At 32.6% G+C, this 71,927-nt stretch overlaps 7 protein-coding genes and 2 non-coding genes across 9 annotated transcripts in view; 6 read left to right on the forward strand and 3 right to left on the reverse strand.

Moving 5' to 3' along the window:
* Positions 1-15,972: 15,972 nt before the first annotated feature.
* LOC133677985 (U-box domain-containing protein 44-like) lies at positions 15,973-21,359 on the forward strand. Its single transcript, XM_062100126.1, has 5 exons — positions 15,973-16,101; positions 17,189-18,573; positions 18,906-19,209; positions 19,537-20,027; positions 20,268-21,359. The coding sequence occupies exons 2-5, from the start codon at positions 17,341-17,343 to the stop codon at positions 21,252-21,254; spliced, it is 3,015 nt and encodes a 1,004-aa protein (XP_061956110.1). The 5' UTR covers positions 15,973-16,101; positions 17,189-17,340; the 3' UTR covers positions 21,255-21,359.
* Positions 21,360-23,866: 2,507 nt separating this feature from the next.
* On the reverse strand, positions 23,867-27,047 carry LOC133678847 (oligopeptide transporter 9-like). The gene is made up of 6 exons (XM_062101360.1): positions 26,267-27,047; positions 26,028-26,125; positions 25,359-25,928; positions 25,010-25,268; positions 24,730-24,912; positions 23,867-24,653 (listed from the first exon to the last, which is right to left on the reverse strand). The coding sequence occupies exons 1-6, from the start codon at positions 26,738-26,740 to the stop codon at positions 24,042-24,044; spliced, it is 2,196 nt and encodes a 731-aa protein (XP_061957344.1). The 5' UTR covers positions 26,741-27,047; the 3' UTR covers positions 23,867-24,041.
* Positions 27,048-31,618: 4,571 nt separating this feature from the next.
* On the forward strand, positions 31,619-32,245 carry LOC133678808 (transcription factor MYB20-like). The gene has a single exon (XM_062101315.1). The coding sequence runs from the start codon at positions 31,619-31,621 to the stop codon at positions 32,243-32,245; it is 627 nt and encodes a 208-aa protein (XP_061957299.1).
* Positions 32,246-38,682: 6,437 nt separating this feature from the next.
* Positions 38,683-38,757, forward strand: LOC133679025 (small nucleolar RNA snoR64a). The gene has a single exon (XR_009836088.1). It is a non-coding gene; the product is annotated as a small nucleolar RNA snoR64a (small nucleolar RNA).
* Positions 38,758-38,827: 70 nt separating this feature from the next.
* LOC133679026 (small nucleolar RNA snoR20a) lies at positions 38,828-38,917 on the forward strand. The gene has a single exon (XR_009836089.1). It is a non-coding gene; the product is annotated as a small nucleolar RNA snoR20a (small nucleolar RNA).
* Positions 38,918-39,823: 906 nt separating this feature from the next.
* On the forward strand, positions 39,824-40,889 carry LOC133678098 (uncharacterized). The gene is made up of 2 exons (XM_062100296.1): positions 39,824-40,144; positions 40,249-40,889. Exons 1-2 carry the CDS (start codon positions 39,824-39,826, stop codon positions 40,885-40,887), a joined length of 960 nt encoding a protein of 319 aa, XP_061956280.1. The 3' UTR covers positions 40,888-40,889.
* A 1,900-nt stretch (positions 40,890-42,789) lies between these two features.
* LOC133678809 (protein ALP1-like) lies at positions 42,790-44,410 on the forward strand. The gene is made up of 4 exons (XM_062101316.1): positions 42,790-43,097; positions 43,212-43,518; positions 43,634-43,865; positions 43,959-44,410. Exons 1-4 carry the CDS (start codon positions 42,790-42,792, stop codon positions 44,408-44,410), a joined length of 1,299 nt encoding a protein of 432 aa, XP_061957300.1.
* A 1,700-nt stretch (positions 44,411-46,110) lies between these two features.
* On the reverse strand, positions 46,111-49,169 carry LOC133677904 (oligopeptide transporter 9-like). The gene is made up of 6 exons (XM_062100040.1): positions 48,693-49,169; positions 48,242-48,339; positions 47,571-48,140; positions 47,225-47,483; positions 46,958-47,140; positions 46,111-46,882 (listed from the first exon to the last, which is right to left on the reverse strand). Exons 1-6 carry the CDS (start codon positions 49,167-49,169, stop codon positions 46,271-46,273), a joined length of 2,199 nt encoding a protein of 732 aa, XP_061956024.1. The 3' UTR covers positions 46,111-46,270.
* Positions 49,170-69,872: 20,703 nt separating this feature from the next.
* Positions 69,873-71,927, reverse strand: part of LOC133678150 (RNA-binding protein 1-like) — a 6,710-nt gene continuing 4,655 nt past the window's right edge. Inside the window, exon 6 of the mRNA XM_062100367.1 lies at positions 69,873-70,194. Coding sequence (XP_061956351.1) covers positions 70,136-70,194 — 59 coding nt within the window. The 3' untranslated portion in view covers positions 69,873-70,135. The remainder of the gene's footprint in view (positions 70,195-71,927) is intronic.

Consider the following 71,927-nt stretch of genomic DNA (forward strand, 5'->3'; position numbering starts at 1 on the left):
TTTTATTTTGAAAATCTTTGATGTTTTGACGAAAACCGGGTATTTTAAAATCGAATTTGTATTTCTATAACATAAAAAATACAAACCAAAATTGATCAAAGTACAATAATAAAATTACAGAAAAAAACACATATTTTCTGAAATAATTTTTGAAGAATTTTGGTAAATTTTTTTTATATATATTTATATATAAATAATCTAAAACAAAAGAATATATAATATATAATATTAAATGGGCTGGGCTGGTCCGGCCCAACCAACTGGGTTGGGCCGGACTCAGCCTTAAAATGGATTGGGCCGATTTCGGCCCAAAATGGATTGGGCCGATCTCGGCCCGAACAATTATCCTCTTCTGGGCCAGGACCGGCCCAGAAGAGATGGCTGGGCCAGGATCCGCCTGGCCCAGCAGCCTAAACCGGGCGGGGGGGGAATTAATTTCCCCCCACCCCTGCATGCAGAACGCTATTCGTTCTGCATGCAGAGAAGGAAAAAAAAAATGCTATAGATATAGGGAAAGAAAGGTTACCTGGCGGGGCTGTGGCGGAGCGTTGCTGGTCTGTCGGCTTCGCTGGCGGTGCTGCGGCGGCTCCAGGCGGCGCTGCAGCTGTTCCTAACGTCCGGCGGTGCTACTGTTCCTCTTCCAGCCTTCTACCCGTTTCCAGCTTTTCCCCTCCCTTTTCCTATGGTTCGGTCTTCTTCTTTTTTTTTCTTTTCTTCCCTTCCCTTTCTTCTCTCGGTCTGTCTTTTTTTCTCTGTTTTTTTTTTTTATGTTTTTCTCTCCTCTCGGTTTCTCTCTTCTTTCGGTTCTTCCTCCCTTTCTCTCCTCTGTTTTTTTTCGTTTTCTCCTCTCCCTCGTTGCCTCTCCTTTTTTCTTCTTTCGGGTCTCTTCCCTCTCCGTCCTCCCCCAGTTGCAGCTGTGTTGGTGTTATTTATAGAGCCAAGTGAGTGGCTCTTTTTTCGGCTCTCATGGGTAACAGCCGGCCGGTCGGCCATTGGGCGCGGCTGCCGAGGTTCGGCGAGTGGTGCGCGGTGGGTGGTCGGCCATTGTGCCCGGTCGGTGGGCTCCAAGCGAGAGAGTGGCCGGCAAAATTCAAAAAAAAAGCATCATTTTCCTTCTTCCCCGCTGTCTGTTTCGGGGGGAAGAAGAAAGATGAACAGTGTCGTTCAAAACGACACCGTTCTGCCCTCTTCCTTTTTTTTTTTTTTTTTTTTTTGAATGGATGAAACGGCGTCGTTTTGGAGAAAACGCGCCGTTTCATTTAAATGTGGCGCCAGAACGCGCCAAAGTCCAAATCAGCCCTCAATCATCTTTTTTCCCTTCAATTGCATCCCTGCCGAATTCGAACCCTGTCCCTATATTTGGCCGCGTTTTTCACTTTAGTCCTTGGCCTCGGATTTATGCAATTGAGCCCTTAATTGATCAATAAACTTCCAATTTCTTCAATTAGACCCCTGAATCAATTAATTCCAACCCCCCTACTTGCGCGCCTTCTCCAATTTGATCCCTGGTTTCGGATTTCTTCAATTAAGTCCCTAATTGGCCCTTAAACTTCAATATTTATGCAATTAAGCCCCTGATTTGACTTAATAAATTCCTAAAAAATATATTTTGGCCCCAGAACTTAAATTTCTTCCAATTAAAGCCCAAATTGACTTAAAAATCAATTTTTCTTGCAATCAAATCCCCTATAAAATCATTTAAAAATCCAATTAAATCCAAAAACATCCAAATTTGGGCTTTTCTCCTCCAATTCAAATTTTCCTTCTCAACAGGGCTCTCATCCTTCAAGAATATACTGTCAAAAATCCAATCTTTGTATTTTTAACCTCCTTGACTGATTTTTCTGACCATTTGCTGAGCGCTTCTGCCTCCTGTTATTTTTCTAACCTCCTTTGGCTATTTATTTTATTTCATTTATTTGGGGACCCAAAAATGGGTTACAACAATAGTAAAACCTTAAAAAATTATACTTTTTAGATAATAATATAAATTATATCCTGAAACCTCACCTAACAGTTTAAGTTTTTGGGTTGAAATGATTTTTTGACATAATATCAGAGCCTTAATAACCAAGCGGTCACGAGTTTAAATCTCACCATCCTCATTTATTTGATAAAAATTAAGCACGAGGTAAAATGAACCTGCGCAAGTTTCAAGCTCAAAGGGCTTTCACTTGAGGGGACGTGTTAGAGAATAATATAAATCATATCCTGAAACCTCACCTAACAGCTTAAGCTTTTGGGTTGAGATGGTTCCTTGACATAGTATCAGAGCCTTGATGACCAAGCGGTCACGAGTTCGAATATCACCATCCCTATTTATTTGATAAAAATTAAGCACTAATATGAGTCTGTGTGAGTTTCAAGCTCAAAGGGCTTTCACTTGATGGGGTGTGTTAGAGAATAATATAAATCATATCCTGAAACCTCACCTAACAGCTTAAATTTTTAGGTTAAGATGGTTTTTTAACATATTTTACATACCAGATCAATGCCAGCTTCAAATCATGATAAAAAAAACTAAAATTTCCATGAAACCCTGATGAAATATCATTTTATGTTCTCATCTTCTCTCTTTTTTATTCTAACTCCTTTTCTTTTCTTTTTATGGATCGATTTGGTAGAGAAGAAATCAACCACAAATCGATCAAATCTGACTTGCCTAGACAAGAAACACATCTTGTCGACTCGATTTTTTGTTAAAATATTCTCTTTTGGTGGTAACGTGTTGCCATGTATGATGAAACCCTAATTGACTTGCTCATTATAACTCTGGTTCTATGTTGTTTTTCGTGGAAAAAAGAGAGGACAGAGCAAGTGGTTTGTGGCTATGGTTTCGGGAACACTTGGACGATGGGTTACGGTGGTTATTGGCGGCATTTGTTGGGGCTATTGGTTAGGGTTGTAAGGAAGTAAGGTGGCTGGTTTCTAGCAAGGGAGATAAAGGATGCTGGTTTGGGTGGTTTAGTGTGGTGCACAGGTCAGATCTGGTGACTAATGGTTCAATTAGAGTTGGTGGATGCTGGGTTGTGGTGGCCACTCATAGTGAAGGGCACTAGGCTGGCGTGTGATGCTAGCTAGTTTGTGTGGTGGGGGTGTGGAGGTGTTAGGTTCGCTGGAGTGGTGGAAGAGAGAAGAGGGTTGTTGGGCTGGTGTAGTACTGGAGAAGGTTGTTATACCATGGGCTATGCTGGGTGGTGGTTGATAAAGGGAAGAGGAGGTTGAAAGCGGTGGGGCGGTTGGCAGCAAGACTGCTCAGGGATGTGTGAGTAGAATGTGGTTTCTGAGATTAGGGTTAGTTCAAGTGGGTTTGGTCCACGATGGTGAGAAGATAGAGTAACATGAGTTTGTTTTCGTGTTTTAAAAATATTTTAAATTTTTTTATTTGTTTTATTTTAAATTAATATTTTTTTAATATATTTAAATTATTTTGATATGTTGATATTAAAAATAATTTTTAAAAAATAAAATAATATTTTTTTAAATAAAAAATATTTTAAAAAATAATTATAATTAATTTTCAAATAAGCTTTAAATAACAGGCTAGTAGTTGTGATGGGTAGCGTGGCTAGTCGAAGAGAGAATAAGATTAATGTTTTTATATTTTTAGCAGCATTTTTAAGAATATTTTGATTGAGTTTAAAGTGTTACCAAGCTTAAACTTTTTATAGTTATTTTTCTTTTTTTCATGATTTTGTTAGAAAATAATATAAATTATATCTTGAGACCTCACCTAACAACTTAAGCTATTGGGTTGAGATGGTTCTTTGATATGGTATCAGAGCCTTGATGACCAAGCGGTCACGAGTTCGAATCTCACCATCTCCATTTATTTAATAAAAATTAAGCACAAGGTAAAGTGAACCTGTGCAAGTTTCAAGCTCAAAGGGCTTTCACTTGAGGGGGTGTGTTAGAGAATAATATAAATCATATCCTGGAACCTCACCTAATAACTTAAGCTATTGGATTGAGTTGGTTCTTTGACAGATTTGACTCTAATAAAATAAAAATCAAACCTATCATAAAGTCATTCGTGCCATTTATTTAATCTAATTTCAAATACCAACAACAGAATTAGCAAACAAAGGGATATATATACTCGTAGCTAAAATCATTAATTAATATTTTGCTAATTGGTTCGGCATTGCTATCTAAATAAGATTGGTTAAAATTTGAAAATATTTAAAAAAATTAATTTTTTTTATGTTTTTGAATTGTTTTAATGTACTGTTATCAAAAATATTTTTTTAAAAATTTAAAAAATATATTATTTTAATATATTTCTAAATAAAAAACATTTTAAAAAATAATCGTACCACACTACCGAATACCCCTTTCTACATTAGGCCTCGTTTATTTGGCTAAAAATGGTTTCTTGTATTTGTTTGCCATTAGAAAAATTGGTTAACGAAAAACACTTTCCAGTCAAAGGAAAATATGAGTTAGTTTCTAAGAAAGTGTTTTCCTTTTATTTTGGATGGAAAACACTTTCCAGAAGTTGCGAAAAATTTAAAAATATCATATTATTTACTGATTATAACAAATTTAGTATTCAAACTTTTAATTGCTATATATTTTGTTTTGAATCTTTTTTTTTTCAATTTCACCCCTTAGAATTTGATTTTTATATTAATTTTGGTCTTCTTTTTTATTATTGTTATTTGTTTTTCTCTTATTATTTTTTTAATTGAATTTTTTTATCTATCAAATTTGGTCCTTATTTTTTTTATTGTTACTTATTTTATTTGAAATAATTTACAAAATTATAATTATAATTATTTTAATTTCATCATCTTTCAATTTTTTTTATCTGTTAGATTTGATTTATATTATTTTGATTGTTATCTATTTTATTTGAGATAATTTATGAAATTAGATTTTTTTTTATTTCATTCTCATTCAACTTTTTAATTTGTAAGATTTGTTCCTCATTATTTTAATAAACTTGAAAAAAAATATTAATAAGTTATTTTCCAACTCATTTTTCATAACATAACTAAATACTGAAAAATATTTTCTAACTTATTTTTTGTAATACTATTAAACATTAAAAAATTATTCATGATAAAATTATTTTAAAAAAATATATTATTTTCTAGTAAACAAATGAGTATTTATTGACATTTTCTAGGCAGTTAGCAGCCACACATTATAATAGTCTTTGATTGTAGATGATTTTTCAAGGATCTGCCTCTCGTACATGCAATGCCAAGATTTTCAAAGTCTGGACTCCTGAAAAGTTACATCATTTCCAGAAAAAACAAGCCAATGGTTTATCTTGGTCAAGCATCTCATGAATTATGGAGAGGGGTGGGTTAAAAGTCTTGGTGTCTGCGGCCTGAAATCCATTTGAAAAGGACAAGATATCTTGGTCGTGGCAGGAATCTCTCCTCTTCTGAAATTGGGATTAAATTCCACCATTGACGACAAATCAAGCTAAGCAATCACCCTTTAATTTATTTTCTCCAATTTTCAAATATTATAGCAAAAGGTAACATCCGGCTGCTAGCTCAACTTTTGTTAGTTTTATCTCTTATATTTAATACTATGTTTCGTTTTCCAAGTGTAAGCGTGATTTGTGATCTGCACACAGATGTATATATTGAGTAAGTTTTTGTTTTTTTAAAAATATTTTTTTGATAATTTTGGTGTATTAATATTAAAATAAAAATATATATTAAATTTTTTTATGGGTATAGGCTAACTGGCATGCATTAAATATGCTGTACCAATTGAATTAGATTCTGATCTGTCTTGGTGTGCTAAATATGTCGTTCTATCCAGCAAATATTCTATATTAATCATAAAAAGTACTGTTGTAAGATAGAAGTATATATATTATTTGATAAAAAAAGAGTACTATGTAATCAACAACACAGACCAAGATTATACAAATGACAGAGCTAAACGTGATTGAAATGGCTACTAGGGATTTGTTTACTGGTTTTAGGGTTCGGTATGATGGTCCAATGAGAGATCCTCCAATTTTTCAACTTGAGAAGAGATTTTATATTATTTTTTCTAAAATAGAACAATCATATTTTTCTTATTGAATCCTAAAATTAAAGGGTGGGAAAAGCAAAATAAGAAGAAAGCTACATGAATGCTTTGACTATGAACCTCCCATGATTTATTTTCATTCTTAAATTTGGTCAATTGAGTAATTAAAATCCTGTTTGTTTTTGCGTTTTAAAAATACTTTTGAAAAAATTATTTTTTTATTTTTTATTTTAAATTAATATTTTTATATTTTCAGATCATTTTTATATGCTGATGTTAAAAATAATTTTAAAAAAATAAAAAAAATATTATTTTAATATATTTCAAAGAAAAAAATACTTTAAAAAACAACTATTATTATACTCTCAGCTACCCTTTAAAAGCTGAAAATTCTATGATATTTTTAGATTTGGTGGCTTAGATTCTCCCTACATTTTCAAATTAGTGAGGGCTATAGAATATAGAATGCAAATTGCAAAGTACGAGGCGTGCTATTAAATTTTTTCCGAAAAAATATTATGCTTCGACTAATATATGAAGTGACTGAAGATGCGGTGATAGAGCTTTATAGGATATAAAATCTTGAAGGGGTGGAATTAAGTTATTGATAGATATTAATAATATACATGTCTATTGCGTACGTATACTAATCAATAACTTTGAAATAAGAAAACTATGTAAACAAAATATTGATACAATTAATGTTACTAAAATTATAGTTTTCTAATGACTAATAAAAATCTTATTTGACCATGAAGTGGAGGAGTATGGTTTTATTTCCTTAACTATTTATTAAAAACTTATGTTTTCTAATTTGACAGACATTATTGTTTATATATATATAAAACATAGGAGTTTACATAGTACAAGGATTGTTATGATAACCTTTAAATTTATAATGAGAGTTATAAGATCAAGATAATCTCATAAAAAAAATAAAAAAATGATCTAATTTACTTCGGATTAACCTGTCAAATTAATCTGTGACTCTGATCATGAAACTGAGATAACTCCATAGAGAGTGAATAAAAACAAATTATAAATCTTAACTCTTAATTGACCTTGCGGATTCAATGTTGAACAATGAAATTTATAAAAAATTTAATTAAAAAAAATATAAAAAATAAGTCCAATCAATCTAGGTTAACTTGTTAAACACTATACCTGGATCACGATATCGAGATAACCTAATAAAACGTGAACTGAAATAAATTATAAAGTTCAATTTTCATTGAAACACAATATTAAATAGTGAAATTAAGAAAAAAAATTAAAAAAAATTAAGTCAATTAGATTAATTCACTAAACTTATGACCTGAGTCATGAAACGAGAACAATCCAATAAGTCATGAGACTGAAATAACCTATTAGGAAAAAAAACAACTCGATTTAACCGGGGTTAAAATACCAAAACCTGTAACCCTAATTATGAGATCAAGATATCCATATAAAAAAAAATCAAAACAGATTATGAAACTCAATTTCCAACCAATCCAATATTAAATGATAAAATTAAAAAGAAATTAAATTAAACAATCCAAGTCAATTTAGATTAACTCATTAAATATTATTCACGAGGCCAGAATAATATTATATATTATCTCGTTGTTATAAGAATATATTATAAAAACTAATATTAAATTAAAAAAAGACAGAAGCCATCTTAGTCGCAAACACATTCGAACATGTATATGTGTTACAGGTGACTTTGGAGCTAGCTAGCTGGCCTGGAATTATTATAGGTTTGATTCAACAATAAATTAACCATGACATGTGCATATTTACGACACAAAGGCGACATGGCTCGCTCTTCGTTCTTGTTCACATGCCAAGATTAAAAGAAATCATCCATTATGGAAGTCCTTTTCCTAAACAACATGAGAGAGAGAGAGGTTGAAAGTGGGATTCCCAAATCTTGATCTTGATACCATCGTTCCAATATGCTTATAGTAAATTATATATATAGTCCTAATTAATTAATTTACCTTATCCCTTAAATCTATGAATCTCAGGGCCGGGTCATCCACAATATGGAGACCGAAAAACCCTTAAATATTGTAGCGCTCCTAGCTAGCTCCTCCTCCTCTTCTATTTATATGGAGGTTCCACCTCCACTATCTAAGCATTGAGGTGAAGTAGTGTCCATGGAAGAGAGATCAAGAAATGGGCATGTTTTTGGAGAAGCAGACACGGCGTGGTATTGATCCGGCTCGTCTTCTGTATTTGCATCAGAAGTTCTTCGCTGAGGACGAGCCGAATCAATATCACTCCTGTATGCTTCATTCTCTCATCTTTTATTTGTTTCAAGAGTAGAAGAAACACACTTTTAGCTACTATTTATGATGTCTGATGGTGTTAATTGATGGAGTTGCTTTCTTGAATATTTTCCCTACTCTCTTCTTTTTCTTCTCTACTTTTTATATTAAGATTTCTTCTCTTCATTTTCTTCGGAATGGATTTGGTTAATGTTTTGAGATTGAAAAATTGAATATAATGAAAATGTATTCCCTTGTCTTTATTATTTGGGAATGATATATATTTATTTCAAAATTCTTTTAAATTGGGATGCAGTTTTTGGCTTGATTAATTTCTCACCGTTTATCTTGTTGAATAAAGGTTAGTGAGTTTAACTTTTTGTATATAGAAACTGACCTTATTTGCAGTGTTAAAGACATTCATCTCTAGACAAATATAAGTAGAAAACGCGCAAGGATTAAAGTTTAGATTATGATATTATTGATATACTATAATTGGATTTGTTTCCAATCTTTTTTTTTTTAGTTTTCTTTAAATTCATTGTATTTCTTATAACCATTATCTAAATGGTTGTTTCATTAATAAATAAATCAATTATTATAAAAAAAAATTCAAAACTATTTTAGAAATATATTTATTTTGTATGTTGTTTCTTTTCCTCAACTAAATATATTTCTATATTATTTATGTATATATATATATATATATATATATTTTTTCCTGAAAACACTGATCAAACACAATATTAAAGCTCATGAGAAGTGTTTTTGTGGATCTACTAGTTCTCCTTCCTATCATTGTTCAAAACATTTGTTAATGGATTAAGTTTAATTTCTGATGGTGTCTGAGGTCTTTTCTTCTTCCCATTTAATTTGATGGATGCATCATGCATCATTGAGAAACACATTGGCTATAATTACTACGATGTGCATCCCAAAAATCTCCTCTGCGAAATTTGGTCTTAAAATCAAGTTCTGAGTTAGTGTATGCTGCCAAAGAAATTAAGTGGTAATTAATGCCACAGAGTATGTCAACAGCAGGATAATAACCATTCTTATATATCGTGATAGCTAGACTAGTGATAATTAAGCAGTACTGCTCTTTCATGCCTGATATTTTCATGTTTCTGCCTAGGTTTTCATCATATTGTCATTTTGCGTAAAAGTTATACCGTCTTCATCAAATTTAAGATACGTGAAATATTACATATATATTTTCTAACAATGTATAGTCATTCGCTAATATCAGTTGAGCTACAATTAGTGCTACAATTAGTTTATTATTTTGTAAAATGACCTTAATTAACATACCTAACTAGCTAGATATATACTTTGCCGTCCAAGCTATAGACTAATAGACATTTAACCCATCTCCATTACTGATACGTAACCTCGTTAGATTATTGTTTGAATAAAAGTATAAAAAATTAAACTTCTTATCAAGATTGTGATTAGTTAGAGTCTAACGATAGAAATAAATGATAGATATAAAAAAAGACATGAACTTGCTTCATTGAAAAAATAGAGATGAAAATATTAAAATAAATATGTTTTTCTAGACACGTAATTAACTAGTACTGTCCCAACTATGTTTCTTTGTTAGAGAATAATATAAATCATATCTTAGAATTTTACCTAACAGCTTAAGTTATTGGGTGAGATAATTATTTGACATGGTATCAGAGCTTTGATGACCAAGCGGTCACGAGTTCGAATCTCACAATCCCTATTTATTTGATAAAAAATTAAGCACAAGATAATATGGGTCTGTGCAAGTTTCAAGCCCAAAGGGTTTTCACTTGAGGGGGTGTGTTAGAGAATAATATAAATCATATCCTAGAATCTTACCTAACAGCTTAAGTTATTGGGTTGAGATGGTTCTTTGACATATTTTTTCAGTTTTTTGATCATTTTCTTTGAATAATGGAAACATCAACAGATAGATTTGACAATTTATATATGGCAAACATTATGGTATAAATTCTGTTTGTTTTTATGATTGAAAAGTATTTTAAAAAAATTAGAATGTTTTTCTTTAAATTAATATTTTTAAATCGTTTTAATTTACTGATATTAAAAATAAATTTTAAAAACTAAAAATAAATTATTTTAATATATTTCCAAATAAAAACATATTTTAATAACCGATCACTATAGCAAACTCACAGTAGGAGAAGATAAGATTCTTAATTGATAGGTTAATGGGGTTTTATTGTGACCAATAAAGAACATCTTAGCTATGGCTGCTTTCGCAACGATAGCAACCAATGTCCATACCTGCAGATAATTTCTTTTTTACCTGTAAAAGGATAATATTGTTTAGTACTCGGTCAAATCTACTAACAATAACTGAGTACGCAATACATTTGAGGTGTTATAAATTTATTCATGGCAGCACAGCCTTACAAATTCCTCTTGAATACACTTAGGAAGCTAGGAGGGACTTGGAGTCTTGTTAATTAATTAGCACAATTGCATGCCCAAAGATTAGGGGGGAGAAAAAGCATTTGTCACTTCTTTTTTATTTTAAGTCAATTCTCTGTTTGTCTCGGGCAGCCAGCCTCCCTAGCCATGTACATCAATTTGATTTCATTGTAAAAAAAAAAAACATGGAATCTAATTTCTTTCACAATCGAAATGGATTAAAAATAAAAAATACATGTGAATCTCCTCCTAAATAACCAAGAATATCCATTATTGTATTTCTATGAACAGGGTTATTATTATCTACAACTTTATATATATATATTGTTAGAACTTAGAACTAGATGTTCAACCAACAATCTTTTCTAATATAATTTTATGAAAAATACAAGGTTGTGTGTGTACAAATTAACACAAGTATGCATCATCATAACATCTGAATGGTAAAAAATTTTATTTTTTTCTTTCACACATGGATATCTAATTCATCCTCTACAGATATTCTTTGGATTTGAAAGAGAAAAATTAATAAAACTCTCAATTTCTTTAAAATAATCTTCTATATACAACCCTATAAGATAAATCTTGATACATCCAAGAATAATCATTTATTATTTATGAAACTTATTTAGAATATTGATAACAATATTTATTAATAATGTAACCATCAATTTAAAATTCAATTTTGATAATTAAAAATAAATTCACAATTTAATAACCACTTATCATTTGTACAAAAAATTACTATTGCATCAAAATCTAATAACCAACTTAACAATAAGTAATTGATACCCAACGAATTTATCTACGTTTTGTTTAATTCAAACTTATTCAATCTAAATATTTAACACCATTTAATTGCTATTAATTCCATAAAAAATTATTTTTTCTAAAATCTTCAACTTAACAATAAAATATGATTTATACTCATTAAATAACTCATCAAGTTATTTTCTGCTATAACACTTTTAAATTTACTAATGAAATGTTTTTTATAGAAATTAGTGATAAATATTTATCTCGGTAAGTTTATTAGCAAATTATAACATGTCATGTTACTGATGAAATTACTGACAAAATATTTTTTTTATTTCTTAATTATTTTTATTTTATTGTCAATTTCATTAGTAATTAGCGAGGTAAAATATTCCATCACCAATGATGTTGGTAACTTTCACTAAATATTTTTCATCGCTAATATAATTAGACATAATTGATAGAATACTTTCTATCTATAATGATATTACTATTTGACAATTTTTTATTAGTGTTGCAAGATAAATGGGCTTGTTTTTATTTTAAAACAGTAAAAATCCAATCTAAAATTATCCCAAACATATATTTATTTTTATATTTAAATTGCCATCACTCTAATCAAATCGAACTAAAACCAACTAAATGTAATCTTATTGTCAAATATCTTTATGGCTCTGGTGCCAAAATAACATATTTTCTCTCCTATCTCTCCTTTTCAAATTTGTCTTTATAATTCTTAGGACACCATTTCTACTCCCGACCCTGCCAAATACTTGCACAGAAATTGCATGCCATTACCTGCTTGTTGTCATCATACGTATTGCAGCGTTTTCATGTATATGTTACTGGATTTATAGGTGACTGTGGAGTTTATAGGTGACTGTGGAGCTAGCTGGCTGGCTGTCATGGAATTATTAAAGTTTTGGTTCAACAGCAAATTAACCAGGGGTGTTAAAAAAAAAAAAACAATAATTGGTAATATCTATATTATTTTATCAGATCCAACCTGTTGATGTTGGTTAATGTGAATATTAGTATATTACAAATAATAATGAGTAAAAAAACAAATAAATGAATATTAATTATGAGTTAAATATGGGTTGTGATTTGAAAAAATCATCTATCTTGCATAACTCATATTCAGTATAAATATTTTTTTGTCCTCCTCGCTCTTCATTTTATATATACTATAAAGTATATTGCAACAAACAATTATATGTCTTTGAAAGTATTTTTTTAAAAAAGCAATCAATGAATAAATAAGCAAATTTATATACTTAACCTACATATATTTGTAATATTCATAAAAAATTCAACTCAACCCTATATATATCTAACTTGTTGGGGTCCAAAATGGGTCAAGTATAGGTACCAAATATAAGATGGATACAATTATAGATAACAACCCGACCCACCCATGAACAACCCTAAAATTAACCATCACATGTGCACATTTACAACACAAATGTAAGATGACTCGCTCGTCCTTCTTGTTCACATGCCAAGATAAAAAGAAATCCTCCATTATCAGGTCCTTTTCCTAAACAAAATGAGGAGGATTGATAGTGGGATTCCCAAATCTTGATCATGATAACATTGTTCCAATTAATATGCTTATATAGTCCTTTACCTTATCCCTTAAATCTTTAAATCTAGGGACCGGACCATCCACAATATGGAGACCGAAAAACCCTAAATATTGTAGCTCCTAGCTCCTCCTCCTCTTCTTCTATATATATGGAGGTTCCAGCTCCTCTATCTAAGCATTGAGGTGAAGTAGTGTGTACATGGAAGAGAGATCAAGAAATGGGCATGTTTTTGGAGAAGCAGACATGGCGTGGTATTGATCCGGCTCATCTTCTGTATTTGCATCAGAAGTTCTTCGCTGAAGACGAGCCGAATCAATATCACTCTTGTACGCTTCATTCTCTCATCTTTTATTTGTTTCAAGAGTAGAAGAAACACACTTTTAGCTACTATTTATGATGCCTGATGGTGTTAATTGATGAAGTTGCTTTCTTGAACATTTTCCCTACTCTTTTCTTTTTCTTCTCTACTTTTTATTAAGATTTCTTCTCTTCATTTTCTTTTGAATGAATTTGGTTAACGTTTTGAGATGGAAAAATAAATATATGAAAATGTATTCCCTTGTCTTTATTATTTTGGAATGATAGAGATTTATTTCAAAATTCATTCAAATTGAGATGCAATTTTTTTCTTGATTAATTCTTGATCGTTTATCTTGTTGGATAAAGATTAACGAGTTTAAGTTTTTGTATGTAGAAATTGACTTGATTTACAGTGCTGAAGATATTTATCTCTAAACAAATACAGGCAAGAAACGCCTAAGGAATAAAGTTTAGATTTTGATGTTATTGATATACTATATTTGGATTTGTTTCCAATCATTTCTTATTTTATTTTTCTTTAAATTTATTGTATTTCTCATAACCATTATCTGAATGGTTGTTTTATTAATAAATAAATTGATTATTATAAAAAAAAATCAAAATTATTTCAGAAATATATTTATTAATTTGTATCATTGTTCCACCTCTGCATCCAAACATATTTCTATATTATTTATGTGTATATTAAAAAAAAAAAAAAACACTGATCATACACAATATTAAAGCTCATGAGAAGTGTTTTTGTGGATCTACTAGTTCTCCTTCCTATCATTGTTCAAGAAATTCGTTTCTGGATTAAGCTTAATTTCTGATGGTGTCTGAGGTCTTTCTTCTTCCCATTTTGATGGATGCATCATGCATGATTGAGAAGCACATTGGCTATATATAATTACTCCGATGTGCATCCCAAAAATCTCCTGTGCGAAATTTGGTCTTAAAATCAAGTTCTGATCAGTTAGTGTATACTGCCAAAGAAATTAAGTGGTAATTAGTGCCACAGAGGATGTCAACAGCAGGATAATAAATAACCATTCTTATATATCATGTTAGCTAGGCTGATAATCAAGAACTGCACTTTCATGCCTGATATATTCCATGTTTCTGCCTAAGTTTTCGTCATATTGTCTCACCTGCTTCCAGATATTGCTACTCTGCGTAAAAGTTATACCGTCTTGATCAAATTTAAGATACGTGAGATATTACCTGCTTAATTTTCTAACAAATAGGCAATAACGCTAATTAATATCATGAGTTGAGCTACAATTAGTGTATTTATTTGGTAAAATGACCTTGATTAGCATGCCTAAGCAGTATACTTTGCCGTCCAAGCTATAGACTAATAGACATTTAGCCCATTGGTGCATGCTCATATATATATTAAGCTCCATTACTGATACCCTCGTTAGATTATTGTCTGATTGCGGATTTAAAAAATAAAACTTCGTACCATGTACATATTAAGAAAATAATGCTGTGCTTTCTGCTAAATTTCCTGAGAATCTGAAGATGACTTTGAATGATGGAAACATCAAGAGGAAAGTTTAACTGTTCATTAATTTATGGCAAGCATTATGGTGTAGTGTGAGAAGATAAGATTCTTAATTCATAAATTAATGGGTATTATTGTAACCAATAAAGAACATGGCTGCTTTTGCAACCATAGTCACCAATGCCCGTAACTGCAGGTAATTTTCTTTTTAATATTAATTATTTAATACTCGGTCAAATCTAGCTACTAGCTGTGTGTTCCATGGAATCTAATTATATATACGTGTGTGTGTATACGTCTGAACTCCATGCGTGCAATACAAAGCAGAGCTTGAATAAAAAAACAAAAAAGGGAACAGCTACAACAACAAATTAGTGAATCAAAGAACTATTATTTCGATATAAGTACTTGGATATAAGATATCAAGCAATGCCGTAATTAATATTATCATAAATTTAATTTAAAACCGTTATATATATATATATATATATATATATATATATATAATGAATAATCAAAGATACTTAATTTAAACCGTTAAAAATGAAGTGTTAAAAATAATTTTATATTAATTTTAGTAATTTGGCATTGGTAATAAGATGGTTGTTGGGGGTGGTGGAATTAGATTTTATAAGGAAAAAAAAGTTTGGGGTTGATTTTTTTTTTTTTTATCTTACACCTCATTTGTATGTTTTTGTGATTTAACTGAGTTTTTAAAAAATTAAAATTTTTAAAATTAATTTTTTAATAATTTTTTTTTATATACTGATATTAAAATTAATATTTTTAAAAAATATATTATTTTAATATATTTCAAAATAAAAAAAAAATACTTAAAAAAACAAATAACAAACATTACCTTAGCGATTACAGTTACTTGGCGCCTTTTCCACGACAACGTCCTTCATGCTCCGGGCATAATTCCCATACTCGCACCGACTAACTTCACTTCATAGACTATCACCTCTTGATTCTCCACGTGTCCCATCAAATACCAAAACATCTTGATTCAATTACGTGGCAAGACCTTATAGATCACATGCACAATAACCATGGTGCAGTGACACACAGTGTTCGTTGACTCCAAGTCTTCGGTTATGTGCTAGACCATAAAGAAACGATAAATTGCTAAAAATAAAAATAAAAGATGAAGAAGAATTTCTTCTCATTTTCTTTCACTGCCTGCTACCCTCTCCCTATCTTCATCAAACCCTAAAGTTTTAGCTCTGCATTGGAGACTCTGCTGGTTTTTCTTTCTGATCATCAGGTCAGTTTTCTTTCCGTGTGAATTTTAAGGGGTTTGTTTGGTTGCTGAGAAAGTTGGCATAACAGAATGTATTAATATGTGTTTTGTTTCGAGTTGGACTGTTTAATTTTTTTATTAGGAATAATTAATTAGATTAAATTTCTAGTCAAATTATGACAGGTTTCATATATACATATATATAGTATGTATGTACCTTTCTTTTTATCTTTTTATTCTTTGGTTTTTTCTGTGCTTGCTTAGTGATTTATTAGTGAAAGATTAGAGGAAATTGGCTTCATTGTGTGCCAAATCTGATTATCTAGACATCCAATGTACTGTTTTATACCTAAAACAAAGCCTTGGATGTTATGTTGGATATTTTAACATGTAAAAATTATCTCAATTCAATTTGGGTTTGAAATTTATTTAGGCTCATGTTATTTTATATTTAAATTTTATTAAATAAATAGAAATGGTGAAATTTGAACTCGTAATCATTTAGTTATGGAGGCTTTAATACCATGTTAAGGAATTATTTTGATTTATTAACTTAAACTATTAAGTAAAGTCTCAAAATATGATTTATATTATTCTCTAATGGTACAGGTATTGCCACTTAGAGACCATAAATTCAAGAGAAGAAAATTAAAGAAATTTTGAAAATAATCGATTTTGTCTTAGGTATGCGTTCTTGATTTAGATCCTCTAGTCTTAGCAAACACGCATGCCTGTGTGTTTGTATGTGTGCGAGCGCTTGCCAGAGAAATTAGTTGAGACTTTGGAACAAGGATTTCTTTATGTATGCAATCACGAGTTTTAAATTATATTTTAAAAAATATCAGTTAATGACATTGCCAAAATCTTTCAGTTCTGACTAGACTATGATGATCCATGAGATTGTTTTCGAAACTTAATTACTATTAGTTCAGCTGTTTGAATTTTGAGAAGAAATTTTGATTTCGTTTTCCCCCTTTTGGCAAGTGAAACAAGAAAAATCCATCTGGTGTATATTTTCATTTACCCGTTTACATTTGCTCTCAAAGTTGTGTTGTTTGGTTGAAGAAGAATACGTTTATTGTCTAAGAAAATTTTCTGAAACTGATTGCAGACGCAGGTACTTAGTTGAATGTGAGTTGGATTTGTGGCATTTCTGTCGGAAGATTTCAAGAAAGCGTTGGACTCTTGAATCGTTAATTTTGCGACTTTTAGGTAACTTGATAAGAGTTGATGATCTATCTGTAGGTTTTCCTTAGTAATGAGATGGCAAGGGAAGTTATTGTCAATGCATCAATCGTTTCAGTATCGGAGTTGCTTTCACATACTGTAGTTTCCATATTTGACACAGTACATGCAGCCAAAGAAGTGCTCATTCAAAAGGAGAATTTCAAGAGATTTTTGACGTACTTGGAGAAGACAGCATATTTCTTGAAAGATTTAGCAAGGTTCAACCTAGACCATTCTGAGAACTTGAATAATGCTGTAGAGATTCTAAATTGTGAGACTAAAGTTGCTAAGAGGCTAGCTGTTGAGTGCAGCAGCAAGAACAAGGTCTATCTCTTACTGAATTGTCGAAAAATTGTTAAGCATTTAGAGGCGTGCACGAAAGAGATCGGTCGTGCCTTGAGTCTCATACCTCTTGCCTCTTTAGATGTTTCATTGGGTGTAAGTAATGAAATCAGCAAGCTATGCAAGAATATGCTGGATGCCGAATATCGAGCAGCAGGATTGGAGGAGGAAGCCTTGGGAAAGATTGAGTGGGCAATAAAGGAGGGAAATGTGGATCAATCTTATGCAAACAATTTATTGGCTAGTATTGCTGAAGCTGTTGGGATCTCTGGTGATCGGTCAGCTTTGAAGAGGGAGTTTGAAGAATTCAAGAACGAAATTGAAAATTTCAAGCTAAGAAAGGACATGGCAGAAGCTATACAGATGGAGCAGATCAGTTCGTTTCTTGGAAAGGCTGATGCCACTACATCTTATGAGGAACGAGAAAGGAAGTACCTTGACAAGAGAAATTCTCTGGGTAGACAAACTTTGGAACCTCTCCATTCATTCTTTTGTCCAATTACTCAGGATGTAATGGTTGATCCTGTGGAAACTTCCTCTGGTAAAACATTCGAGAGAAGTGCAATAGAAAAATGGTTTGCAGAAGGGCACAACCTTTGTCCCTTGACCTTCACTACCTTAGACACTTCGGTTTTACGACCTAACGTAACTCTTCGTAGATCGATTGAGGAATGGAAGGAAAGAAACAACTTGGTTATCATTGTTTCCATTAAACAAAAACTTCAATCAAATGAAGACCAAGAAGTCCTTCAATCATTGGGCAAGCTGCAAGATCTGATGGCAGAACGAGAGATGCACCAAGAATGGGTGATGTTGGAGGACTATGTGCCAGTTCTTACTGGACTTCTTGGTGAGAGAAATCGTGAAATAAGAATCCATACTCTGTCCATCCTTTGCATCCTTGCAAAGGGCAGTGACCACAATAAGGTACATCTCAAGACCATTTTCTTGCTCGTGTGCGCACACGCGCACACACACACTATTTAATTGTTCATCATTGATTAGATAAAAAAAAACCTGAACTAGCCATGTAATGTTCTTTGATGGGTCATCATGTAAATAATCTCACTTTCTTATTTTGTTCTTTTAGCAACATAAGGTATGATGATACTTTGTCAATTCTGAAGAAGATGGATGCCTTCAACTTCCTCATAATTCATCTTTATATATATATGTATATATGTGTGTGTGTGTGTGTGTGAGTGAGTGAGTGTGTAATTTTCAGATGTTTTATCAAGTTGAACATCCTATTTTGGCAGGAAAAAATTGCTGAAGTAGATCATGCACTTGAATTTATTGTTCGGTCGCTTGCACGCCAGATTGGGGAAAGTAAGTTGGCCTTGCAGTTGTTACTTGAACTATCAAGAAACAATGCGGTGCGAGATTTAATCGGAAATATTCAGGCCTGTATTTTTCTCCTAGTGACCACATTAAACAGTGAGGAAATTGAAGCTGCCAGAGATGCAGGAGAGCTTTTGGAGAATCTGTCTTTCCTTGATCAAAATGTTATACAGATGGCAAAGGCTAACTATTTTAAGCCATTACTGCGGCTTCTTTCTTCAGGTATGCTTTTATAATGGTATTTATATTTCTTCAATGATGAATCTAATAACAGGTGTGCTACTCAGTTGATTTAGCGTTTCGCAATGATTAAAAATTCTTATCATCAAGAAATCTTGGTCATTCATATGCAAGCTTTACTCTGACAAATATCACCGAGTTCAAATGTCTGGCCAATGTTTATATTTCCTCGAGAAATTAGTGATCAGCCGAGGATAATATTCAACATGATTGCTTGTTAAGATGTGTGTTTAAGGTTGTTTGTCTATTTTCTTACCTAGTAACTTTTTATCAAGATGACTACGACTAGTTTCTTGTCACATGATGCAGGGCCAGAAAATGTTAGAATGGTCATGGCTGAGACATTAGCAGAAATTGATTTGACTGATCACAATAAATTATCCTTGTTTAAATATGGGGCACTAGATCCTCTTCTTCGATTTCTCTCGAATGATGATTTAGAAGTGAAAAAAGTGGCTGTTAAAGCTCTTCAGAACCTTTCAAATGTACCAGAAAATGGTCTTCAGATGATCAGAGAAGGTGCAGTTGGACCTCTGTTTGAAATTCTTTATCGACACAGCTTATCATCACCACGTTTGCGCGAGCATGTTGCAGCCATAATTATGAAACTTGCCATAGCAACCACTTGCCAAGAAGCTGATCATGAGCAGATCTCATTACTGGAATCTGAGGAAGATATTTTTAAACTCTTCTGTCTAATTTCCTTGACGGGTCCGGAGATTCAGAAGAGCATTCTTCGAACTTTTCTTGCAATGTGCCAATCTCCTTCCGGTGTAGAAATAAGAGCAAAACTGAGACAGGTATGCGATCCTATGAGCACTTTTAGTATCAAGGAAAAGAACTCTGACCTTATTATATCCATGGCACTTTTAGATAATGCAATGTCCTTTTGCATACCCAGATTTTCTTTTCTGATCTTGGAACAAATGATCAAAAATAATTTTTGTGTGGGTTTAGGCCTCGAAGATTTTGGAAGAATTATGTAGCAACTAATTCAAATTGCCTATTCCCTCATTTTTTAATGCTTTTGCTATTTGTAGCTCTCTGCTGTCCAAGTATTGGTTCAATTATGTGAGCATGATCATAGTATAGTACGGGCAAATGCCATGAAGCTGTTCTGCTGCTTGACAGAAGATGGTGATAACAGCATCATTTTGGAACATGTGGGTCAAAGATGCATTGAGACCCTGGTCAAGGTCATTATGGCATCAACTGATGTGGAGGAGATTGCTGCAGCCATGGGTATTATTTCTAATCTTCCTGATGACCCAAATATAACTTTGTGGCTTGTAGATGCCGGGGCAGTTCAGGTCATTTCTACCTGTCTCACTGATGAGAGCAGAAATGCCTCACACAGAAAGCAGATAACAGAGAATGCCATTAAAGCTCTTTGTCGTTTCACTGAGAATCAGGAGTGGCAGAAGAGAGTAGCCAAAGTTGGAATTATTCCGGTGCTCGTACAATTACTGGTTTCTGGAACTGCTTTGATGAAACAAAGTGCTGCCATTTCACTTAAACAGCTTTCTGAAAGTTCAAGTTCCTTAAGCAGCCCGGTGAAAAGACGTGGTCTTTTCTCCTGCTTGGCTGCTCCAGTCACATGCTGCCCTGTACATCTGGGAATTTGTACGGTGGAATCTTCCTTCTGCATTTTAGAGGCTAATGCACTGGAACCCCTGGTGAGGATGCTTGGAGAAGCTGATCTTGGAGTCTGTGAAGCTTCATTAGATGCACTCCTGACATTGATCGATGGACAAAAACTACAAAGTGGTAGTAAGGTGCTTGCTGAAGCAAATGCCATTGTTCAAATTATAAAGCTATTGAACTCACCTTCTGCCAGGGTGCAGGAGAAAACACTGGGAGCTTTAGAGCGAATCTTTCGACTGTTTGAATTCAAGCAAAAATATGGAAATTCAGCGAAGATGTCATTAGTTGATATAACACAAAGGGGAAGCAGTAGCATGAAATCCCAAGCTGCTAAATTACTTGCTCAATTGAATGTTCTTAATGAACAATCCTCTTATTTCTGATTGTTCATCTGAAAGATTTCCGTTCTTTTTACACATGTATTTAACATTTCCTTCTGATAACTTGCCTTTACACTAAATTAATGAAATTAGAATTTAATTCTTTCACATATTTTCTTTCATGTTTCCAAATTGTATCCTTCTTGTTAATCAGAAACCTTTTGCAGTCATCGACAACTTTTGCAGTCATCGACAAGACTAGATTCGTCGACCTCGGATAAGTACAACGTAGGTTCTGCAAACATATAGAAGATACCCAGTTAGATGGCAGCTGTTATGCTAGAAAAAATTATTCATGTGACCATTTTAAAAGAAACAGGAAAAACTTAAGAATTTGGTAAATAAAAGAGGTTGCACGTCCTATCAAAAAAGCAACACAGAAAATAAACAAAACAAAACACCATGAAAATGAAAAGAAGCATTTCATGTTTATACTTAATTAATTTAATTTAATTAAAAAATTCATTTTAAAAAAGTCAGATTTAACAAAGGTTGAAAAATAAAAATCAGAGGTAAATTGTGTTATTTTCAAAAGTTACAACTTAAAAATCCCATAGAAATCAAATAAAATAATTACTAAAATATTAAAAGATAAAATCGAAAAAAAATACTAAAAAAAGAATAAAAAAAACAAGTAAACACGGGTGAACCTTATGAACCTGAGTTAACTTTCAAGCTCATAATCCATTAAATTCTAGATTTGGGCTCAACCTAAAAGCTCAACACTTGACGATTAATTAAATCTTGAAGGATGAAAATAATAAATTAAATTTAATTAAAATATAAATCTTCTTTTATAAAAAGAAGAATCTAATAAAAATCAGAAAAAAAACTCGAGACAACATGTGTTATTTTCAAAATGATAGAAAAATATTATAGAAAACGAATAAAAAGAATGTTGGAGGATAAATAGAAAAACAAAATGAGCTTCAAAAAGAAGAAATAAAACAAGCAAGCTCGGAGAACCTTGTAAAACCAGGTTAATCTCTTAAACCCGCAATCTGTTAAATTTCAGACTCGGACTCAACGCAAAAGCTCAACACCTGAAGAATTATTTGTTGGAGGATAAAATAAATTAATTTAATTTAATTATAAAATAAAGCTCCTTTTTTAAAAAGATAAATTTTACAAAGATTGAGAAAAAAAGAAGAAAGTCGAGGCAAGAATGCTAAAGGATAAATTTAAGAAAAAATGAGCTTAAAAAAAGAAAAAACAAACAAATAAGCCCGGGTGAACTTTGTAAACTCGAGTTAATCTTTTAAACTCGCAATCCATTAAATTCTAAACCTAGGCTCAACCTAGAATCTCAATACCTGAAGAATTAATTATTGGAGGATGAAATAAATTAATTTAATTTAATTAAAAATAAAATTTCTTTTAAAAAAACAAAATTTAACAAAGACCGAAAAACACTAAGGCAATCCATGTTATTTTCAAAATGACTTAAAAATCCCGGTCAAATAATCTCTCAAACCTACAATTCATTAAATTATAGACTTGAGTTCAACCAATAAGCTAAACACTCGATCAAATAAATATTGAATGAAGAAATAGTAAGAAAAAAAAGAGCAATCTAAGAAAATTTTTAAGATAAAAAACAACAATAAAAAAGGATTAGATTTGATAGAAAAAAAAATTAAAAATGATAAATAAATTTTAAAAAAACAATTTTAAAAAACCATCATAAAAAAATAATAATTAAAATAATAAGAACTAAATTTGTCAGATAAAAAAATTGGTGGGGGATGTAATTTAAAAAATTCTTTAATTTCATAAATTATTTTAAATAAAAAATTGTAATTAAGAGAATAGGACTGAGTTTTTTAAAAATAAAATTGATGGATTAATTTAATTTTTTTAAATATTAGCATGAAATTTAAGGAGAAAAGTCAAAAAACAAAAAAAATAAAAACATCCACATGTGCCAAACTAGAAATTATTATGCAACACGCGCCACCCATATGTATTGAGAGGACACCAAAATGCTTCGATCGCTGCCTTGAAGGAGGGTTTTGGCACTATTCACGCACCTCCAAGTTTTTTTTAATTTGCTTATGTAATGAATGACCATATTACCCCTAATGAAATTCAATAATTATAAAATAATTATATGTGAAAGACAAAAGTATCCATCCCTAAAACAAAACCAAAGGCATTGATTTTAAAATTATAAGGCCAATGAAGTAATGCATATTGTATCTTTGTTAAAATTATGTCAAAGAACAAAAAGCCCCTGAATGATATTTTATTTTGATTGTAGACAAGGGTAAATTAGTAATTTAACAGTTTAGAAAAAATCGAAAAAACGATAAAGCCCTCATTCCCCTGTTTAAGAAATTTTGCTGAAAAGGCTTAATTATTTTGGAGCTAATAGCGAAAGCATACTTTCCGATGAATTCACTCTTGGTTCACAATAAAATTTTGAGCCATAATAGTTTTTTTTTTATTTTTTTATTTTTTAAATATGGATAGAGAGTCTCCATCCGAAAGAGTTCTTGTGCAAGTGAACACCATTCCTGAAATCACTTCAAACTCAAACATGGAAGTCCACATCCACTCTGGTTTTTCCTTCCAATACTTGGTCTGAAACTATAGCAGTTCCAAAGATAATGATCTTCTGGAAGAATTTAATCCATTTGATTGCATAATAAAAGGAAATCTTCAACAAAGTTTTTCATCTAGGAACCCATTATCAAGCACAGCAGCAACCAGCTGTCTGTATGTATTGACAGAAGTAAATATTATTGTTTCGAAAACGGAGCAAAAGGAGAGTGAAAATATACAGTTTGATCAGAGAACTGGGCAGCCATCTACAATGATCCCTTTGGCAGTTGGACAGCTAGCCAAGAGGCATCCTTCTGGGTTGCTCGAATTGCTTCCCCACCATGTCAGGCCAACATCCCAGTATCCGAGAGCGAAAAAGATCAACAGAGTCATAAAGGCTGTCCCGGCATCAAGGCCACCAGAGAGCACGTAATTATAGCGTTTCCACCATTCTGTTCGATATCTAAACAGAACATATCCAGAGAGGAATCCAACAATAATCCAACTGGTGTAGTTCACAGCAGAAGCTGGAGGCATCATTGATGTTGCACCTAACAGGACTGGCATGTGAATGAGGCTGATCCATTCCTTTCTTGGGAATGCTTTATGAAAAATCCAGACTATGAGAGGAGCTACAGCCCCACCGAGAAAGAACCAATTGACACCTCCATATTCGCCAAGGTTGCCAAAGATTCTGCGCGGTCCAACCAGCCCCCATATGACAGAAGCATCAAAAAACACCCTGTCCATCGGGCATTTCCATGGGCCGTTGTCTTGACTACAAAGATTGGGAATGGCATCCATCATCCACCAGGCAGTTCCTAGGTATACGAGGACAGCCACAAGTGTTCCTACCACCTGCGAAGTCATTATGTTCACTGTTGAACCTTGTACATCATGTTATGCACTGATTTGAAACTCACAAAAAACTAACCTGTGCCATGAACATTGATCTAGGTGGAATTTTCATGTAGTGCCCTAGCTTAAAGTCTGCTAGAAACGTTAGAGCTTGAGTCATGCTTATATATCCATACACCTTGAAGCACATATTAGCAACCGGCCGCTCTGGATACATGTACCCTATAATGTATTCCGTGATAACGTTAAGACCTGGTTGCTGTTTACTCCAAAGAGAACAAAAAATATCAGGATATTATGATGGGGTTGCACTATAACTGAACTTAGCTTGCAAGCACAAGTCTGAACATTTTTACCTGATTTGTGGTGGCACTGATGATACCGATTGGCAGAGTGAAGAAAAATGCGATGGCACAAGCTAGCAGAACACCCCACCAAGGCAATTGAAGTGATTCATTGTAATGCTCACAAGCAAAGATTATAGCAGCAATGTTTATGACAAGGATGATGTAGAACCACCATGTGGGAACTGATTTGTATTTCTTCATGAGCCTTGTATGTATATCAATTTTCCTTCTGCCCCCAAAGGCCCTTTTGCTTTGCTTCCATAGGTCACTGCATGTGGCAGGTACAAACAGAAAATTTAGGACACACAAGACAATAACTTCACCTAAAGGTTGATATCTATGTGATGGAGCTTATTACCTTCCATTAAAGAGAAGGACATGCATAACAGTAGCAGAAAGTGTGGCAAATCCAAGGCCATAAGTCATAGAAAAGAAGGTGCTCATGTGTATTGGCCCAAACTTTGCATAAGCATCCCGATCCAGGTGGAACTTTGAATTGATGATGTTAAGGATGTCGTACTCCTCACCCTTTTCTGTAAAAAGCTCATTTGAATATAATGGAAAGTTCTTGGCATTGTAGACATTGAGCCAGTAACAGATGGGTGTCATCACATACATTATTAGGGAAAATCCAACTGCAACATTGGCAGTAGCAAACCATGGACTAGCTAGTGGACTTCCAAGATAAGCAGAAACTGTAGCCCAATCAAACCCTACAGCGCCTATTCCAAGTCCTTGCAAGCCTGAACCTAGTTGCTGAACCAGAACAGACTTGGAACCAAGCCAACAGACCCAAGAGAAGGATGTTAACATAGTGAAAAGATAACCAGGCAAGACATAGTATGCAAAGCTGCAAATTATGACTAGGAGAAAGAACTGGGTACGAGTTGTGTAGCCTCTCAGTCTTTTCTCTTTCTCATGTAGAGCCCTGCATTGATCATAGATTCAGACAAAAAATTAAAGATACAGCCGTGCTATAAATACAGCAGCCCATTGATTAATACAGATTGCAAATACACATAATTACCTGAACAAAGACACTTGAACGAGATTAGATGGCCACCACATTTCCCCTGGCTCCACCAAATATTTCCGGAAAAGACCAGCCCAACCAAATCCTAGTACCTGGAATACATCCATAGAGCAACTAAAAGATCATCAGAAACCATTCTATGAACTTTCTGCAAAGGGGCATTCAAGATCATACAGAAATACTAGTATGTTAATTCAACAGTGCAAAGATCTGACAAGGAAAAGGAAACAAACCTGAGTAGTAATCATAACAAACAAGGCGGGAACAAAAGTCAGTTTCCTCTTGTAATATAGCTTAACAGCAGTGAGAATATGAGTAGCATAAACAGTTCCAGCACCCGAATTGGCAAATATTGTGATCAGCACATGTTCCTTAATATTAAAAGGTCCAGGATTCATGGTGAACTCCCAGCTTGTACCCTCAAAGAACTTGCGAGTGGTCAGTTTTTTAGCCATTAGATGCCCCAATGGCACCACAGCAATCTGTGCAGAAATAGACGAAATGAACATCGGTTGTGTCCTGTACCAGAAAAACTGGTTTACAAAGGACAAGAGGACACAAGAACCAAGACCAAGAACCCACATTCTGAATGTCAAAACAGGCAAGGTGGGGTCATCAGTTTTCAGAACAGTAAGATCTACTTGCTTTACTGGACACTCCTCTTCATCCTCTATTTCCATGGCCTGAACCTCATTTGCCCCAGCCATGATCTCAAGATTCGCAGATAGTGAATGCCACAAGAACTGTATGTCTTCGCTCTTGTATAAGAACGGGCGTAGTGTAGTGTAAGTATCCGCTAGAAGAGCTCTAGGATTTTAAGGAGATTCTTAGCAGAATACAAGGAAAGATTCCGCTTAAGGGCCAGCTAAGTGTGAAATGGTCAGCACAAGGATTCGATGAATTTTATTGGGTTCTGATATTTTGCAGACCTCATTATGTGAGCTTAGAAAATAAAGGCACAGTGTCACATGCCTTGCTATGCTATCTAGTCCCTATTCACTTACAGTTTGGTCCACTACTTTCATTTTCTGGATGCAACTAGTGCTGCTTGTTTGTCCTATATATTGATGAGATCAATAGCAGTAGCAGTAAATATACGCTTGCAGGGGTGGTGGTTGGATCCGAAATTTCAGTTCAGGAGTGGCAGCCAGTTGGAAAAAAAAAATCTCAATACAAAAAAAAATGATTTATAATTAGTTATTAAAATATTTTTTTTGAATTGTAACAGGGGTGTTTTTGGCATTCTTGTAACTTTTCCCCATAAAAAAATAAAAAACATTTACACCCATTGTAGTGGATAAGCGATACAGAGATCTCAGGGTATATATATATATATTTAATGGTATGATTATTTGAGAGAGTAGTATGGATTGTTTATTAAAATATTTTTTATTTTAAAATATATAAAAATAATATTTTTTTATTTTTTAAAAATTATTTTTAACATCAGCACATCAAAATAATTTAAAAATATAAAAAATTATTAATTTAAAGTACAAAATAAACAAAAATTTAAAATTTTTCAAAAACACTTTCTTCCAACTGCAGTACCAAACACATAATTTTTAATAACAAAATATTTTTTAAAATTAATTATGACCAGAGATTAACTACAAGTAACTGACACCAAGGCAAGCATCCAAATTAACCTTCTTTTATATATATATATATATATATATATATATATATATATATATATGAGATAAAGATTATGTGTAATTAGAAGGAAGGTCTTCTCTCGACATACATATATGGTCACTAAAAGAAATGTTAGGAAAGTTGAAGACATATAGCCATATAGTCCATAGGTTGAATTTCCTTAGATTCCATGGCTTCTAAGTACAGCCTTATCTTTACGACCAAGACAAAGGCCCCCGGTCCATGTGTCCTAATCCCTCATCCATCAAATGTTCTAATAAAAACAAAACAAAAAAATAAACATGTTTTTAATTCTTTAAATTTAATTCCATTCAAAGATTTTAACAAAATTGAATTCTAAATGGAATTTAATTTATAAAAATACTACAAAAATCTATCTTTGTTTTTAAAATACAAGAAATATGATAAAGGTAATTAAAAAATATATTATATTATATTATATCTCTCAAACTCAATTTATTTATTAATTAAATTCAAATCAAATAATTTAATTACAATGACATAAAAAAATAGAATTATTACAACCAACAACCTGTAAGGTACTTATTAACTCGGACAAGACATCGTAGCTGTACTTATCCATGCAAATCATTTTCAACGAGGAGCACAAGAACATCGAATTGCTTTCACACCATATTAACAATTTCTAAATTATTTTTGAGTTTTTTCACTTTTTGCATTCAAATAGCAATTCATTCAAAATGCTTTTTAACAAGTTGATAGATTATATTCGATTAATTTTATTTATAAATATATTTTCCATCCTTGTATCTCTTTAAATATAGGTAAATCCATTGCATTTGTTTATACAAAGATCAAGAACTAATTAAGAACATCTATCACCTAGGTGAATCAAAGTAAGAATTCTTCTGATTCAGTTTATGTTTAAAGATTTTGATTTTTATTTCAATTCTTAAAATATCTATTGTTCATGTAAAACAGGTAGAGCATATTGATCATCATTGATTATCTTATAAAGACTCTTCATGAATGATTGAGGTTATCCCAATAAATTTTGAATTAAATATTATTTTTCCCCTCGTTAATTAATTAATTGGAGGAGGATGCAGTGAGTTAAATAAAAATATATATTGAAGATTCTTTGCAAGAGTGTCTATCAGGGTGCAATGATTATGTAAAAGCTCTATTAATGGCCCCATTGATGTGTCCTGATCCATCAACCATCAACAATTTTTTAATAAGAAAGCTGTAGTCATTTTGGACTCTTGATATAGTATATTTTTATTTATATGAAATATTTCTTTTTTTATTATTTTATTTCTTAAAATATGGTGTTTGTGTGTGTGGGGGGGGGGGGATTATTTTTTAATTTTTTATAAGACAACTATATATATAGACTACACACATATGAAATATTTATTAATTTTTTTATATGAGATATCCCTATAAAATGTTTTTTAAATTTTTAATATTAAATATAAAATCTCATTCATTTTTTTTTATTTTTTTTTCAAGTTAACTTGCATTGATTCGTATCATGCCAAGTTTAATCATTATATTATAGGTAACATAATGTCTTTTCATGGATGACAATATCTAAGTCTATTCAACATTCTAATCAAAGTGTCCAAGCACCTGCAGACTTTTCTTCGAGTTCACACATACAAACGATAATGAAAGATTTTAATCATTTAATATTCTGATCAATGGATGCAGAGCCTTTAATTTTATATAACAAGATATAATTAATTTCTAAATCTTTATATAAATGACCTAACCTCTCAAATTTGAATGTACAAAACTCTTATATGAATGAAGAGTCATATCTATAAATCAAATCTGAAATGATCAAACCTTGATTGTATGAAACAAAATAAAAAAAATATCATATATATATATATGAAACACAAGGAAGGGGATGCCATTGGCGGCAGCCTAAAATAAGGTTTGAAAGATAATGTTTTGTAGAGGAGAGATAGATTTCTTTTTATTCCTAGAGGTGTTTCTCCAATCCTTTTTTTTGGTTAAATTTTTTTATTTTTGCGAAAAAATAAGCTACCGTTTTGAACAAAACTTGCTTTACATTACTTACTGTGTGGAATAATAGTGTTTTTGATAAAAACATGTATATGTTTTTGAAAAGTATTTTTCAAATAAAAATAAATTAAAGTAATATTTTTTTTAGATTTTTTTATATTATCACATTGAAACTATTGAAAAATATCTTAAAATATTAGTATGATGATTTTTATAAGTAAAAAACACTTAAAAAAACAAGTTGAATTATAAAAACAAAAACTTTATAAATCAATGAGCAAATTTGAATTTGATGCAACAATAACCTCCTGTGACATAAATAGGTTCATTCCCATTTAGAAATTATTAGTTAGATGGTTACCGCTATGTTATGGGACAAATAATTTTTTTTTCTATTATAAAAAAAAAAAGATGTTTATTCGACACTAGCATTTTCAAAGAAGCAAAAAAAATCTAAGATTTGAGTAATTAAAAGAGATCAGATGTGTTGTTAGAGCAATGATTAGGAAAGCAAAAAAAAAAAATAATGAAGCAAGCATCTCATGGTTATATTAATTAATTAATTTAATTTAATTTAAAAATAAAATTTCTTTTAGAAAGCTAAATTTGACAAAGATTAAAAAAAAAAACTTCAAGGTAACTCATATTTTTAAACACAACTTAAAATTTTTATAAAAAACAAAAAAAAATATAGGAGGATGAAACAAAAAGAAACAAGCTTAAAAAAAAGAAAAAAAGAAAGAAAGAAAGCAAATTCAGATTAATCTTTTAAATATGTAATTCGTTAAATTCTAGTTTTTAGTTCAACCAAAAAGCTCAACACTTGATTAATTTAATATAAATAATAATTTATTTTTAAAAAACTAAATTTAATAAAGATAAAAAAAAAAAAAAACTCGAGGTATCTTTACTATATACAAAATTTAAAGTGCAAATTGAGGAGGATAAAAGGTTTCATGTTGATGGGATTGATTTAATATATTAATGATGAGTAAGTGCTATATAGTTTTGATTAATCAAAATTTTAAGATGATTGTTTACAATTTCTTTTTAAATACTCTTGTACATATAATTTGTTAAAAAAATAATGGCCAAGTATTTTGTAAGAAGTCATCAAATTAAATTACTGAAAAGTCTTCATTACTCTTGAGTTAAGCCAAGCTTAAGATTTACCAACCTCTCATCATCGATTGGCTAATTCAGCTGGTTAACTAGTTAGAAATTTAGATGTCAGCTTGCATCATCCAGACAGCATTAATTCGCAGTAGAATCTCTAGATTTCAAGAGAAAAGGATTGGTGGCGGCTTCCTCTTGAAATGACTAGAAAGCCCTTGTGAGTTGACTTTTCCAGGTCTTCATGATCATGAAACACTAAATAGTGCACTAATGCAGGCTTGCAGAGGAATGGGAAGAGCTGCGGATTAAGATGGATTAATTACTTGATACCAGGATTACAAAGAGGGATGCCTTCTGCAGAAGAAGAAGAGACAATTCAGGCCCTTCATCGAAGATAATTATAGTTATTAAAAAGCATCACTCTTATAGAATTAGGTGGGTGACCCCTTCAAAGAAAATTAATTGGTAGGAGTTAGGGCTTGGATGATCATGATCATTTAGGTCAAATAATACAGATTATTACTCAGCGCTAGCCTGGCATGCATTTTCTGAACTGTCTAGCAAGGCAACTGCAGAGGACTTTTTTTATGAACAGGCAACAGGCCATTGCAGGTCAACTTGAATTTTGTAACCTAAACAATGATGCAAGGAAATAGAAGAATATGATTCGATTTAAAACCCCTGAATTCTTTGCGCTGAATTCGCAGAAACATTATGGGATTGGTGTTTCTGCATTTAGCATTAATTAACTACTGCATTATTCCTGATCAAAGCAGAGATTTTATGTCTTTTGTGTCAATAAAGCGGAACTAATGGAGACAATCTGTTCTGAACTGACTAGGTGGTCTCAGATAGCGCAGCATTTGCCTGGAAGAACAGATAATGAGATAAAGAATCATTGGCATTCCTACTTGAAGAAAAAGTTTCTCAAAGATGAAGGAATGGAGTCTTTGAAAAGAACTCAATCTGACAGCTCAAACTCAGACATTATGGAACTTTCACCATCTCCGAAGAGACTCAAAATGCAAGCTTCAAGTCGAGTCATCAATGAGTTTCCGCAGATGTTTGATTCTCCTAAAGAACCTAAAGGAAGCTCCTTATCACCTAAGGTTACGTTTGCAGAGTGGCTTTCACTTGACAGCTTTGCAAGTTTAGGTGAGCCTATGGATTCAAACAGTACATTTGATCATAACACAGGCTTCCAAGACAATTTCATGCATGATTACTTACTGGATGAAACAGCGTTTGGTGGTGAGTATCATAATTCACTAAGCCATGGTTCGAGCGGCGACATTTTTAGTTCAGAATTCAAGTTTGAGAGCCAGAGTCCAGGAAATGAGTTTGATTTTAGCTCTGGAGAGGATTTATGCGGAGACTTCAACTTGAGCAATATTACATATGAGGGCTTGGTTTCCGAAAGCAACTACGAGGAAGAATAATTTCCGATCATACAACAACAGGAAAAAAAAAATAGATTGACTCTCAAATAAAAGGGCCTGCAGAAAAAAAAATATTTGTAGCTAAAAGGGCCTGCAGAAAAAAAAAAAAAATTCCACAAAACCAGGTGTATAGATGATGAAATAGGCTATAGTAATCAGTTGTGTTTGTGGTTATTCTTCCATGTAGTTGCTTTTGGAGACCCCATGAGAATAAAGAATCTGTCAATTTCTTGTCTCTTGATGATGCTTAATGCTTATAATTTCCATGTTTTCAACACCAAACACTTCCCAGCAGTGGAGGGTTGCCGAGACGATTCGGTCACCGCGTTATGGAAGCAGAATTTTATTTATCAGACGGTGTCACATGCATTGTCCGAAATTTATAATAATTATTCACGCACCCTCAATCTTTCTTTAATAATTTGTTTTTTAGAAAATAACCTTAATTATCACCTATAAAAAAACCGTAGAATTAAGAAATAACCAAATTAAAAAGATTAAAATACCCCTAAACTCAAGTTCAAGTTCTTTTAATTTCAAGAGCAATGAAATAATTTAATTGTGTTGGAACTAAGTAAAAGATCAAAACACCCCGAGTGCTATTTTTTTTTTTACAACCAAGATTAAATTAGTAATTATGTTGTAGTTAAAAAAAAATAAAAATAAAAACTAATTTGACCCAATTAATTCAATAATAACTAATGATTCCAGTAAAAATAACAATAATATCCCCACCCCCGAGGCCATGGATTTTTTGAAAGAAAAGTAATATGGTAAAACCACTATTTAAAGTCACGATGTTTTGGATCTTAGAAAACAATGTTTGACTAATACCTCTTGGATTTTTTTTTTAATTAATCTTCTCAATGAATGATTTGATGTTATCCCAATAAATTTTGAATTAAATATTATTCAACCATGTTTTCCCTCGTTGGAGATTCTTTTCAATAGTATTACCTATCATAGTGCATTGATTAATTTGGTTAATGCTCAAGTAAAGCCAAGAAATATCTTGTTGATGGGGTAGGTTTAGTAGGCCCGAATTAACCTACAATACAAGACGTTTTTTATGGTCCTCAAGGATATTATTTAGAAAAAAAAAAAAACCTTACAAGCATCTGAAAATATATATTAACCAGAATTAATTGAGGAAGAGAAATTAATATTCTCCTCTTATTGTTTATTGAAATAATAATTTATTTTTTTATTTTTGTATTTTAATATTAGATTTATGAAGAATTGAACTTTGTTATTTATTTTAGTTTTTTTTTATATGAGGTTATCATAATCTTAAAAAAAATATCTCGATGTTAAGTTGGTGTTCATTTTAACTCATATACTTTTTCTATCATATTATTAAATAAAGAAATCATATACTTTTTCTATCATATTATTAAATAAAGAATTATCCGGAAAAAAGGTAATTATTATGATTTGGACTTTATAATTTATTTTAATTTACTTTGTATGAGGTTACTGTGAGTTTAGAAAAACATATCAGCATTGAGTTGGTATTTCATGATTTATTTTGATTTAGTTTTTATAAAGTTATCATGATCTTAAAAAAATATAATAACATTGAGTTGGTACTTGATTTTTTAATAATTTTTCTTTTTTAAGATAATGACCCTATCACCATAAAAAAAACCTAAGAATTACAAAATAATCAAATTAAAAAGATTAAAATAGCCCTAAACCCAAGTATAAGTTTTTTTAATTCCAAGAGGAATGAAATAATTTAATTGTGCTGAAACTAAGTAAAAAATCAAAACAGCCTGAGTGTTTTTTTTTTCAATCAAGATTAAATTAGTAATTATATTATATTTAAAAAATAAAAAAAATTAATTTAACCCAATTAATTAAATAATAACTAATGAGTCCAATAAAAATAACAGTAATTAATATACCCACCACCAGCCATGCCATGAATTTTTTTTTGAATGAGAAGTAATATGGTAAAAATATTATTTAAATTCACGATGTTTTGTATCTTGGAAAACAACGTTTAACTAATACCTCTTAGATTTTTTTTTTAATTAATCTTCACAATGAATGGTTGATGTGATCCCAATAAATTTTGAATTAAATATTATTCAACCATATTCTCCCTCGTTGGAGGAGGACGCTTATCATTGAAGATTCTTTGCATTAGTATGATCTATCATACTCCATTGATTTGGTTAATGCTCTGTTATCTTCTTAGCCAAGTAAAGCCAAGAAATATCTTGTTGATGGGGTAGGTCTAGGAGGCCCGAACCTACAATAGAAGAAGGTTTTTTTTTTTTTTTATGGTGCTCAAGGATATTATTTAGGAAAAAAAACCTTACAAAGCAACTGAAAATATATATTAACAAGAATTAATAGAGGAAGAGAAATTATTAACAAGAAATTGTTATATAAAGAATGATAGAAAAAAAAAATGTAATCATTATGAATTAGATTTTGTGATTTATTCAATATACTTTTTATAAAATTATTGTGATCTTAGAAAAATAGGTAACATCTATTATTTTTATCATATTATTAAATTAAAAAAATGATTCTAATAAGAATATAATTATCGAGAATTATGTTTCATAATTTATTTCAATTTATTTTTTATAGGATTATTATAATCTAAAAAAATATTTTGGTATTGATTTGGTATTCGATTTTGCAAGCATCTATTTTTTTTTTTTATCATGACCCTAAACCATAAAATAAAGTTATTAAATTCAATGGAGTTCATGATCTAGGTTGTGAGTTTGACGAATTAATTTAGGTTGATTCAATATGTTATTGTTTTAATTTTTTTTTTTTAAATATTATCTTGAAAATATTTTAAAAGTCAAACCTTATTTTTATCAATTATCCAAGTTTTTTTTAACTCGTGAAGTTGATCAAGTCATACCGACATAATTTATATACACTTTTATTTAAAGCTCAAACTAAATAAAAAAAAGTGGTATAAAGATTTTAGATTTGCCCTGCTGAATTGAATTTAATAAACTATTAAAGCATTTCACTTGATCTTGGTATTGCTTTTTTACATGTAAAAGATTTTTTTTAACGTAGCGCGGAGAATTATTTAGTTTATGCTATTTGTTTTGGTTAACGCTGAATAAAATTTTTAAAACCAAGTGAATTAAGTTTAATTCAATTTTAGAAAAGATAAATTGTCTCTCAAAATCAGAAAAGCACCAAATTGAAATCCTCAACTCAATCCCTTATGTTAGCTTCAAGATCTTAATTTAAAAAGCGAAGAAAAGAGATCAAAATTCCTTGATCAAAAGAACAAACCGAAGGACCAAACCCCTTTAGTTCTAGCTAGTTGATGGTTTTGCTACTGCACAAAGATATTTTTCCTGAGAATTTACAGTAAGAATCTTTAAAAAAAAGAACAAGAACTAGTAACCTTATCCTAGACCAGCCCGTGATCTTATCTTGGGCAAATGTGATAAGTAAAAAGGCATCCAGTTGTCTCCCATTTCGAAAATCCTTTCCAACGAAAAGCCAACACTTTGATTTTTCATGAGTGTGTTTAATTTCCTGAGACATCGACACTTAATTCTCTTTTTGAGCTGTAAGAAAAAGCTCTAAAAAATAACGTAAGCTATCTAGAAACAATATAATATGTAGTCTTTGAACATGAAATTTATATGAGGTAACACTATTAAGATTGAGACCATATATATGAAAGTCAAGCAAATCAAAACCATATTTATTAAATTATTCGACTTACCTATTTCTCCTGACCAGCATTCATTTATTCTACTTATAATTTTTTCAAAGTAGTGATTTAATATAGGATCAGGTTTTTTTTAACGTGGGTGTTTGGGTCAGTTTGTGCACACCTCAACTAATCCTATGAACCTTGAAGGTAACGATCATTTAAGCTTCTAGTGGCTCTGAGGTTTCTGAAACTTGAACTGGTGATTTATAGAAAACAAATCTAGAACCTAATCAGTTGAGTTATATCCTTTAAAGTTACAAGACTAGGTTTTTCTTCTACAACTTTGACGTGTCGGTTGAAATTCACTTAGTTTACGCAAGTTCATATGAATATATATAAAATGTAACTCATAGTTAAAGCTGTAACCCTACGAAGGAGAGAGAATTGTTGAGTTGATATATAAAATAAAGTTACGATTGCATCTTAGCTTGTTATATATTCCTTCAGTAGATTATACGGAATTGTGAGCTATCATGAACTCAATTTTAAGATGGTGGCTTATATGCATTCTTGAAATAGCATTTGATTATTGTTTTTGAGTAAAAAGGATGGAGAAAGTTAGAAAATATACGTCTTTATATATTTTTCAGATTTATTTTATGTTTTTATCTTTGTTTTTTTAATCAAATAAGATTATTGATCTTAGAGTAGTGATGATGATCTTATCCTTAAAGTTTGATTATCATCTCTCTTTTATTTATCCTTCTTTCCATTAATAATTCAATCCACTTACTTTTCAAAAAATTCAGCCAATAACCATCCCCCAAGACGGCATTGAAGATGAGGTTTGTAATTTTGTTTCCTATTTCTTTACATAACGTATGTGTATGATTGAATGAAGAAAACAAGGAGGAGTAGGAGGAGAATTTAGAGATTTTAGAAAAATAAATAAATAAATAAATAACAGAGACATGAGCATATGTAGAAATATATTTAAAGATTATTGATGTTAATTATCCTTCATAATCAAGTTTATCTAATTTATTCAAATTGTTTTAGCAAGCAAACCCTTGCATCTTTGTGGAGATCTTAAGCATGATGAAACCTCTAAAGATTACGCAAGTATATACACTTTTTCTTATTCTATAAATTCCTTCTAGTATTTCAAACAAAAGCTACGTACACAGGCATTAAATTATTAAATTTAAAATAAAATACTAGAAAAAAAATAATTTAATTAATTTAATGAACAAATTATTCACGCAATTATAGTTAGGTTACATGAAAATTTCAGAACAAAACATTTATTACATCATCAAACTGAAAAGGAAACAAACATGATACATTAAACGTTGAAATTCAATAGATTGGAAGTAGTCATATCTTAAGTCGTTGCGCAATCTCTTGCTCAAAATTGTTCTGCTCTTGTTTTTTTCTGTTTTTTTCGTCGTCAAGATGCTGACTCCCTGTGTATGTTCTGATTGCTCCGCCGCCCCAAGCAGCTGTTATAATGGAGTTTATGTACCTCGGGCCTTGCATAAAAAAAGAAAGGAAATCATTTTCCTAATCTGCCAGGTGTTTTGCCTTAGGTTGCGGGCTGATTTTGGGGAAGAAAACGTGTGAATTACGAACTTTCTATTTCTGGAACAATTGTAGCCCTTCAAATCATCTTTCCAACGCATCTGTTCTTGCAATTTTTTGACTTCTATGACTCTCATATACAGGCCAGAAACCGAGACAGTCTCAGCCGCAAAGACTCCATGATTGATTTGTAGGCATGTGTCTCTCCTTTCCAAAAATATATGAAACACTTAAAATCGAATTACGTAGCTCCAGTTATGATTCGAAAGCAACAGATCAATTAGAATTTGAACTCTAAACTCAGCCAATTACCTGTCTCTTCACGTAATCTTAGATAGTGTTTGGCAATGCTTATGCGGCTGCGGTTAATAAAAAAGCAGTATTACACCTGTTTGGTTAACTACAAACCGCATGTTAATTTGGCGTGGGTCCCATTAGAAATTGTGTTTCAAATACAAAAAATGAAAAGCAATTATCTTTTGCTTTTCATGCGTTTCTGCTCTCTCTTATCACCGACGATTTCTAATTGCTTCCCAACTCTTCTCTCTCACCCTCATCAATTTGCAATAAACTCTTCCCAACGGTAAAAAAAAAACCCAAAAAATTCACTGGAAAGCAGTGTTGTGTTGATCTACCAGTTTCCTTCATGCGATTTTCTCTCTCACCACCAAACTTGCCCTAACCACCAACGCCAGACAAGCTTTTCTTCCCCTCTGTCCATTCAAACACAAACCGTCACCGATCCGTCCCTCCATTGTTACAATTGCAGAAAAAAACCAAGAGATTGGTCCCGGGAAAGGTCCACGAGCGAGATACCAGGTATTGTCCGTTCCCTTTGTCAATTTCTTTTATGTTTCTCAAAATCTAATTTCTGTAATGGGTTTTTTATTTTGCAGAACACAGCTGCAACACCGCTGGGGTTTGCAGCACAAAAACGCAGAGACTGAGGTAAGTTCCTCCCTCATCTCCATCTTCTTTTTCAGTTTTTTAGATGAAAAATTTCATTGATGCTGCATGCTCGATTATAAATTTTTGATTTGTAAATCTTTATAAAAGGAACACTGATGGCTTTCTGAAAAACCCAGCCCTAAACCGCCGTGAACCTTCTCCAAAAACCCCCTCTATCTTCCCCTCTTCTAATTATTGCATTGATTTAAACAATTCTTTGAATTTATTTTTTTCAATCTGGAGAGGCAAATGATGAATCTTTTTAATTGTTGAATGCTCAGACTCTTGGGTTCTTATGATTTATATGCTTGAAAAAAAACCGATCTGATGCTCTCTATCTTTCTGCTTTTATGTCTTCAAGTCTCAGCTTTCATTGTTTTTTTTTAATTACTATGCTGCCAGCCAATGATGCAAACCCTGATTTTCACTGAAAACAGGGCTATCGATCTGCCTAAACTGTTGTTAATTCATGAACTAGGACGGTCTGAGGCTTGAATGGTTTTAGTTTTTTTTTTGTTTTTCAAGATTTTGTTTTCTATCTTCTTGTTCGAAGGCTAAAAACTTGCTCTGGACTCTGTTTTGTGCATGATGAGAAACATAAAAAATAACAGTTATCCCTGGCTAATTCATCTGTGCTGATTCCTTAACCGGGAAAAAAATTAATTTTATGTGTGTTTGCTTGATTCCTTTACGGCAGCCAGCAGATTAGTTGTTCTACTCCTCTCTTTTTCGCAAAAATTCCCATGTTATACTGAACTTTATATTTACAGTAACTTTTTAAAGCTATTTTGAACAGAAATTTTTTGATCACCAAACGAGCTAGACTGAGGTAAGTTCCTACCTTATCTCCATCTTCATTTTCTTTTGTTTTAGATGAAAAATTACATGTCTGTGTACTTGCATGATCAATTACCGTGTGTTCGTCAATTGACAATTATCGTAATGAGTTCCTATTAGCATGTCGTGTAGGACTGCTTTTATTTATAAATCAAAATTTTTTGTTTAGTTTTGTGTGTTTGTATGCTGCGAAAGAAAGCTGGGTTTCTTTGAATGTATAAATAAATTCTGTTCTGTTTGTTTTTTCCCTCTATTTTTGAGAAAATAACAGCATGCTGGCAATGAAGTTTTGCATGATCATTCAAATATTATGGCTGAAACTGAGTTTCTGAACAGTTGAAAATTTATGGGTTGCAATTACATTTCATTACAAATTAACATGAACATTCTCATTGACATACATGCACGGTTAATGTTTTTTGCCAAACACACAGCTTTTGTAAATGCTAAACATTGAGTGCTTTATTATTGTATTAGTCCACGGTTTATTTATGTGCCACAATTTAATTGATATCATTTTTATTCATTTTAAACTTTTGTTAAATGTTTTAAAAGATATCATGGAAGGTCTTGAATCTTCTGATAAGGCTGCTTGGACAAAGGAAATGTTGCATATATTTTGTGATATATGCATTAAGGCAATTGATATGGGAATGAGACCTAATACTCATTTCGATAAACCGGGGTGGAAATTTCTTATAACATCATTCAAAGAACAAACTGGGCATGCATTTACTAAAACACAATTGAAAAACAAATGGGATGGATGCAAAAAGGATTGGAGGATATGGAATAAGCTGGTTTCTGAAACCGGTGTTGGCTGGAATAGTGAATTAGGCACAATTGCAGCTAGTGATGAGTGGTGGAAACAAAAAATTCAGGTACATTCCTTGTCATCGGCACAATTTAATTTATTATTTTCAAATTCCAGCCCTAAAATTTTACTAGTCTTGATCCTTCATTACTTTATTTAATTTATATGCAGGAAATTAGAGGAGCCAAAAAATTCAGACATGTCAGTATTGAGCCGTCTTTAAAGAATAAATTTGACCGAATGTATTCCAACATTGTCGCAACTGGAGCGTTTGCATGGACTCCTTCATCAGGTGTACCTGCTGGCAGTGGTGTTGATCCTGGTACAAGCAATGCCGACATTGCTGATGATGGTTTGGAAGAGGGCAGCGGTGATTCGGAGGAAGATGTGATTCCAGATTTCCAGACTGATATGGCTCGAATGGTTGGAGGGATACATATGTCTAGCAGCACCAATACAAAAAGCGGCGAGAAAAGAAAAGAACGAGATCATTATGATGTGCGAGGTAGAAAGAAGAAAACATCTGGAATTGGTGTTAAGTTGCTGACAAGGTGCAATCATCTACTTGAGAGTATGTCAACTAAGAGTGATTCGACGTCTGTTAATATGGATCGTGAAGGCTGTAGTATTCCCGAGGTCATGGCTGAGCTGCACTCCATTCCTGGAGTTTCAGTTGACGATGATTTTCATGACTTCGCTACGGAGTATCTTAGTCTAAGAAGGAAAAGAGAAATGTGGTCCAGTATGGGCGATATGCAACAGAAGTTGCGATGGTTGCAGCGAATGTATGAACGAAGTAAACGTGCTTAGCTGACAAGGTATTATTAAAGTATATTAACTGTTAATCAATTAAGTATGTTCAAGTGCTTACAATATTTATACATGTTTTGTTTTATTGTTGCAGAGTAATGGGATGCCGATTTTTAAAAGAGTAGTTTCCATTTGCCGAAGTTTGTTCGAGGCATTGTATTTGCGGTAATTGATGTACTGTTATATTTATTAAACTGCTTTACGGGATTTAACAGACTTGTATGAGAAATTGTTGGTTGTAATGTTGTATTTTATCAATGAATTACAATGTTCAATGGTTAATGTTCAATGGTTGACATTTTAATGGAATTGGTTGGTAATTTACCTTAACTGATTTGTTAACTATATATTTGTATTTGCTGCCGTGAGGTCTGCTGGGAATAATAATACATGCTGCTGTGTTTCTTTTCTTAGCTGTACTTTTTTCAATTTGTTAGCAACTGTTAGATTAGGCATGAAAGGAGAAACCAAGATATATGCTTTGTATGAGATGGAGAGAGTAATAATAATAAAGAATCAATAGGCAACATTTATGTGTGCTGAAGGAGGGAATATTTGATGATATTTGCTGCATTGTTTACCCCTTTAGGATTCATTGTCCAAATGGGAGAGAGGGGGATAAAAATGAACCAAGACAAATAAAAAATGACAGATTGTTGCTTATAATTTACCTTTACTGTTGATCCTTCTTTCTTTGCTGCCATGAGCTTTCATAATACATGTTGCTGTGTATCTTTCATTTGCAGTAATTTTTTCAATTGGTTAGCTAGAGATTGACGTGTTGCATACTGTTTTTGCCTTGGCTGTCTAGTGTTAGCTTGTGAGGTCTGAAACAACAACATCTTTTGCAAACTGTTTGTGTTTTTTTCATTGTTGCCGTGAGCTGTGATGGGACTAATGTTGTTGCTTTTTCTTCCTTTTCTGTGTTGATGGTCTTCCTACTGGTTCAGTGACTTGTAATTGTTAGGAATGGGCAACTACTGTTAGCATGTGAGGTCTGAAACAACAACATCTTTTGAGTAATTGTTTATGTTTTTTTCATGGATGCCGTGAGCTATGATGGGACTAATGTTGTTTCTTTTTCTTCATTTTCTGTGTTGATGGTCTTCCTACTGGTTCAATGACTTGTAATTGTTAGGAATGGGCAGCTACTGTTAGCTTGTGAGGTCTGAAAAAGCAACCCCTTTTGCAGTAATTGTTTGTGTTTTTTTCATGGTTGCCGTGAGTTGTGATGGGATTAATGTTGTTTCTTTTTCTTCATTTTCTGTGTTGATGGTCTTCCTACTGGTTCAATGACTTGTAATTGTTAGGAATGGGCAGCTACTGTTAGCTTGTGAGGTCTGAAAAAGCAACCCCTTTTGCAGTAATTGTTTGTGTTTTTTTCATGGTTGCCGTGAGCTGTGATGGGACTAATGTTGTTGCTTTTTCTTCCTTTTCTGTGTTGCTTGTCTTCCTACTGGTTCAGTGAGTTTTAGCTCTGTTTTTTTTCCTTTAAACATGTCAGGATGGTGTACATGCATGTGCTGTAAAAGATGATTATATGAGCTGTAAAAGATGATTTATATGCTACTTTCACAGCACATGCATACATGTGAATGTACTGATTTTGAAAGCTGAAAAATTGTAAAATATACGTAAAGAGGATTGAAATTTTCTATATAAAGAGGAATGTGTACATCATATTTTACAATGGCATAGCTTTCTATAACAAGCTTCTAAAACCTTTCAATTGCACCAAATACAAGCAAGTAGAATACTTCTTTTTTGCTGGCTTTACAGGTATGGAAAAAAAATTATGTCGCACCAACTCTATGATAGTATTTTTATTGAATGTTATTTAATTATTTAAATATTTTTATTAACAACATATAATTTTGTTTTTGTTTCCATGTAATTGAAGTTATGGATGATCCACGATTTAATAACATATTTAATGAAGATTTCGATGGTAATTATGATGATGTAATGAACCGGATTGTAGATCAAATTAATTATCCTAGTTGTGGAGTTAGTGGTGCTTCAGTTGATGGTGCCGGAGATGATAGTAATGGAAACGACTCTGACGACAGTAATGATGACGACGATGATGATGCCGACGATGATGATGATGCCGACATTGACGGTGATAGTGATGATGACGATGCATTTATTATAAGGAGGCATTTTGATAGGAAAAAATTAAATTTATGCACAGCTGGAGCTATAAACGCGTATTATATTAATTATATGTATAAAGAACCATGTATGGTTTCCTATAACACAGGGATGCGTTGGTTGACGGAGGTTTTAAGAGGTCATTGGAAACGAAGTGTTAACATGTTCAGGATGGACGCAACAACTTTGTTGAGTTTGTGCACCGACTTGGAAACGCACCATGGCTTAAAACCGTCAAGAAGAATGAGCGTTATTGAAAAGGTGGCAATGTTTCTATTTACAATAGCAGTTGGGGCGTCAAATAGACAAGTGCAGGAAAGATTCCAGCATTCAGGTGAAACTGTTAGTAGATGTTTTAAAGAAGTGCTTAAATCATTACGTTTGTTTGCTGTAGAAATCATAAAACCAGTAGATCCACAATTTACGAGCACACCAAGAGAAATTGCTATGAATCCAAGATTTATGCCACATTTCAAGGTAAGATTAATTTTTTTATATATATAATTAAGTAGTTTAATTAAGTTGTTCGGAGGAGTATGAAATATATTATAAATGTTTATATGAGTACTATAAATGTTTTTGTGGCATGTAGAATTGTGTTGGTGCAATTGATGGAACACATGTTCGTGCATGCGTACCAGCTGCAAATCAAATTCCATTTATTGGAAGAAAAGGTGTACCAACACAAAATGTAATGGCCGCTTGTAGTTTCGACATGCAATTCATGTTCGTGTGGGCAGGATGGGAAGGCAGTGCACACGATACTCGTATTTTTCTGGAGGCTATTGACAATAGCACTATCAACTTTCCAAAACCTCCAGAAGGTTGTGATTTTGACTAAATTGAAGATTGGGTAATTGAAGGAATATAATTATTTTTTTTAGTTTTGTTTAAAATTACAATGTTATTTTTTTCAGGAAAATACTATTTGGTTGATGCTGGATATCCAAACGAGTATGGATATTTGGGTCCCTACAAAGGCGAGAGGTATCACTTCCAAGAATTTAGACGTCGTGGACAACCAAGTGGTCGGAAAGAAGTGTTTAATCGTGCACACTCGTCACTACGTAACGTGATCGAACGTTCTTTTGGGGTATGGAAACAGAGGTGGAGAATTTTGCAAAACATGCCTGCTTATCCATACAAAACACAAGTTGAAATTGTAGTTGCATCAATGGCACTACATAATTATATTAGAAGGAGATCGCAAGATGATGCAGTTTTTTCTGAGTATGATCGCAACCCCAATTTGATTCCAGATGACTTTTTGCCTGATACTGTTCAGGCTTCGGCCGTTCAAGGCTCACAGAGGCCTTCACGTATGGATTTTGTACGCGATGGAATTGCCAATAGTTTGATGGAACAATAAAAAAGTACATTAATGTATGACAATTTTTCATTTTGTTATGTAATCATAATTACAAAACACCTATGTTTTGGAATTATATATATGTGTTTATACATGTCATTTTAATTAATTCCAATCAAATATTTAATTCCAATCAAATATAAAACACAAACCATATTAACAAAATACAAGAAATTTTTTTTTGAACCACAGTTTTTACCAAACACAAAACTGCTTTTTTTCAACCACAATTGTTGAACCACAGTTTTGTAACCAAACACCTAAAACTGCTTTTTTTAAAACCACAACTTCAACCACAGTTTTTACCAAACACCAATTTTTTAAAAAATCAACCTCACAAAAAGTACTTTTTATGAAACTGCTTTTTACAAAACGCAACCACAAAAGCTACCACAATACCAAACACACTCTTATTTTCAACCTAATTCAGTAGGAAACATCATGAGTTCCAAGAATTAAATAAACATGGAAGTTCCTAAAATTCTAAATAAACTAGCTAAGAAACAAATAAAACACTCTAAATAAAAACAATTATGGCAAAGAAAACGTGCGAAATAAATTCAATTCTCTTATTAATTATTCTGTTTATTTTGCAAAAAGAAATTCTAACAAGTTTAATCATGAAGTGAATGAACACTTGAGTAGTTAGCATTCCATGATTAAAAAAAAAAAATGGAGACCATAGAGATAGAGAAGATAAGATGAAAAATAAAATGGAAAGAGAATGGTGTCTGAAAGTGATGTACAAAATAAAATAATTATATTTGTTTTTTATTTGATTATGATGATCAATGATAAAATATGTAAAAAAATTATCTTAACCTTAATATGAATTACTATCAATCTTATATATTTTAAAAAATAATTAGATTTGTTTTCATTTTAGTTTTTATTGAGTGTTGGAATTAATAATATTATAATGATATAAGTTATAAAACTTCGATTTTCATAGGAGGTTAATCTAGTACCCGGGCGACTCGAGGCTTAAACAAGTCCGAGTTTTTTTTAAAAAAAGAGAAATTAACTCGATCTGTCCCAGTCAAAAACCCAAATCAACTTAGGATAAACATGTGTCAAAATCTTATTGATATTTTTTTTGAATTTTTGGTTTGTTCAAAACAAGGTTACTTTAGTCATTTTTTTTTTTAAAAAATAGGGTCAACCGAGTTGACCCTCCTTATTTGTGACTGTGGCTTTGCCCCGATCGACCTCCGAGTTGAGTTTTAAAAATATAATTATAACAATTTTTATACTTATATTGACCTGAGTCAACCTAGGTTGACTCACCCAATCTATGACCCGGGTCTTATCTCAGATTGGTCCTCAAATCAGGTTTTAAAACTATAATAATAACTATTTTTATTTTTATGTTGACTCGGATGATCCCAAGCTAACCCTCTCGACATGTGACCCCGGTTTCTGTCGGGATCGATCTTCGAATCAGGTTTTAAAACTTTAATAATAATCAATTTTGTTTTTATATTCACCCTCCTAACTAACTTATAACCTAAATTTTTTATAGATCAGCTCTCAAATCAAATTTTAATACTATCATAATAATTTTTTTTTTTTTTTTGTTGACTTTAATCAGCACAATCCAGCCATGATCTATTCCTTGGAGATCCAGATATAAATAAAATAAATAGCTAGATCGAGACGGAATGAGATGGGACAGCAACAATTAGTTGACATCACTCAAGTAGCAAATGCATAATAACATAGCCAAAATGTGTATCATCAAGGAAAATAAACTGTAATTGTCAGCAGCATCAGCAATCAGCTGTGGATATATATTTACAGAACTAAAATTAATTAACTGTAGAAAGTGAAATGAGAGTAAAAGAAAGATAGAGAGTTTCATCAGAAAACTGGGCAGCCATCGACAAGGATCCCTTTGGCAGTTGGACAGCTAGCCAAGGGGCATCCTTCTTGGTTGTCCGGGTTGCTTCCCCACCATAGCAGACCAACATTCCAGAATCCAAGACCGAAAAAGATCAACAGAGTCATAAAGGCTGTCCCGGCATCAAGACCGCCAGAGAGAACATAATTATAACGTTTCCACCATTCTGTTCGATGTCTGAAAAGAACATATCCTGAGAGGAATCCTACGATAATCCAACTGGTGTAGTTCACAGAAGAAGCTGGAGGCATCATTGCTGTGGCACCTAACATGATTGGCATGTGAATGAGGCCGATCCATGTCTTGCTTGGGAATGCCTTGTGAAAAATCCAGACTATGAGAGGCGCTACAGCACCTCCCAGAAAGAACCAGTTGACGTTGCCATATTCACCGAGGTTTCCAAAGATTCTGCGAGGCCCAACCAGCCCCCATATGACAGAGGCATTAAAGAACACACTGTCCTGTGGACATCTCCATGGGCCGTTGTCTGCAGCGCAAAGATTGGGAACAGCATCCATCATCCACCAGGCAGTTCCTAGGTATACAAGTACAGCCACAAGTGTTCCTACCACCTGCCAAGTCATTATTTCACTATTGAGCCTTGTACATCATGTTATGCACTGATTTGAAACACACACAAAACTGACCTGCGCCATGAACATTGATCTAGGTGGAATTTTCATGTAGTGGCCTAGCTTAAAATCTGCTAGGAATGTTAGAGCTTGAGCCATGCTTATATATCCGTACACCTTGAAGCACATATTAGCAACAGGCCGCTCTGGATATAGGTACCCTATTATATATTCTGTGATAACATTCAATCCCGGTTGCTGTTCACAGGCAAGAGTAAGAAATTCAGCATATTATGATGGACAATCGACTTGATAAGAATCAAAGGTTTCGACAATTTTTACCTGGTTTGTAGTGGCACTAATTATACCAATTGGGAGGGTGAAGAAGAAGGCGATGGCACAAGCTAGTAAAACACCCCACCAACGCAACTGAAGTGCAGCATTGTAATACTCACAAGCAAAGATTATAGCAGCAATATTGGCAACAAGAATGACAAAAAACCACCACATGGGAACTGATTTATATCTCTTCATTAGCCTTGTATGTATATCCATTTTCCTTCTGGCTCCAAAGGCCATCTTGCTTTGCTTCCATAGGTCACTGCACGTGGAAGGTACGAACACAAAAATTAGAACAGAAAAGCCAATTTCATTTCAGTCTACAGTAACTAAATTTGATGGAGCATACCTTCCACTAAAGAGTAAGACATGCATAACAGTAGCAGAAAGTGTGGCAAAACCCAAGCCATAAGTCATAGCAAAGAAAGTGCTCATATGCACAGGTCCATGCTCCGCATAAGCATCCCGATCGAGATGAAATTTCGAGTTGATAATCTCAAGGATCTTGTATTCCTGACCCGTAGCTGTGTATAGGTGATTGGAATATAAAGGGAAGTTCTTGGCATTGTAGACATTGAGCCAGTAACAGAGGGGTGTCATCACATACATGATCAGGAAAAATCCAACAGCAACATTGGCAGTAGCAAACCATGGACTGGCAAGTGGGCTTCCAAGATAAGATGAAATTGTAGCCCAGTCAAATCCTATAGCACCTATTCCAAATCCTGATAAGCCTGAACCTAGCTGCTGAACCAAAACAGACTTGGAACCAAGCCAACAGATCCAGGAAAAAGATGATAGCATAGTGAAAAGATAGCCGGGCAAGATATAGTATGCAAAAGCGGAGATCATGACTAGTAGGAAGTACTGGGTACGGGTTGTACCGCCTTTTGGCCTTTTCTCTCTCTCATGTAGAGCCCTGCATTAATCATAGATTCATACCAATTAGAGGGTATAGACTTCCTAAAAACCAGCAGAGCTGGTTTGTTCAAAATATAGAAAGCAAATACACTAATGTACCTGAACAATGAGACTTGAACCAGATTAGATGGCCACCACATCTCCCCTGGCTCAACCAAATATTTCCTGAAAATTCCTGCCCAACCAAATCCTAGCATCTACAAATTCAGAAAGGTCAATAGAAAGATCAGAAACCATTCAGAATTTTCTTCCAAGTTACATGCATCTGCAGAATTCGACACAATCCTTGTGTAATTTCCAGCATTTGGATCACTGATGGTAACAAACACATGGAAATTGCAGTAATCGTTCATAAATCAGCTAATGAACAGTAAATTAACTTCTGTGACTCTCAGACTCAATCTTAGATTTCGTTAACCAGTAAACTTAAGTAAAACATTAAACAGATTAACCAAACATTCACTGGTCATGTAATATTAAGCATGCTATTTAACCGTTCCAAATATAACAAAAAAAAAAAGAAAGAAAAATAGTGATAATATGAACAAACCTGAGTGGTGATCATAATAAATAAGGCTGGAATGAAAGTAAGTTTCCTCTGATAATATATCTTAACAGAGGTAAGAATATGAGCAGCATAGACAGTTCCGGCACCAGAATTCGCAAAAATTGTAATCAACACATGTTCCTTTATATTAAAGGGTCCGGGATTCAATGTGAACTCCCATCTTGTACCCTCAAAAAACTTACGAGTAGACAGTTTTTTAGCCATTAGATGCCCTAAAGGCACCACAGCAATCTGTGCAGAAATAGAGGAAACAGTCAATGGCTGCGACCTGTACCAGAAAAACTGGTTTACAAAGGATAGAATGATACAAGAACCAAGACCAAGAACCCACATTCTGAATGTCAAAACAGGCATGGTGGGATCATCGGTTTTTGGAACTGTAAGATCTACTTGCTTTATCGAACATTCCTCATGATCAGCCTCAATTTCCATGGCCTTAATCTCAGATATCTCAGCCATGAACATATACAAAAGCTAGGTCAAGAACTTATTGAGAGAAGGAATTGTTTTGCTAGGCAAGCAAGAGTTGGGAGATGAAGTAGGACTTTACGGAGATTCTTCGCAGGATAAGTGAAACTGTTTGCACAAGGATTTATGAACCTCGGAACTCTCATTACTAGGATTTATATAGTAGGTATTCTTACGTGATCAGTTTTTGTTTTAGGGGGGAAAAAAAGAGTTTTATTTTCACATGCATATCTTCAGTCTCCTTTCATCTACAACTTTATATAAATAAAAGAATCTCATAGTTTAATTTAATTTGAAATTGAGTTAGGAATCCTTATCTTAAGCAGACTCGGGATATTATCTTGGCAAATAAAAACAGGGATGAATTACATTAATCTCTTTAATATATAATAATTATAGCTAGCATTGAAAATCGTGAATATTTGTTAGAAACCCCTTTGCATACAAATAAAAAGAATACAAATCTCCTTAATTTGTATATCCAAAATTCCCTTATATGGATAAAATCCTTGAAATAAGATAAATAATTTATGAATATTTAAGTTTTTTATCTAATAAATAAATAAGTAATTGATAAGATATGAATGTCAAGATATCCAATATCATGTCCAACTCTAAATCTGAGTTATCTTGTCCGAGTGGTTTTTAGACATCCAACTGATCAATTTGCACCTAACTATGCCACCTTAAGCACAGTGCCAGGCCTTGACCCAAACCTATCCCCCATCTCTTTTGTTTACTTTTAAGGCTTAGGGTTGGATGTATTCTCTGTTTTTTTTTTATTGTTCTCCTGTGAAGGGATGCCTTATATAGGCAAATATATATGTCAATTACATCTTTTCTATTCTGAAAGGAATACAGCAATGTATATCCTTTCAGGACTCCTATAGAGTATGTCTTTTATATATGGAAAACTACCTTCTTATTCGGCTAATTATATGTTAATACTTCCCCTCAAGTTGGTGCGAAGAAATCTTTTAAGCCTAACTTGTCTAGAGACTTATGAAGAGCTTCCGCAAGGACTGCATGGGTTAGAATATCTGCTAGTTGCTCACTTGATCTGACGAAAGGGATGTCCACTAACTTTAGAAGTAACTTTTCCTTGATAAAGTGTCGATCTACCTCAATGTGTTTAGTTCGATCATGTTGTATTGGATTATTAGCTATCTCTCGTGCTGCCTGATTGTCACAATATAGTAACATAGGATCCTTGGGTTCAAAACCTATTTCTGTGAGTAAGGTCCTGAGCCATAACAGTTTGCATATTCCATGTACCATCCCTCTATATTCTGCTTCTGCTGAGGACCTTGCTGTTACATTTTGTTTTTTACTTTGCCATGTGACAAGATTTCCTACAACAAATGTAAAATAGCCAGAGGTGGATCTCCGATCAGTGAGATTCCCTACCCAATCTGCATCAGTAAATCCTTTCACTTCCATATTTCCATGTTTTTTAAATGCCAGTCCTTTTCTTGGAGCCCCTTTTAGATAACTTAGAATTCTCATTACAGCTGTCATATGATCTTCACTTGGAGCATGCATAAACTGACTTACCACACTAACCGCATAGGCAATGTCTGGGCGAGTGTGAGATAAATAAATTAACCGCCCTACCAATCGCTGGTATCTTTCTTTGTTTGTTGGTACTTGATCTGGGTGAATGGCCAATCGATGATTTTGAACAATAGAGGACTCTACTGGTTTGCATTCTAGCATACCCGTTTCAAATAATAGGTCCAGTATATACTTTCGTTGTGACAAGTATATACCATCTTTAGTTCTTGCAACTTCAATTTCTAAAAAATATTTCAGTCCTCCTAAATCTTTCATTTCGAATTCGGTAGACAAACATTCTTGTAGCTTTTTTATTTCATCTGTGTCATCACCAGTTACGATCATATCGTCTACATAAATAATGAGCAGTGTAACTTTACCATTCTTCTGTTTGATGAATAGAGTGTGATCAGAGTTACCTTGGTGATAACCAATTCGTTTCATAGCTTCTGTAAATCTCCCAAACCATGCTCTTGGCGATTGCTTCAAGCCATACAATGCTTTCCGCAATCTACACACTTTTCCACTTGATTATGAACTGTTAAACCCAGGTGGAAGCTGCATATAGACTTCTTCTTCCAGATCACCATGGAGAAATGCGTTCTTCACATCAAATTGCTTTAAAGGCCAACTGAAATGTGCTGCTAAAGACAACAAGACTCTGATCGTATTTATTTTTGCAACTAGAGCAAAAGTCTCTTGATAGTCAATGTCGAATGACTGTGTGTACCCTTTTGCTACTAGCCTTGCTTTGAACCGATTAATTATGTCGTCTGCTCTATGTATGAGGTTGAATATCCACTTGCAGCCTACTGGTTTTTTTCCTAGAGGGAGTGATACAATACTCCATGTGTCATTTCTTTGTAATGCACTCATTTCAGCCTCCATTGCTTTTGCCCATTTCGGGTGTTGTAAGGCATCCTCAACCTTTGTAGGAATTCTTATATTCGTCATCTCACTTATGAAGGCTTGATGCTGTGGTGGTAGTTTGTGTGTAGAGATATACTGTGTGATTGTATATTTTGCTTTGCCATTCGGTGAGTACCTGTCAGGGGCCTTCCCATGATTCTGTCTAGGAGGGAGATAGTAGCATGGAGTAGATAATAAAGGAAAATAGGAAGGGCTTTCAGTGTCACTTACCTCATGGATATCCGGTCGATCTTGAACATGGATTTGTGGAGAGGAAGGGTTATTTCATTATGCATGTATTCTTCTTCTGCATCACTGCTGTTGTGTGCATCATACTCTATGTCTTCTTTCCCTGCACTGCCCGTTGCACATGTTCTAGAGCTGGGCTCTGTATTTCCTTCCCCAGCATTACTAATTGTGCATGTACTGGTTTCCATTTCTTCCCCTGAAGCTGACTATTGCTGCTCTGTATTTCCTTCCCCTGAATCTGTGTTTTCTTCCCCTGAATCAGACTGAAGATCAATCCAGGTGTAGGCATCATATTGCAGCTCCCCCTAAGGACTAGAGCTGGATGGATTCATGTGGAAAAAATATTATGTTTCAGAGAAGGTAACATCTATACTGACATGCATCTGGTGAGAAGAAGGGTGGTAGCACTGGTATCCCTTTTGGTGAGGATTGAAACCAAGAAAGACACGGGGTTCTAAGTGTAGGGGGGATGGAATCTGAATGTGTTGAGTGAGAGTCTGCAAAGGAGTGCTGAAGGAGAGGACTTGGGATGCCATCCGGTTGATGAGATACACAGCATAGGTTACTGCATCAATCCAATAATGTTGAGTGACATGAGCACCAATGAGAAGAGCTCTAGTAGTTTCAAGAATGTGCCTATTTTTACGTTCTGCCACACCATTTTGTTGTGGAGTGCGTGAGCAAGTAGTCTCATGGATAATACCATTGTTTTGAAAGAAACTCGAGAGTTCAGAGTTAAGATATTCTCCACCATTGTCTGATCGAATAATCTTCATCGGTAGGGAGAATTGAGTGCACACCATGCGATAAAAAATTGGGAATATATTACGCACATCACTCTTGTGTCATATAGTATATAACCAAGTCATTCTGGTGCAATCATCGATAAATGTAATAAACCATTGAATTCCAGATTGGGAAGTAATTGGAGCAGGTCCCCAAACATCAGAGTAGATCAATTCAAAAGGCTTTGTTCTTTTATTTAAGTTTACAGGATATGAAGTTCGATGGCTCTTGGCCAAGATGCAAACATTACACTTAAGAGAAGAACTTGGATCCGGAATGTCATCAAAGAGGGAAGGAAATAATTTTTTTAAGTAGCCAAAAGATGCATGACCCAACCGACGATGCCATAACCAAATTTTCTTGTGATTATTACCATTGTGACTCTGAACTTGATGGACATGACCTGAAGCAACGTCATCTACATAGTATAACCCCTTCCTCTTAGCAAAATGTGGGAAACATTAATACCACACAATCCAATTCTTCTGTAATTTAACTAACAGACAATAAATGATTTGAAAGTGCAGGGACAAGTAAACAATTATGTAGTGAAAGATTGGGAGTGAGAACAATTGATCTTGCTCCAATGACTGGGGTAGGCTCCCCATTGGCTGTCATGACTTTTTCCTTACACGGGGGAGTCATGTATTGAAATAATGATTTGTTATAAGTCATATGATCTGGGGCACCCGAGTCAATGATCCAACTTGTATCATGAACCGTGGATGTCGACAAAACCACTCCAGTTTTACCTGTTCTTGAAGCCTGGTCATTTTTTGCTAGGGAGAGTAATTCACCTGGTTTAGTGTGGTCTTTTTGGCTTATTGCCATGGCAGCAAAACTGGAAGGAATTTCTGTTGCAGTGGTTAATTTTGCTTGGACTGGACGTTTATTGCTTCTTGCTTTACTTTGCTTTTGTTTTTCTAGAAACCAGTCAGGGTAGCCATGAATCTCAAAACAAGTGTCTCTAGTATGGCGACTTCAATTACAATGGATGCAGCGCAACTTATCTTTTTCTACTTCCTCAATAGCTCAAAGAGTGCGCAAGTTAGAAGGGGTGGTGGATTTCGAAATCATTGCAATTGATGATCCTTCACCAGTGTTCTTTGCTCCTAGCATAGTGACTTGTCGCTGAGCCTCCCGTCGAATTGTATTGAAGCACTCTTCAATTCTTGGAACAGATTTTTTACGAAGGAGATCACTGCGTATTGAATCAAAAACTTCATCCAAACCTGCGAGAAAGTCATAGATCCGGTCCTTTTGAATTTCTTCTTGTCTAGTTCTAAGATCTGTAGCACATATCATCTTAATTGGTCGTCGCTTATCAATTTCCTGCCATACACTATTCAGCTCTGCGTAATACAAGTTAACTGGACACCCATTCTGTTTCGTCCTTGTGGCTTTGCAGCGTAGCTCATAGAATGCGACTCGTCAGCCCCATCATAGAAGGTTTGAGTGACATTATCCCAGATTTCCTTGGCTGATGACAGGTCTATAAATAAACCAATAAGATGAGGCTCCATGGTTTTCAACAACCATCCTCGTACCACTGCATCTTCAGTGCACCACTTTGAGGAACCAGAATTTCCTTCTTCCACTCTAGCATTCTGCCCAGTTAAGTAGCCAAGTTTGTTCAATCCAACAGCGTGCAGTTCAAGCATACGTGACCAGATTTTGAAGTTTGTCTCATTCAATTTAAATCCAAAGGGAAGGTGTTTAGGTTAGGTGTTTCAGCAGAGATTGATGTCTGGTTTATGGGGATAATAGAAGTATTTGTGTCATCCATGGTTGGTCCCTTGTTTCAACACCAATTCCCAGGTGAAGATTAATGTGGCGGCTGAAAAGTTAAAGGAAGATTTTAGCTTTAACCTTGCTGTGATACCATGTTTACTTTTAAGGCTTAGGGTTGGATGTATCCTCTGCTTTTTTTATATTGCCTTATATAGGCAAATATATATGTCGGTTACATTTTTTCTATTCTGAAAGGAATACAGCAATGTATATCCTTTCAGGACTCCTATAGAGTCTTCTGTATGGCAAAGAACAGGAAGACCCCATGGTTGCACCCAGAGTGGAACACGATAAAAGGCCTCCATATCCATTAATGCTTTCTCTCGTTCCCATCTCTGTAAAACTAGCAAGTTGTTCTTAAGAAGAAACGTGCCTCTTTTAAGAGTACAGTCACGAGATCGTGCACATAATCAAAGAAAAAATGAAATAAACCATCCCCATACTCTTGAAATATCTGAAATTAAACCAGCAGGCTTCCTCCAAACTATCTATATAAAATCACGAAGCAGCACCTTATAAACAGGTTTATCTGACAGAACATTACCGATAAGACTCAGTTGACAACTATAGAGACCACTGGCAATTATATCTTTTCATCATCAAAGAATTATACAATTCTCTCGTCTGCCTCTAAATTTTCATCCACTGGGGGACTAGACAAAGGAAGACCATGCGAGGTCATGGTGTACTTGGAAAGAACATTAACAGATACAACTGTAGTAGAAGAAATGAGAACCCTGAAAAAGGAGCTAGTGAAACCCTAGCGGCTGGATAAGAAACTCTGAAAAAGAGAGAGACTGAGATGACAATTGGATAGAATGAGAATCCCAGCAAGCTATTTCATATTCTTTGCATGCGATGAGTAGTGGGTTCTTGATGAAATCTCTTCCTTTTAAATCACTTCTACATTAGAACAGGATGAGAATAGTAAGATAATGGCCTGTAATTCTTCTTGAAAACATATTTTTTAGTATCTAAAACTACTATAACATCCAAGCTAGGATCATTTCATCTCAAACCAGCTAGCGGTACCCTTTCCTCTATCGATGATGTCAAATACCAGAAAGCATTGTTGAAGCTATCCCCGTTCATAGCAGGCAGGTTCATCATTATCAGAACCAACAAAAACTGTTGAATTAACAAAGTTAAAAAAAATACAGCAGCAAAAAAACAAAGTTAAACAACATAACTTTTCAACACTGTACTTGCTTTTACTTGTTGCATTAAAAAAATATCAAATTAATATATTTTTTTAATATTTTTTCATAATTTTAATATATTAATATTAAAAAATATTTTTAAAAATTACATACAAAATTTAAATGTCATTTAATGGGCTTTCAACTTAAAGTTGCTTGAGGCCCAAAACTGCTAATAAAAATCTGAATGCAGTGGTGCACAACGAACTTAACGGTCTAGCTGTTTAAGTACTGTCCAGTGAAAACCGTTAAAAAAGAGTCAGCACCCAAAAATAAAATTATTCAAATAGGGTTTTTCATAGTTTCATATGCCTTGATGGCATTTAAAAGCTGTGAGAGATCTCTTAAAGGGAGGGAGGGCATTTTTATATATAATACTCGATTTTAAGCTTCAACTCCCTGAAAAAATTTAAAATCCTCGGAAGATCTCAACGGACATAAAATTCAGTTTGAAAAATTTTTCTTGCATAATATTTTATTATAAGAGATCTCTTAAAGGGGAAGGTATATAACGGTCGAATTATATTTTAAAAAAATTAGAATTTTTGCAATGAAATTAATTTGTAACTATAGCAATACACCTCCTCATTGCGGGGGTAATTCTTTATTGGTATATATATAGTCAAGTGTTTGGTGATAGTGTCTAATCTTTGATTATTATTCTGTCTTAGTGTCTAATTTTTTATTCTATTTATTTCAGTGTCAAACTTCGAACTTTATTTATTCTGAATCGAAAAATGTTGACGTGGCCAGTATCATCCACTGATACATCTGATACTTCTTTCTAGTTGTTGATAATTTTTTATTCAATTTTTAATAAAATAAGGAATAAAATTAGTTTTTTAAAAAAAACCAAAACCGAACCGAAAATGATTCAAACCGATCGGTTTCGGTTCAGTTCAGTTATTTTAGAAAAAAAACCAGTTTAAACCGATTTGAGTTGGTTTTTTCCAGGTTGGCTAGGTTTTTTCTCGGTTTGACTTGGTTTTTTTTTCCCGGTTTCAGACTTATAAAACCGAACCGAAATGATCATTTTTTTCAAAATTATAATTGGTTTAATTAGTTTTTTTTAATGTTCAGTTTTTTTAATTATTTTTTTAATTTAATCTGTTTTTTAATTCTTTTTACTCACTTCTAATTCTTTCGCTGACACTTGACAAAAGTAGATCCCCTTTTAATTTCTTATATCTTTTATAAGAAGATTGCATTTTTAATGCATTATCTCTCTACTTTAGTGTTCAACCTTTTACTCTATCTATTTCAGTACCCAGATTTTTTTATTATTATTTTATTTCCCTTTGTCAACTAAGAGAAGAAAATGCTGACATGGTTGGGCTCCATTTACATGTGACTCTGTCTCTAATAGACACATAGCAAAAAAAGTGAGTTCCACTAATTTATACAGAAAAAAAAAATAAAAAATTTAGTTAAAATTAAAAAAAAAAACAAATGAAAAATCAAAATAGTTTTTTATTTTTTATGTATCCTTACTGTCCTACCTTCCTTCCTCTCTTCCTATCCTTCCTTCTTATCTTACCCATCACTTTTTTCAACTCAAACCACCAATCATCATTTTAAAAATTCCTAATTAATCTTGGGTATCTACAATCAAACAGCTAAAAAATAGTCAAAATTAAAAAAAATTAATATTTTAATTTTCCTTCCCTTATTTCAGCTTTAATGAAAAAGTCAAATAAAATATCAAAATAGTTTTTTATCGAAAAAAAGTCGTGTTAAAAAAAACTAAAATATTAAAATAAGTTCTTTAAATAATTTTTTTCATCAATTAAATTTCTCAAAAAATAAAAAATATTAATATTACATATATATTAATATTCAAATGGAATGTTTTTTTTATTAGAATGTACATAAAAAAAAATTATATTTATACTATGTAAAAAAACCTTATAAGCAATTTTACTCGATTTTTACCATTAAAATACAAACAACTTTCACATTGTCAGCCATCTCTCTGAGCACCGAATCCGAGAAAACGATTAAGTAAACTATTCTGGTTAGTTTTTTCTCTCTTTTTTTCAATATATATAATTATATATATATAGTGGGACCCATATTTATCACGTGTCAGTTAGATGCTGCCATTTGTCAGTAGATCCAGACAACGTTAGTATTTTTCAGTCTAAGGTAATTGAGGGAACTTTTAAATAGAAAAAATAATAATTGGGTGCTCTAATTGATAGAATAAAAAGGTTGGATACTGTAACAAAAATAATAAACGAAGGCTGGCCCCTCAAAATACAATTTTCTATCTTGTTTATTCTCTGTGTAATTACTAGTGGGGCCTATTTTTGCCACGTGCCAATGGATCCCAGCCACGTTAACTTTTTCCTGTCTCAAGTGATTGATGGAAGTCAATAATAAAAAATCAAAGTTTAAACACTCAAATTGATAGAATAAAAGATTGGAAAGTAATAAAACAAAATAATAATCAAACTTTTCCCTTGAATATATTAACATAATCACATTCTTGTATTATCATAGTTATTATAATTATGCTTATTTGCGTTGTTCTATAATTATGTGAAATAATAATAGATGTAAACCCATGAAAATTGCTTCACCCATATTTTTTTATAATTTTTTATATCATTTTTCTCAACTCGGTATCTGTACGTATTTAAGGGTTTTTCTTCCGGTATTGATTGAAATTGAATTAAGAAAATTTATATCAAAATATTTTATATTTTTTATGCATATTTAATTTATTTTTTTAATTATCCTTAATTAATTTGTTAAAGAAATGCTAAATTGCGTTACTTGATTATTTTCATATTACCCTCTGTGAAAGATTAATAAATGGATGAAATGTCAGGGTGTCATTGATATAGAACAAACTTTTGAATAAAAACTATATACTTAATTTAAAGGAGTAAAATGAGATTATCCTACGATATTTTCACACCATTGTTTTTTTATCCTTATCTACTCTATTATAAATTAAATATTCATTTCATTTCATTGCAAGATTAGAGAAAAAGATATTATAATTCCTTAAAAGGCACCTCAATACATTATTCAGAGCCAAACTTATAGAATACATAAGTTTACGGATTTATCTCTTTTTTTATACATAATTTTAGGAATTTATCTTGATAATGGTGCTGTCAAATAGCATTAGCAACTGTTTTATAAAGCAGGTCAAATCAATAACCCTCATCAATCATGTCTCACGTGAAGGATTAAACGTAGTCGCAGATCGATGGTCTTGTTGCCCAAGGAGTACTGTACAGGGAGAATGACTTTGCAGCTTGGTTTTAAAGTTCCATGCATCTTGTCCTCCCTTTCCCATCTGCTTGATGGAAATTCTCATCTTGTTCTAAAAAGAAAAAAGAAAAAAAGTTGAAGAGCTTCGTCTTCTTTAAAATATGGAAGAACCCTTTATTTTCACCTTTTTAGATTTTTTTTTTTATTTGGACAGTGTATTTTATCGTTTAACACTGAAGGGTTGGTTTGGTAGTTAAAGAGCTTCGTCTTCTTTAAATATCATCTTTCCAACAGCATCCAAAAGAATTTGCTAAAAATTCCTATAAATATGAAAAATGTATAGAGGGTTGCTGCGCTCTTCTTGTCCAGACAGTAAGAAAGTGCAGAAAAACAACTTTGGCCTGAGTTTTTCTTTTAAAAACCACAGATATATAGATCAATGGAAGTTTCAGTGATCATACATTTGGTCAAAATCAAATATTAAAAACAGAAAGGTATGGCATTTAAACGCTGCAACAATGCAAGTTTTGTCCCTTTACAGCCATAATTTCCGGGTGAAGATGAAATTAAAACCTTCAGCCTCTTGGAGAACACATAAAATAACCTGACAAAAGTCAAAAGGAAATGGTTTACTGTTTTGCACTTTGAAGGAAAAATATTTTTGTATGAATAAAGCTTGAAGGAGTGTTTGGAAATGTGATAATAGTTGTTTTTTAAAATATTTTTTATTTATAAATATATTAAATTAATACTTTTTAATTTTTAAAATTTATTTTTGATATCAACGTATCAAAACAATTTAAAAACATTAAAAAAAATTAACCTTAATCAAGAAAAATACTTTTTGTTGCAAGCCTCAATTTGAACCGCACTCCTTCCTAAACAAGGGCTTATCGCTACCAATTAGCTGCATCATAATTGATATAATATCCATTATTAGAAGGTAGGGTTCTTTATGGGTATCTAGTTGAACTGGGTTTTAGCCTATAATTATATTCATTTTAATTTTTAATATTTTATAAATTATAAATCTAACTCATTCAATTTTTTTAGACCCGAGCGAGATGGATATATCAAGTCGTGCTAAATTTTTTATGAATATTGCATATATCCATAGGTTAGTTTTATATTGCTAATTTTCAAGAATTTAAATTTAAAGACAGACCTACAACATGGATTGTAGATATCTTAGCATCTCTAATATTATATCTAATTTTCATACCTTGCACCATTATTTAAATTTTAGTTATCTCTCTCTCATCCATCAAAAAAACAAGTTATTTTTTGTTGTGTTAAAAAAATTTACTATGAAGTTTACTAACAAGAACTTTAGAGCCTAAACATTTCTAAATAAAATAAAAATAAATATGCAATTTATAAACTATAAAAAATAAAGACAAAAGGTGTATAAAATATACAATTTAGTTGATCAAATTTTTAAAATTTTACCCCACCACTCAACTTGTAATATTTATTTCTTAGTTTTGTTTACATATTATTATATATAATATACATATTATTCAACTTTAACAAGTTAAATCGCGTGGGTTGGATAATGTAAATATTTAATATTAACCTTTTTATATATAAAAAAATTGTATTAACAGTACTAATAAAAGCTTCATTTCTCTCCCTCGTTCAGGAAAACCATCATAAAGCATATCATTGGTGGCAAGCAATTACCTTAATTATTGAACAAAATAGCAAATGATACTGTTATCATTATCAAATCATGGGCTACCTTGCTCTGTCCCTCTCATTGACGTTTTAGTTGTTGATTTGGCATCTCATCTCAGCTTTTTTGGATGGTGTGTTTTACAAGACAGTAGCTCAAGTCCATAATGAAAGGGGAAGATCAATCACTTAGAAAGCAAAACAAAATGGCCCTGCCCCTCACTGTGCAACACTTCTGACACAACTGTACCCACAGATTCCTTTCTTAATTATCTGCCTTTCCTCGCCTGGACTGATGAAAACCCAATATGTTGAAAAGGAAATCCCTGCAACAGTTATATTCCCATGCTAGCTAGCTAGCAACCTAGCTAGATCTTCTTTTTATCATAATTACTTCTTTTTTCTACAACAAATTTTCGATCTTCTTTTATCAGCGCACTGTACTGGTCAACAGACACATGTGAGCATCCAAACATTATTGTTTCCATTTCTCTATGCTATTGAAGATCTGGGAACCTTTTAGTAGCGAACATAATTGAAAGAAAATTAAAGTACTCCTGTACTAGCTACGAGAAACATATGAACAGACAACTCGGCTGAAATTTATATAATAATATCAAACGACACCCCTTTTCAACCTAATAAAGAGATCTCCAAGATGATAGATCATTTCGATCGATCGATAACATTTAAGAATTGTACTCAAAATAAGCGGGACTCACTGCATGCTAATTTCTCAAGACTGGGCATTAACACCATCACCACCGCATCATGATATATGTATATGGATCAAATATATAGAGATGGGAGCATACATATACCAAAATATTAATTATATTAATTATATATCTCTCTTGCTATACATTAATTTCTAGTAAGAGAAAAAAGAACCCCTTAATTCCCCCAATATTAAAACAAACACGAAAAAAAAAAAAGAAAGAAAGAAGTAAGGCTGAGGATGATGACATAACAAGAAGGTAACAACCCTCTCACAGACGACAAGCAGTATTAATGGTGCACTAAAACAATAACAATAAAGATGACAAACTCGTAATTAACTTCACCGTTACAACTCTCTAGCTATCATCTTCAACAACCGGCTCTCAAGGGCAGTACGAGTTTTCTGTGCTTCATCATGCACGATCATTGATATATCAACTTATTTACCTGTTTGAGATAGGGTTTGGACCGCTAGGAACTTCATGAGCAGCAGCTCCAAACTTGGTACGCGTAGATTTGGATGATGATGAGGTGGAAGAAGAAGAAGAAGAAGAAGTACGTGCGTCTTGCGTTTGTTTTGGATGCAAGTTCATGGTAGTAGAGGCTGGTTCTGAGGATTCTAATAGAAGCCTTTTGATGGAAATCGATCCCGCCATATTTGTTGGGTTTATGGGTTTGGTGGAGGTAGTGAGTAAAATAAAAATGAAAAGAAGTGCAAGTAATGAAAGGAAATGGTGTGCTTTTATGCAGGTTTGATGATCACTGATTGTAGTTGATTGTGTTTTTGGTGTTGCCATGCAGTTAATAGACGAAAGAAACCACCCCCAAGAGCCCACAAGGGTGCAATATCCATGAACCAGCACCAAGGCTAGCTAAAGAAGGGAGAAGAAAGAAAAAGAAAAGGAAAGAAAGGGAGAGGAGGAGAAGCTTCAGCAAAAGTGAATGTAAAGGAAGGTTCGAAATTCGATACACGTTTGCTGAGGAATTAAGCACCAACTTAACATGGAAGTATATATTAAAGATGTTGCTATGACTTTGTGTATTTACAAAGAAACCCTTTTCCAAGATATATGAATTTTTTTTTATAGAGTTTTCTATTAATTGTAAGTATTTCAATTACAACTCAGTCCCTTTTCGAACAATTATAAAAGTGCAATCCCGGTAGTAGCTAGGTGTATTTTAAAAAAAATTAAGAAAATTCTTTTAAATATATGATCTCAAGATTTAAAATTAAAAAATAAACTAATGAAATTCAGGATATTGACCTGAATGCATATAGAGAATATATATGACTTTAAAATTATTCCGAAAACACATAATCTTAATTGATATATAAAATAATTAACTTGAAGATATCTTTATCTATGAATAAAAAGAATATAATATTTTATATTGTTACTCAAAGCTCTACTCATGCCTTGTACCTTTTTTTCTATTATTTTTTAATTTATAATCACATTTTTGATGATTTAATTACAGCTTATAGGGGGTGCTAAAGTCTTGCCCTAAGACATTAATGCAGTATATTTAATTTAGTGATGGGGCCTTATTCTTGTAAATCAAATACTTCAAGAATCTTGAAAGGTAAAGCAGCACAAAAATAGACAGAGAGAAAGATCAGATGGTGGAAGGAGGGGTGGTGGCTTTAATTTCTTGCTTGGGCGGTTCCCCAAGAATTATTTCTTTGACTCGGAGAGAACTAAATAGTAAATAATAAATAAGAAGAAAAAACTTTTTATTTATTTATATACTTTTCAGAATAGGTTATTCACACTTCTTTTTTTTTTTAAGGGAAATATCAATGTTATAATTAATACTAAGGTCCTATTTGGCAACGTGGCATGACCTTGTTTTTGCCAAAATTTGAGTTTTTTTATTTTAAATTAATTGTTTTTATTGTTTTGATGTGTTAATATTAAAAATAAATTTTAAAAAATAAAAAAATATTATTTTAATATATTTTCAAGTAAAAAACAACCCGTATCATAATATCAGAAATTATCTAAAAAAAATATAAACAAAGCAGTACTGTTTTCAAAGAAATATTAATTTGATGTTTGGTATTTGACACCAATAATATGTATTATGCATTTTTAGTGATTTTGGATGAAGAAGAAGATTGAAATTTTTAAATTTATTTTAATTTGTTAATATCTCATAGATACAGATAAGTACAGGTCATTATAAATTGATGGCAGAAATAAATCGCACTATCAGACTATTAATTGATGAAATATATCAAGAAGAGTTGATGTAACACTAATTATTTCTTTTAAAAATTATCATAGCTAAACATAGATTAACATTGAGAAGAAAAGGCAATAAACAAGGATTTAATAGCTAGCTAATAATTTTTCATCTTTTAGTTTACACTAATTTTTAGCTTATTATATGCATGTCTCACTAATTTAGAATTAATCATGATTCTTTAACATCGGTTAAAAGTGTGATTGCTTATTCTTTTAAAGTTTCTTAGGCACATAAAAAAGGAGTGGCTCTAAGTGTTTATTTAGATTTAGATATTGTTTGTTATTATGATAATGATTGTTTTTTAAAATATTTTTATTTGAAAATATATTAAAATTATATTTTTTTTTATTTTAAAATTTTATTTTTAATATCAATATAGAAAATAATTTAAGATAGAATTTTTTTTTTCAAAAACACAATACTAATGTAAAAATAAACACTGCCTAATAATATGGTGTAAGATTATTTTTTAAGAGGGTTTTTCAATTAAAAATATATTAAAATAATATTTTATTTATATTTTATATTTTTTATACATCATATTAATATCATAAAAAATATCTAAATTAATATTTTTACAAGTAAAAAAAAATTTAAAACTCCTTTAAAAAAGCAAAAGCTACAGAATATAAACCGGCACTAAATTTGGCAACTTTTGTACGTAGAGCAGGAGTAATTGTTTTCAGGAAACTAAAAATAGGGTAATTATAAGGAGCACACGGAAAGCAAAGCATCGTATTCTCTTCCAAGTGAACACACTGCTGCTTCCTTCCATGGTGAAAGGCCAAGAAATGTGACCGTCTCCCATGATTGATGGGTGATGCATGGGTCCCCCCTGCCTCGATAACAATGAAGAGAGGGATGGGAGGTTAAGGCCAACTTTGTAATTCTATTCGATCCATCACGCATCCATCATCGTCTTCGTCAGCATATCATACATGTACAGGCATCGTCTGGTACAGTACTGGACAGGACATGGAAATTGACTGAATTTAACTGAGCTAGACAATCCTGTGCTTCCTTGGTGCACTGAACAAGAGTAAATGAAATCTCTTAACAATTTATGTTAGTTTTTATATATGTTTTATTTTTATTTGAGTGTTTTTGGTCATCTTATCTATGGAATATATGGTTTACTAGTCTCTGAAACAGAAAAGTTTTTGCAATGAAACCCCTACTCGTAACTATTTGTACACCAAACACTTCACAGCAACTCGCGACATGTCTAATATATATATAAATGCATCGAACACTTGATGATAATTTGTTTTGTCTTGTCTCTGTTTAATATACCAAACACATCACAGACGATGATATCTTCAATTATGAGTGTGCATATACAACTGGGGATTGACTTTATGAGTAATAATGCTATCTGGCTCGATAGCTTGCCGTCATAAGAGGTAGTTGATAATTACAAGGAGAGAGTTTGGCAAAATTTCCATGTAGCCACGATTTCAACGAATTTTAATGAAGACAATACATTATTTGATACAAGACAAGTGTCCATGGAGAACTTTGAAAGTTTTCATTACTTCCATGGCTATATATGCATAAACCAACTGGCTTGTTCTTCGACACCATGGTTTTTTCTTTTAATCTATTTCATCCTCTTTATATGTTTATTGCTAGGTAGATAGTATTTTGATGTAAAATTAAAATTGCGTTTAGAATTATAGCTTTGGTTATTTTGAAAATGTTTTTTCACTCAGAAATATATTAAAATATTTTTTTATTTTTTAAAATTTATTTTTAATATTAATATATTAAAATAATCTGAAAATATAAAAAAAATCTTAAATAATATATATATATATAGAGAGAGAGAGGGGGGGGTGTCTTTGAAACATGTTATCTAATCATGCAGTCTTTCAACTTACTAATTAGTTTGATGTTTTATTTACTTTCCATTTTTCGCCTTTTATGATCTAATAATTGCACTTCATAGTTCATGTAAATTAATTTGACAGAAGCACATTGTACAACTGGTGATGAAATTGGTTCCGTCGACCACCAACAACAAATATAGAAATAAAAGCAACTAGTCTTATTGGGTATCGTCCTCCCTTTACATTAATTTCTTGAGAAGTAAAACCAGCCTTTTTTGCTTTTGATTAGCTTGACAAGGTCGGTAGGTAGGAAGTTAACCTCAACAACGTCCAATCAATGGATATATAGTTTGTTCCTCGTGGGAGCTAATCAACTGTTTTTAGTCATCTCTAGCTGCTTTTACACACCTCTGTATCTTTCTATATATATATATATATATATATATATATATATATATATATATATATATATATATATATATATAGTAATTCAGTATAGGGCTCAAATCTTTTGAGTAGATTCTAAACTCAAAATTTTGTAGCTACTCTTATTCGTACACGAAATTCTAAATACTCCATGCTGGTTCCACGACATTTTTGGCCAAAGTCAATGGAGACGACCTTAAAAAACTTTAAGTATGCATCAAACCCAAAAAATCAGGAATGATTTCACCCTTTTAAAGACAAGTCTCTATAATTAAACGCCTCTTTTCTTGTATTAGGTAAGCTGTAACCTGTAAGTTAGCAACATAATCGATTTAGAGCATACTATTGTGGGCCAAATTGTCAACAAATTGAGGTAAGCTCCCATTCCGTATAATCGGGTTTTGTCGAGCTCTCTTTCATGTTCAATTCTCGGAAGATAAAGGTAATTCGATGAGCAGGATTACATCCTCTCATGTCCTTGAAAAAGATTCACCAGTCATTTTCTAATTCTTATTATTAGTCTTCATGATCGGCTCAATAATTTAGATTAAGTGGGATAAATAAATTAATAAGAACTTAAATAGATTTCATTTTTAATTACCATTCTCCAGTTCATTGTCATCCAATTTGATCAATCTTGTTCGCAATTCTTATCATACATCAGGACTTCACCATTGTTGGACTTCACCATCTCGGAGAAAGCATATATATATAGTTTTTATATGAATTTCATGTAATACAAACGTATCCACGCAATTCTATCGAATTCCTCAAATTGACTTCTCCATTGTTGGACTTCACCATCTTGGAGAAATTATATATATATATATATAGTTTTTATATGAATTTCATGTAATACAAACATATCCACGCAATTCTATCGAATTCCTCAAATTGACTTCACCATTGTTGGACTTCACCATCCCGGAGAAAGCATATATAGTTTTTATATGAATTTCATGTAATACAAACATATCCACGCAATTCTGTCGAATTCCTCAAATTGACTTCACCATTGTTGGACATCGATTCTCACTTTGAAACCATCCAATCCTCTCGTTTCCTTGTATAATTCAAAGTAACAAGAATATTTCTTGAATTAATAAATTTATAAAAAATATGTTATAGTTTTGGTTTTCTATAATTTTTACACAAGCCATATATGCATGATATTATTAAATATTTAGATCAGGGCAATATTATCTATGCATGTAATAAAACAAAACATTAGAAGGAGTGTGAGGAATAGCTAGTAATAGTTAAGCTTTTCGCTGCTGATTATAAAGTAGAAAACTATTATAAAATCTTTGACAATTGCCTCAGTGTGCATTAATCCATACTTTGTGCTGCTAACTGTCAAGAATCAACACCAAGATTTTCATTCTTTGTTTTAGATCGAGGATCAACCTTTAAGTATCTTCCGATTAGCTAGGTTTTATGAAATTAATGATACTTTTCGCTTTTGGGAAGGAAGGGAATTTCAAAGCTGGGACGAAGTTTTTGTTAAGGAATCACTTTGTAAAGCATATAATAATTGCTTTCGAGAAGGAAGGAATTCCAAAGCTCTTGGTTTTTCTAAAGAATCACTTCGTAATTAAACCATATAACTAATAATTGCTTTCAATAAGGTTATTGATTTCCCTATAATATTCTTCTCCCACTTTCATGGATTATTTTTTAAAAAAAATGAAAATCATGGAGATATTTTTATTATTTTTTGTGGATATGATTTAATTTTTCATCTTTTTATCTATCTTTTTGTACAAAATGAATATGTAAAATAAATATTGGTAATTATTTTAAAAGTATTCTAAGATTTTCCATATAATAAATAATCAGCTCACATGGAATTTTCTTCAAGCTGGTATAAAATTATATTGTCCAAAGAAGCATATAGCATATGAATTTTTGAAAACCTTTCACTACAATTAATGCCCCCACTTAAAGCTGATTTATCTGTGGAATCGACAGAAGGTGGAATATTTTGTTTTCCAATCAACATTTTCACTCTATCTTCCCATTTTGGCCTTGGTATAGAAAAAAAACCCAATCTTTATCACTGTTAGAGGCACTGTTAGCTGGCTGAGCCTAACAGCGCAGACCACCAGTTTGAAAGACAGACGAGTTCTTGTGTGGGAGCTTTGATGGCCTTTTGTAGGGTCCGAAGGCCTGTACATGTAGAAACTGATGTTACGTGTAAATTGACAGCAGGTCACTTTTTTTTGTTGAGGGGGGCGGTGGGGAGTTTCCTCTTTCTGTTTTTTGGTGTGTGATCCTTTGCTTCTTGCCAATACTTTGTAATCTTTTCCTTGTAATTTTTTGCAGCACCTGTTCCTGAAGAGATCCTTGTGTGCTCGAGTCGAGGAGGAGAGTTGCCTCGTTTTATAGCTGGAGAATTACAAGTGAAATCCAATGCCTAAAGCTAGCTAGCCCTTTTGTTCCTGATTCTAAAGTTGTCTGGAAAGAATTAACTATAAATCTAAAATGCGTGAAGAATCCGCTGCATAAAATATACCGTGGATTCTCTCATGTGATACTGTGGATAGACTGTTCACCATATTTTTTTTAAAAAAATAATAATAATTAGCTATTATTGGACCAAATTAGAAACTAATTTATTGAGGAATAATGAGATTTAAAGATAAAAGATCATAGTAAAAAATACAAAAGCAATGAATGGCTTTAAAAAAGTTTAGACAAAACACTTACTGTAGTCTTTATATTTTATAAATTATAAATATCAGGTCCTTTAGTTTCTGAAATTTTTGGGAAAAATCAATTTCAGTCTCAAATTTCATTTTTTATTTTTATTTTTTGAGCTCTAATTTGAGAGAAGTAAGAGAAAGCAACTAGAATCCTACACTAGAGAAAGAACATTTTTTTGGCATTGATTTCGGCAACAAAAATAATCAAGATTGGTGTCGAATTATCTCATTTGATGAGAGGAGTTCACATTAAGTGTTTTTTACCTTGAAATTATCTAGAAAAATATATGAGCTCGGTAAAATTTTTAGTTTCGGGTTGATTTCAGTTTTTAAGAAGATTGTTAGAGGTCATGAACGAATTTATCAAATTACCTAGGATGTTTTCTATGTGTTTTAGATAAAAAATAGATTGAAAATTATGTTACGGGGTCAAAACAATTTTTACCTTGTTTTTCCAACCATTGTACTATTCTATATCAAACAACTTGTCAACCGACTTATTTTTCTTCAAAAAAATTAAGGATCCATAAAAAAAAAAAATAAGAGCTCAAGTATATAGGTCCACTATTTTAGGCCTGTGTGCAAACCCTTACTAAAAAGATCAAGCACGTTGGTCTGGATTTCTAAACACAACAACATCTAACCTTTTTCTTTTAAAAAAATTATTATTATTAGTTAATTTCTTTTTATACATATTTTTTTCAAGATAATTCTTAAATTTATATGTTAATCAATATCCCTTTTATTTTGTTTATCATACTCTTTTAAATAGCGGTTATTTTTTAATTATTTTTTATAAATTCAATTTTTAAGAGATTATTCTAATTCATTTATATGTTTTATATAAATGAAATTTATTTTAAAAAATTAAAAATATTATTTTATGTATAATAATTTTAATATGTTTAAACTTGAAAAATATTTTTTTGCCTTCAACTTTAATTAATCAATTGCATGTGTGGCTATTTTTATGATTATTTAATTAAATAAAAAATTGATTTTGTAATCAAAGTCGTTAAATACAATCGTGTCAAAGATTCAAATTGTAAGACTAAATATCTTGATTTATATCTAACTCCTATTATTTTATATTTTTTATATTTATTTATCATTAATAATTTTTTATTCGGGCACAACACTCAAGCCCACAGTCACCAGGCCTAGCCTGGGGCTTGAGCTCATTTCCATGGGCACTAATTGGTCCAATCATTTTGCCTAACCTGTGGTTTTTTTGGGCTTTCATGGATTTTTTAACCTCTTAAATTTAAGCTTGTGCTTAACAAAAAAATTTATTTTAAAAATCATTATCAATAACTCCTCAAATCGTTCATGTAAAGACTTATAAGAAAAAAACTCGGTTGTCATGATTTGTTCGGTGATTTTTTTTCGTATGAGAAGGTGGTGGGAAGCCCGGAGAACCCATAAACTATGCCTGTCTAAACTGCTCCCAAATGTATCCTTTAGAATGTAGCAAGTTAAAAAAGGCTTCAACCAATGATGTAGGAGAGTGTAACAAAACCAGTTTATCCTTACTGTCCCACCAACAGTTGGCTCTGGTTTGATAAGAAAGCTTGCCTGAAATTCCTCCAAGTATGCCGCTTATGAAGAAAAATCTAGAGGAACCATATGCTCGGCAAACTTCAGGTCCAAAGGATAGCAGTGACCAGCGTCCAAGATCCACATGAAAAGCTCCAGATTGCTGCATTTAGGGATAAGTGTTAGACCCTACATTTTGCAATGTCAAAGTAAAAACACAAATGCACGTAAAACTCAAACTGATAAAACTATTTCATGCTGTGTTATGACAGCAATTAATTTATCGCCAGTCGGTATGGTTGATAACGTTTTCCAATAACTAAAAGTTGCATGCTGTGGATAAACTTGCCTCTTCAAGATTGTTACTGATACTTTCAAGCTCCAACGATTGAGTTTGCCTTGTTCATCAAGAGAGATGGAAATGTAACCTTGTCAACAGCCCCCTGACCTTCGATTTCCTCTGTTACATTCGAACACCTCTGATACTTTGGTCCCTACGACAACCACAATGGCACTGACAGACAAAGGCATACATTCTGTTGAGCCATCAAACAAATTCCTTTTTTTTGATACACCGGAGACCTAGAGGTCTAGTCACCACCCTAACACAATAGCCTACCATGGCCAAACACAATACTTTCTCAATGGGCACTCTGGGTACCAATCATCAAGATACTGCTGCGAATAGGAATATATTCACCTAATAATTTCTCTTCTTTAATAATATCAAATGAAAAACTATAAGAGTCGGGTGGGGTATTCACACTTCAAAAGTAGTTATTTCATGCGATTTTCATTTTCCAGTGACGGTTTTATGTTATATAAGAAGCTATTATCTAGTATACTAAAGAAATTTCCAAAACAAAAGGTGATGGAGTCCAAAGTTGTCTTGAGTGGTGCTTTGGCTGTTGTATCAATGGTGGTGCTGGTATTTTCAAGCCAAGCAATTGATGATGGCTCAGATTATATGGATGTTTGTTTGAGGGTTGTGCAAGTGCTGATAACCCAAAACTTTTAATAACTTACGTGAATAATTGGAATAGCCAGTGCGGCTAAATATGCTATCATCGACGGCGCGATCACCACTATAGAAGAGAAGAATTAAGAAGATGGATGTAATGCCGTCATGCATGGCTACTCTCTTCTAAATAGAAATTGAGAATTGAATGTTTTCTCATGTTTAATATCATTTGCTCCAATCTTTTTTATGTTTTCTGGGACAGTCCAGACACAGAAATTTCCATCACTTTGAGATCGAACGCAAAAATCCTGTCAGCCAAAAAAAATTCTTCTGTGCACGGGTCAAACCTTGGGAAGGCGTTTGGTTTGGAAAAGAGAAAAAAGACACCGAAGTTTTACAGACATAGACCAAAGAATCGCACCAAACTCGTACATTCAAATCTGCATTTGAACAAATGTAATGCTAAAAGTAGTTGCATCAATAAACTGAGCCAAGTGCTACCTGACAGTAAAGGAATTAACAAGAGGGAGGGAAAGGTTAGCTTAAAGGTCAGACAACGATCCTTCACTCCGGTCTAAACTACAGCTAGAAACTCACAACCTTGGATTGAAGCTCATCATTGTTCCTACCATCGAAATGTCCCCGCAAATTCATATCAACAGAACAAAATGTACCAAAAGAATATGATGCCTACGTCTCAAAAGAAACATTTTCTTGATCTCGTCCATATGTTCACATATATTTAGCCCATTCTTGAAACAGTATTGTACCTCATATTGCTTACGATTTGAAAAGGTATGAGAAATATCTACAAAATGTTCTTGATCCGGGCAGTCTTTTTGTCTATGGCGTCTCTGGAACACCATTACCACAAAAGCCAATGGGTCAATACAGTAGCCAGTAGAGGTGAATTAACTTCTTACTATAGAAGATCC

The sequence above is a fragment of the Populus nigra genome, chromosome 18 (assembly GCF_951802175.1).
Source record: "Populus nigra chromosome 18, ddPopNigr1.1, whole genome shotgun sequence".
Classification (NCBI taxonomy): domain Eukaryota; kingdom Viridiplantae; phylum Streptophyta; class Magnoliopsida; order Malpighiales; family Salicaceae; genus Populus; species Populus nigra.

Excerpts from the sequence above, each read along its gene's own strand:
- LOC133677985 (XM_062100126.1), top strand. The coding sequence starts at position 17,341 with ATGGCAAGGGAAGTTATTGTCAATGCATCAATCGTTTCAGTATCGGAG. Across the intron at positions 19,210-19,536 it reads ACTGCGGCTTCTTTCTTCAG|GGCCAGAAAATGTTAGAATG; the intron begins GTATGCTTTTAT and ends CACATGATGCAG. Across the intron at positions 20,028-20,267 it reads TAAGAGCAAAACTGAGACAG|CTCTCTGCTGTCCAAGTATT; the intron begins GTATGCGATCCT and ends TGCTATTTGTAG.
- LOC133678847 (XM_062101360.1), bottom strand. The coding sequence starts at position 26,740 with ATGGCTGGGGCAAATGAGGTTCAGGCCATGGAAATAGAGGATGAAGAG. Across the intron at positions 26,126-26,266 it reads TTGTTATGATTACTACTCAG|GTACTAGGATTTGGTTGGGC; the intron begins GTTTGTTTCCTT and ends GATGTATTCCAG. Across the intron at positions 24,654-24,729 it reads GATCAATGTTCATGGCACAG|GTGGTAGGAACACTTGTGGC; the intron begins GTTAGTTTTTTG and ends ATGACTTCGCAG.
- LOC133678808 (XM_062101315.1), top strand. The coding sequence starts at position 31,619 with ATGGAGACAATCTGTTCTGAACTGACTAGGTGGTCTCAGATAGCGCAG.
- LOC133678098 (XM_062100296.1), top strand. The coding sequence starts at position 39,824 with ATGGAAGGTCTTGAATCTTCTGATAAGGCTGCTTGGACAAAGGAAATG. Across the intron at positions 40,145-40,248 it reads GGTGGAAACAAAAAATTCAG|GAAATTAGAGGAGCCAAAAA; the intron begins GTACATTCCTTG and ends ATTTATATGCAG.
- LOC133678809 (XM_062101316.1), top strand. The coding sequence starts at position 42,790 with ATGGATGATCCACGATTTAATAACATATTTAATGAAGATTTCGATGGT. Across the intron at positions 43,098-43,211 it reads ACAGCTGGAGCTATAAACGC|GATGGACGCAACAACTTTGT; the intron begins GTATTATATTAA and ends TAACATGTTCAG. Across the intron at positions 43,866-43,958 it reads CTTTCCAAAACCTCCAGAAG|GAAAATACTATTTGGTTGAT; the intron begins GTTGTGATTTTG and ends TATTTTTTTCAG.
- LOC133677904 (XM_062100040.1), bottom strand. The coding sequence starts at position 49,169 with ATGGCTGAGATATCTGAGATTAAGGCCATGGAAATTGAGGCTGATCAT. Across the intron at positions 48,340-48,692 it reads TTATTATGATCACCACTCAG|ATGCTAGGATTTGGTTGGGC; the intron begins GTTTGTTCATAT and ends CTGAATTTGTAG. Across the intron at positions 47,141-47,224 it reads TTAGTGCCACTACAAACCAG|CAACCGGGATTGAATGTTAT; the intron begins GTAAAAATTGTC and ends GCCTGTGAACAG.